The 72089-nt window shown below is 42.3% G+C and overlaps 1 protein-coding gene across 7 annotated transcripts; it reads left to right on the top strand.

Annotated features, from left to right (window-relative positions):
- The first annotated feature begins 23372 nt into the window (after positions 1-23372).
- LOC129825983 (formin-binding protein 1-like) lies at positions 23373-55858 on the top strand. Of its 7 annotated transcripts, XM_055886197.1 has the most exons (19): positions 23374-23883; positions 25114-25229; positions 27173-27229; positions 28187-28334; positions 29592-29654; positions 29752-29858; positions 33265-33286; positions 36798-36926; positions 40210-40356; positions 41826-42011; positions 42534-42716; positions 43132-43146; positions 43446-43555; positions 43698-43830; positions 44093-44220; positions 44582-44718; positions 46536-46694; positions 47985-54596; positions 55321-55858. In XM_055886197.1, the coding sequence occupies exons 1-18, from the start codon at positions 23809-23811 to the stop codon at positions 47990-47992; spliced, it is 1923 nt and encodes a 640-aa protein (XP_055742172.1). In that variant the 5' UTR covers positions 23374-23808; the 3' UTR covers positions 47993-54596; positions 55321-55858. The 7 variants fall into 7 exon arrangements, with proteins under 7 accessions (XP_055742170.1, XP_055742172.1, XP_055742173.1 ...); XM_055886195.1 differs by having other exon boundaries at positions 23373-23883; positions 46536-54596; XM_055886196.1 differs by having other exon boundaries at positions 23394-23883; positions 29752-29856; positions 33272-33286; positions 46536-54596.
- The last annotated feature ends 16231 nt before the right edge of the window (positions 55859-72089 follow it).

Genomic DNA, 72089 nt, shown 5'->3' with positions numbered 1-72089 from the left:
ATAGGAAGAAAGAGACTGTAGATTCTTCCAACAACAGCTTTATTATAAGATTTGCAAAAATGAAGCCATCCTGCCATCCAGGACCTCTATACCAGACAGTGTCAGAGGTACCGCTTACCACACCGCATACCACACGGTAAGCGGTACCGGAGCGCCAAGTCTAGGTCCAAAAGACTTCTTAACAGCTTCTACCCCAAGCCATAAGACTCCTGAACAGACTGTCACATGTGCTCCTTCTCCGGCCTCTAGGTCACCAGGCTGCTCGTTAGGGCACACCTGTCACCATCGTTACGCGCATCTGCGCATAATGACACTCACCTGGACTCCATCACCTCCTTGATTACCTGCCCTTTATATGTCGCTCCCTTTGGTTTCTTCCCCAGTCATCATTGTTTCTGTTTCATGTCAGTGCGCTGTTTGTGTTTCTTGTTTTGTTCATTTATTAATTAAATGTATTCACTCCCTGAACTTGCTTCCCGACTCTCAGCATACATCATTACATTGACTCTGTACCGGTACCCCCTGTATATAGCCTCACTATTGATATTTTACTACTGCTCTTCAATTATGTGTTACTTTAATTTTAATTTTATTTACTTATCTATTCTTAAAACTGCTTGTAAGGGGCTTGTATGTAAGCATTTCACTGTTGTATTCGGCGCATGTGACAAATACAATTTGATTTGAAATTCCACAAATTAACTTTTAACAAGGTAAACCTGTTAATTGAAATGCATTCCAGGTGACTACCTCATGAAGCTGGTTGAGAGAATGCCAAGATTGTGCAAAGCTGTCATCAAGGCAAAGGGTGGCTACTTAGAAGAATCTCAAATATAAAATATATTTTGATTTGTTTAACACTCCTTTGGTTACTACATCATTACATATGTGCTATTTCATAGTTTGATGTATTCACTATTATTCTACAATGTAGAAAATAGTACAAATTAAGAAAAATCCTGGAATGCGTAGGTAGGTGTGTCTTTTGTTTTGGCTGGTACTGTATATATATTTTTTTAAGAATGAAGCTGCCATTTTGTTTTACTGTCATCCAGAGGACAAGCAGCATTCTAAGTCTTGAGTGTCTGTGAGAACTATAGCTCGCGAGTCAAGAAGAGCTAATGTGGTTTTTGCGTTGAGAATATCCACTGGAGTGCTATCACACTTTCTCATTCACAATCACATGGCATAGGCTTTGGCAGCAAAGTATCCCCAGGAATCAAACCCCTGACAAAGTTGATATCACAGGAGGCTGCTGAAGGGAGGACGGCTCATAATAATGTCTGGAATGGAGTGAATGGAATGGTATTAAACAAATGGAAAACATGTATTTGATGTGTTCGATTCCGTTCCAGCCATTACTATGAGCTCATCTTCCTCAATTAAGGTGCCACCGGCCACCTGTGGTTGATATATGCGTTTAAACATAGGTCCCCATTATGCCAATTCTTTTCCTGGTGTGAAATTAGACACACTGTGCTGATTGCACACAGATCTGCAAGGGGGGCAATCAGTTGCTTCAAACTGCACTCCAGTGACTTAATGTTTCACTGTGTGTCTTTTTTCTGAATGGCATCTGTTCACTCTTTCACTCATTTATTTATAAGCAACAATTCACACATCACAACCCAAAAAAGCATTTACCAACTGTGACGTCTTTTCAAAATCTTTAAAAGGTCTTTTCACTACGTAGGGAATAGGGTGCCATTTTAGATGTACCCATTGCCCTAGGGTTATCTTCTCCTTTGTAGACTCCTTGCCTGCTTAATTTGTGTGCTCATTGGCGACAAGAGCACAGTAAATAATTTTTTATACATCTTTCAGAGCCCAGTCACCTCTTCTTCGGGTGACTAGAAAGGACATGGCCATCCGAGAGTAGTGGACATGATGAGCATTGGACATCTGCTGTCAGGACCCTTGGAGCCTCATCTTCAACCTCAACTCGCAGTTATAAAGATTCAAATGACCTCTATGTTTCATGATTTTGTGACTATTATAAGCATGGTCATCGTCAAGTTCAAGGTATCAGTATTGACTACCAGTTGGTGAGGATGTGTTGTAGAAAGACGAGGCTTTTAGCTCACAACCGAAAATGGTCCTATCTTGTGATTATACATTTGACTGTCATTGCACCATCACCTAAATAGATATGTATTGTAATATATAATTTGGACTATTCACAACAGCAAACCTATCTATAAGAATGACGGGTTAATAGAATTACCAGTATTCCTTTCATTCAAACCCATACAGAGGTACTCCATTGCTAAGTGCATAACACCATCTAGTGGTTACAAAGCGTTCAAGCCTTGGACCAGCTTCAATAGAAATGGTGCATTAGACTATCACACTGCTTCTGAGCAATGATATTGTGCATTTCATTGTAATGGATATTGTTTGATGTTGACCATGAGGTCCAGGTAATTATCAGATGTATATGATCTTTAGATACTACCAATCAGGGGAGGAAACTTGACTCAACATGACTCCTTCCCCTTTGAACAGAACTAGGATCAGCTTCCCCTCCCCCAATCCTAACCTTAACCATGCGTGGGGGAAAATCTAAACTTACCCAAGGTCAGCATCTAGGGGCAACTTCACCTTACTTCAAAAGTTACTAGAGGAGGGGTTGGCAACTTTGTTCCTGGAGTGCAGCAGGCAGGCGACTGCAGGATTTTGTTCCAACTAGGCCCTGCACCTGACCAACGGAGCTAATTCTTCTTCTTCTTCTTCTTCGGCATATGGCGATCGCACAATGTAATGTGCATCCCACCACCTACTGTGCAGGATGTAAACAGGATTCACAAAAATTAAACAAAATGCCCAAACAAAAAACTAGCAAACTACCAAAAAGTAAATCAATGAACTAAAAGAAATCAAACCAGTTTTCTGTAAAACAAATTAATTGATCTGATCCGTACACAGGCTCAAGGGGAACCTGGGAGGACGAACCTGCAAGTCTTCAGATGTAAAATCCTAAAGTTGCAAAAAATGTTCTGCCGCAGTCTCAATAATGTCAAGTTTCTTAGACTTCTTTAAGACTTGTGACGTACAGTTTATCAACGTGGCATCGAACGCCAAAAAATCCACCTTTTTAACACAGGGTATGTTTTGATTGGCAGCTAACATTTACTACAGGTGGTAGTATCTTCGCAAAGGAGATTCGATTGACCGCTCTATCTTTGCCACCTCAATCTCCTTCACCCTTACAGGGCACTCCAAGAACTCGGGATCATGATCCTCACCACAATTGCACCACCATCGTCCTTCTACACACCGTTCTTCAATATACTCTGTCCGTCTGCACAAACTTGAAACACGGCCAAATCCTTTACAATTCATGACTCCCACACTGCAATGGTTTGCGGATGAAAGCTCTTCTAACGTATCTTACATAACCAAGCTTCACATGTATAGGTATTTGCTCTTGATCAAAAAACAACAGGACTGACAGACTTTCTTATTCACCCAGCAGGTCAGATGCCGGGCACCAACCACACCAGGAATTTTCTTCAGGTATTCAACCTGAACATCCGTCGTCACCCCTGAGATGACTCCTTTGACGGGTACTCTACTCTGAGGCTCACTACAATCTTCCTCTGTTCTTCCGAACTACAATTAATCAAAATAAGACAACTCCTGGTCACTCTGACAGTCTTTTTCAATTCCCAGGCATACTTCACCATTTGACACCTCAAACCGGGTTCCAACATATGCATTCTTACTCAACCAAAAGCATTCCAACAAGAAGTGATTCATTATCATTCATACATGTATCCTCCACTCCAATTTTAGACAATTTCCATTTTGTTCCAGTTTTCACTACTACTGTTGTCCATTCAGAACATTCGTCTTCACCAACTTTGCCCAACGCGCTGCTTGATTCTACCTCGGTATACACTTCCGCCACCTTTCCCCGACCAAATGAGCTAATTGATAAGTTCAGTGATGACTTAAATTCAACACACCTGGGGCTTAAGTTATGAAAGGTCTGTGCACATTAAAAAGACTACCTTGTGCGTGCCAGTTTTCCTGCAAAGGTTGGTATTTATACATTTTGAACAATACTGCAAGCAAATATTGTTCTTATGCCGGAAATTGAGGTGTTTGATGCAGGGGAATTATAATAATAATAGGCTAATGAAATCATTAAAATGTGGGCCTAATGATAAAACCAAAATATTTGCAGTTGGTATGGAGATCACATAGAAGCATGTAGCCTAATGTGTTCCCTTTACTTACTGTATATAGGCCTGAATCATAATCTTATAATGCAGGACATGTCTCTCCGTTTCTGACATGACTGGTTTATTCCTGCTGCACAACAAATTTTAGGCTACTATTTAGCCATCGCTCATTCAATAGCCAAGCATGCTTGAAAGTAAATAGACCTGTAAGGCCTATGTAGTTTTATGACAGTGTGGGTAGGCTACAGCATTGCTGTGAGGTAGGAGCACGACATCCTAGCCTATTTAATGTCAGAGCCTATACCAAGGGGGTATCCTACTAAGCAAACTAGATCTACTCAGGGTTTTCTAAAGTTAACCAGCTTCACATTCCAGCTCCGGCTTCATCCATACTGGGGATATTGCTCGTCCGCCTGCCGCTAACTCTAGCAGGCATGATCATGTCAACATCATACTTTCAAAATCTTTGCTAGCAAGGTAGACAAGTAGTCATCATCATGAATCAAGTCGACAATCTACTGGCAAAACATTTTTTGCGATTTTCATATGAAGAGAAATTATAGATAGAACGTATCAGTGCTCATCGGCCATTGGATATTAACATCCCAAAACAAGTTGGAAATCGCAAATTCAACAATGAGTGGTTTGGAAGGAATTGGTGGCTAACTGCAAGCGTTGCAAAGCAATCACTAGCCTGCTATTCTGTGGAGAGGTTGTGTGGTCCAAGTCTGGGTTTAAGGTTCTCTTTTCCAAGCTTAAAAGGATAAACATTCACATGCAACACCATGGGCCAGAAAAGGCTGAATACATTGGCCATGCTGTCAATCCAGCAAAGCCTCATTCAAAACAACTGGGAACTGGGAAATCTCAGACTCCAGTGAATTCAAGACAACTTGGAACTTGGAAAACATAACATGCTCTGACTGGGAAAACACGTTTTTTATGATCATCCAACTCGGAATTCCAAGTTGGGAACTCCATCCTCTTTCTAGAGTTCCAACCTGAAAATCACTGACATCATGATTCGACCAGAGTTTCCTGTTGTCTTGAAAGTACCATAAATCCAGAGAATGCCAGACTTTGATGACAAAGTTTGATGACAAAATGTTTCCACCTTCCTGTTCAAGTGAGCAAAGCACAACAAGGTGAGTACAAAAATGTATTGTATGCTGCTGCATAAATGATGTAATATGCCAGGGAGATATTTATACTGTAGCTAAGAAAGTAAAACTACGTGTATCTTGCGTAGTAAGCTGTTAGAAGCCCATGTGCCTCATGTTAGTAATTTGGTCCCTTTCCCATTCATAACTTAGCCTACTGTTCTGACATGGTGGTACACATGTAGCCTATAGCCTGTTTTAGAGAAATGTCATCATCGAATATTGTAAGAGCTTTCATTGTCTGCTTATGTGCCCCCTTTATTAATCCTACGGTTCTGACTTGGTGTACAGGGAGAATACTTTAAGAACATCCCATGTTCTGAATTCTGTTGCTGTACATTTCAAAAGTGCTGAACAAATAGTTGTTACGAATCCCGCCGAGGATGGTGCCTCTTCCCGTTCGGGCGGCGCTCGGCGGTCGTCGTCTCCGGCCTACTAGCTGCCACCGATCCCCTTTTCTCTTTTCATTTAGGTTTGTCTATTGGTTACACCTGTTTTGTGTTTAGGATTAGTGTGTTATTTAAACCCAGTTGGCCCGCCGACTTTTGTGTGGGCTTGTTATTCTGTTTGTTGTGGTGGTGATTTATATAGTGGATTGTGTCCTAATTTATGTTGGACTGTATTTTTTGACGCGCCCTTTGTTGTGTGGCGTAGCCGTCTCATAGATTATTTCTGGTTGAAATAATAAATTCCACTTGCTCGGAACTACCCTGCTCTCTGCACCTGACTCCTTCATTTCACCATTGGAATTGTGACAATAGTTATATTGACCGTGTCCGTCTTAGCTCACTCATTAATGTCTTAATCGAAATGACGGATTGCCTTATCCGCTCATCAATAAGAAATCGTTCTTAACTGACTTGCCTAGTTAAATAATGGTAAAAGTTAAATAAATCTATATTTTTTAAATCATTCCCTTATGCCATAGTTTGTACATCTCAATTGTCAGTAGAAATCACATTTGTTTAAGCAAGTCAGCCATATCAGCTACAATACCAGTCAAAAGTTTTAGAAGACCTACTCATTCAAGTTTTTTTCTTTATTTTTACTATGTTCTACATTGTATAATAATAGTGAATACATCAACAACAAAAAAACATCATAACACATATGGAATCATGTAGTAACCCAAAAAGTGTTAAACAAATCTAAATACATTTTCTATTTGAGATTCTTCAAATAGCCATGCTTTGCCTTGATGACAGCTTTGCACACACTTGGCATTCTCTCAACAAGCTTCACCTGCAATGCTTTTCCAACAGTCTTGAAGGAGTTCCCACATATACGGAGCACTTGTTGGCTGCTTTTCCTTCACTCTGTGTCCGACACATCCCAAACCATCTCAATTTGGTTTAGGTCGGGGGATTGTGTTAGCTAGGTCATCTGATGCAGCACACCATCACTCTCCTTCTTGGTAAAATAGCTGGAGGTGCATTGGGTCATTGTCCTGTTGAAAAACAGATGATAGTCCCACTAAGCGCAAACCAGATGGGATGGTTTGTCGCTGCAGAATGCTGTGGTAGCCATGCTGGTTAAGTGTGCCTTGAATTCTGAATAAATCACAGACAGTGTCACCAGCAAAGTACCCCCACACCATAACACCTCCTCCATGCTTTACGGTGGGAACTACACATGCGGAGATGGTTGGAACCAAAAATCTCCAATTTGGACTCCAGACCAAAGCGCAAATTTCCACCGGTCTAATGTCCATTGCTCGTGTGTCTTGGCCCAAGCAAGTTTCTTATTATTATTGGTGTCCTTTAGTATTGGTTTCGTTGTAGTAATTTGACCATTAAGGATGACCAATACAAATAGGATGCACCTGAGCCTAATTTCGGAATCTCATAGCAAAGGGTCTGAATAATTATGTAATTAAGGTATTTTCGTTCTTTATTTTTTATCAGTTTTTTCACTTTGTTGTTATGAGGTATTGTGTGTAGATTGATGAGGAAAAATAAATAATTTCATCCATTTTAGAATAAGTGTCACGCCCTGACCTTAGAGAGCCTTTTATGTCTCTATTTGGTTTGGTCAGGGTGTGATTTGGGGTGGGCATTCTATGTTTTGCTTTCTATGATTTTGTGTTTCTATGTTTTGGCCGGGTATGGTTCTCAATCAGGGACAGCTGTCTATTGTTGTCTCTGATTGGGAACCATACTTAGGTAGCCCTTTTTCCCTCCTTTCGTTTTCTCTCCTTTTGCATGTGTGATCACTCAACTATAGAGTTGATCATGCTGTTGACTGTGGCCTGTGGAATGTTGTCCCACTCTTCAATGGCTGAGCGAAGATGCTGGATATTGGCGGGAACTGGAACACGCTGTCGTACACGTCAATCCAGTGCATCCCAAACATGCTCAATGGGTGACATGTCGGATGAGTATGCAGGCCATGGAAGAACTGGGACATTTTCAGCTTCCAGGAATTGTATACAGATCTGTGCATTATCATGCTGAAACATGAGGTGATGGAGGCGGATGAATGGCACAACAATGGGTCTCAGGATCTCGTCACGGTATCTCTGTGCATTCAAATTTCCATCGATAAAATGCAATTGTGGTTGTTGTCCGTAGCTTATGCCTGCCCACACCATAACCGTACAGCCACCATGAGCCACTCTGTTGTGGTAGCAATTATATAGGGAAGAGAGACTACAGATTCTTTCAAACAACACTTTATTATAAGGTGTGCAAAAATGGAGAATCAACTATCCACTCAACAGTGCATAGTTGAAAAGCTCAACGAACATTTTTGTATACGTGGCAATCAGCAGATAGTGTGTAAAATGCAATTAGTTGTCTGTGCGGATTTAAAATAGCATGAGGTTGATAGCCCGAGGGCTCAACCTTCTAACTGCATTCACAACAACAAACACCATAATGTGCTCCTTTCTGCAAGTTTCCATACATGTGACTTTCTGTAGATAGCAAACCCACAGGATGTCACATGCTGCTGTTGCTCCCAAATGGACCTTAGCTATACGCACAGTCTTATGACTAAGTCCCACAAAGACAAGTTTGTATCAGGTTAGAAAAAACACTAGCATATAACAAGAGACAATTCTTTAAACAGTAAACATTACTGGGATCTTTTATTTCAGTTCATGAAACATGGGACCAACACTTTACATGTTGCGTTTATATTTTTGTTCAGTGTCATTTATTAAATCAATTGAGGAACAAATACAAATATGATAGCTAGATACACCCACTTCAAACCCTAGCTAACTAATATCAAGTTTATTTTATATAGCCCTTCGTACATCAGCTAATATCTCGAAGTGCTGTACAGAAACCCAGCCTAAAACCCCAAACAGCAAGCAATGCAGGTGTAGAAGCACGGTGGCTAGGAAAAACTCCCTAGAAAGGCCAAAACCTAGGAAGAAACCTCGAGAGGAACCAGGCTATGAGGGGTGGCCAGTCCTCTTCTGGCTGTGCCGGGTGGAGATTATAACAGAACATGGCCAAGATGTTCAAAATGTTCATAAATGACAAGCATGGTAAAATAATAATCAGGAATAAATGTCAGTTGGCTTTTCATAGCCGATAATTAATAAAACATTCAATCTTAATTGAAATGATAAAAGTATAAATGTTCAAATTCAATTAATATGTGAGCACCAGCCTCTACCACATGGACACATTGATAGGCCAACACCTTGATCATTGTGGCTAAATAGCCTAAATGAGCAGATGGAACTCAGAGATGGCTAACGCAGCCTTTGGCATATCATTTCCATTGCCAACAGTAAAAATACATAAAGCAGACAAATAAAAACAGTCGAAAATAGTGATAAAAATTCCAGTTCTTTCAATCACATTCATCTCTCTATTCAGCCTGTCTGCCTCCCTTTCTATATGTCTTGGCTAGTGAAGAGTAACATTGTATCAAATCAAACAACTGGATCCATCCCAAAGCTGTCTCTAGCGAACTTGCAACATTGCATCAACTAGCCTATTCCGGGCCTCAGTTTCCCACCCCAGTGAGCTCCGTTCACACAACTGTTTTTTTCTGCAAGGCAAAGGTATTTTATAACTTTTCCACTGGATATTGAATCATCAGATCATGATATTCTGCTCTTTGACACCGAGGCTTGGTGATTATCGAGGGGGAGATTGTTGGAAAGATTTTTTAAATAGGCCTACTGTAAGGGACTATTAGACTATCATTTGCAATGGATGTAAAGAAAAAAACTATGACTTTGTTGACTTACTGTGTGAAGTGAAGAAAAAAATGACTGATAAGCTCAGCTTATTAGTGGTATACGTGGTGAGTTATTAAGACAATCAGAACTCAAACCTCCCCAACTGGGAACAGAAGTACATTTGCACGCAGCAGGCCAGGTAGGCAGGCTACTTCTATGAGTGCATGCTCCCTCAGAATTAACAAGGCAGAGAAACCAGACCCATGCTCATTGCTCACATGAAGCCCTCCAAACAAGAGAATGAAACATTTTACAAAACTCCTAAGTAATGTTTATGAAATAAACCAAAGCTTGTTTCTCACAAGTGTAGCAGGTTGTAAACTCTGCAAACAACGTTTCCATTCCGAGAATGAGAACGGTAAATGACTGTAGGCCTAATTAGTAACACTATGCATTAACAGAAAATAATATAACCAAATTATGGAATTTAACGGTACATTTACTACTGGTGACATATTGTTTATTTATATATTTATACTCCGCACTCCGACATTGCTCATCCTAATATTTATATATTTCTAATTCCATTCTTTAACTTTTTAGATTTGTTTGTATTGTTGTGTGCTGTTTAAGATGAGGGAGGATTATATATTTGTTTATGAGCATGGCCATATTTCTACTAAACATTGGATGACTGTCAATCATATTACATTCACCCAGCTCAATGTAACATCAATAGGTTTAGGCTAGCTACTACAGTTACTACTACTGCTACTACATGCTACTCAGTGGTGTGTATTCATGGATGCCAAGGGAAGCCAGGTTTCCCCATTAAAAATTTAGAAAACATACAATAATTTATCTTTCATCTCTCTGTTTCTTAATTTCCCTTTAATTCACAAGAGGCTGAATGTATCTCACAGGAGAAAGCATCTGAGCGAGCGAAACAGCACCCCTCTGTCTATCTACGTGTAGGCAATCAAACGAGTATGACATTGTTGCCGCCTGTAGCATTGAAGGCAAAGGAAGCAGGCGAGCATCTGGCGTCCCTTGACAAAAAAAGTATTAAAAATGTGCCAGTCAGCATTGAGCTAACTGTGAAGGTCCTGGCTTACCAAAAAAAAGTGTCAAGGGGAACCAGCTTGGATTTGGCTTCACTTCTAGCAGCTAGCTAAAAGTTGTTCTTCCTATATTAGCCATGGATGGAAATAGGGATTTACTTAATTCTCCGTACTGCCCAATAATTATTCTGATTCTGATCCAACCATTAATTCATACATTGTTGTGCCCCTGGCCTGAGAGGATGGAAGTTCAATATGTAGCTAGATGTAGAAGGCTAATGTTAACTAGCTAACATTGCCCATGAATGGAAGTTAGGCTAGCGATGAAGCATTTTAGCCAGGTAGCCTAGGACAACAAAAAATAAAAGCGTGTACTGTATGACAGACTGATTCGTTTCATCAATATGAAGGAGAGGAGGGTGGCTTTGGTACGCCCACACACACACACATATAATCAGAACCATGGACAGCCTGCTACCCTATAGAGTGCTGCTGAGGCTACTGTAGACCTTCATTGTGAAACAGTGTGTTTTAACAAATTATTTGGTGATGTGAATATATTTAGTATAGTTTTATATTAAAAGGATAACTTTTTTAAATGTTTCAGCATTTTTGTTTTTATGAAATTCACTGAGGAGGATGGACCTCCCGTTCCACCTCTGAGGAGCCTCCTGGTGAATTGTTAGAAATTACTGCACTGTTGGAGCTAGCATTTCGCTACACCCGCAATACCATCTGCTAAATAGGTGTATGCAACCAATACAATTTTATTTGATGGGGAATTGATAAAAAATAAATGTCCATGGTTCTGATTTATATGTGTGCTGAGGCATGTGTGATCACTCAACATTGACAGGACCAACAGAAAAAGACATGCTAACAGGCAAACAAAAGATAACATGTGTCTAACTTGCACCATTATGCAATTATTAGGAGACTAGATACAAATAGCTAATCCTGGCTACCAATGTTCTAGCATTTATTTATTGAGGCAAACAGATCAGAGATGTCAAGGTGGTACCCAAGCATATGCCATATGTATGGTCATATTTTTATGTTTTATTTTGTTTATTATTTTATGGAGCCATTTTCTAGGCCTCCCAGGTATTTACATTTAATGTATGTACAGCATATGATTACTGCCGCTAAGGGGAGCTGTGACGTCAATGGAGAGCTTGGAGATTTCTTCTATATTGGAGAATGACCACTTCTGAAAATGAACGTTTCTCCGTCTCATCATTTTACCCTATTAATTCAGGTATGTAATGTGCAAAGGTGCAATATGACTCAAACTATTGAGGTAACATGGTTAATTTGTGTAATTAAGTTTGGTGATGTTTGAAGGCAATTGAAGGGAGTTTTAATAGAGTGAAAAACTGGTTGGTATTTCCACGTTATAAGTAATTAGGCTAGCGTTAGGCTAGGCTAGGTTGCTAATGGTTTACATGTAAGAGAAGGCATTAAGATGGTGTCCGAACTTTCTGTACTTTTTTTCAACAATGTTTTAGATCCAATTTGCTTTAATTTCTAAGAACAAAGGCTCAGTTTACTTTAGGTAATGTACATTTGTGATATCACAACAAAATGTATTGGTGTTCATATTTGTATGAAAATAGTGTTTAATAGTTTGCTAGCTTGATAATGACCAAATTTAGCTTGGCTAAGCGCTAGTTAGCTCTAGGCTAGTTGATTTTAGTCAATGTCAGCTTACGTGTTGGTGGTTAATAATGTAATGGTTGTAGCATTGTTTTGCATAGGTCTCCAGTAATTTTTTCCCCGAATGGACACTGATAGTACAGTGAGATATATATAATGTGAATGTGTAGATGTATGTTGACTCCAGGTTTGGATGAACGGACCAACGGGACTTGATGGGTACCAGGAATGGTGGGAGGACAATCTAAAGGTAATTATCTTTGCACACAACAGCAGCGTCCAGGCCTCCAGAGTACTCACCCTATCGTCTGCTGTACGGACGGGAGCCGCAGCTGTCTACTGAGGTAAACAATGCAATCATCGTATAAAAAATGATTGCTTAAACTGTAGTATGAAACAGTTGTGATTGACTTAGCGTTTGTCTATTGCTATTTTTGTAAAACATACTTTGAGATCACTGATACTCCACCTGATGTGGTGGAAGTTGTCGAACCAGATCTGAACACCTTCAAGGACCACCTTCAGGCACGGACTGAGAAGGATGACTTGAAACAGTAGCTCTCCAGTAGGCTATAAAAGTCCAGTAGTCTGTCAAATTTGAATGTGCATCAGTCAACAAGATCATACTGTACAGAAATGTATAAAAGTCTGAGATAAAATAAATAAATAGTAGGCCTATGCTAGTTAATTCTGAGTAAAGCTCAAAGAATGAACGTAAAAGTTAATTAGCCTACAAAACATTCAGATCTGTCCAAAGTCTGTAGTGTGTGTGTGCTGGATGTGAGCGAAAGCACTTTGCCTGCTTACTAAATGTTTCATAGGATTTCTGATTATATTAATTCCCCACCACCACTGCAATATAGGCCTACACTAAGATAAAACGGTGCTATCTACAAACTAAAAGGATTATTCCGCTGTCCCCATAGGAGAACCCTTTTTGGTTCCAGGTAGAACCGCTTCTGTGTCTAGGTAGAACTCTTTTGGGCTCCATTCCACAGAGGGTTCTACATGGAACCAAAAAAGGGTTCTCCTTTGGTGACAGCCAACGAACAATGTTGTAACCCCTATCTCAAAGAGTGTACTCAACCGTTTAGCTTGTTACGTTTACACCATATCATTCTGTACCCAAACATCTGCCTGGTATTCAAGATAACACGCAACATAGCACCACCACCTTTGAAGGTTTTCGTCAACATCTGCTCGGACTTAAATAGCAGTGTTCCAAGAACCTCCACCAGGGGTGACTGTAGTATCCTCAAACGGACAAAAAGGAGACAAGAGGGCACCCCACACTCATTTTAGATCCCAAGGGGTCTTTATTTTCATACTGTATGCTCTCACTCTCATCACTATCTCCTTTGCCATCTTCTCATGTCTTTTCTTGGAACTCCATACACACGCACACACACACACAACACACACACACACACACACACACACACACACACACACACACACACACACACACACACACACACACACAGCTGTAGCATCTTGTTTACATTTCTCACATTTTAGGCGTCCAGCTTCGGCCTTGGATGGATCATGTTGCAGTTAGATGGGCACAGAGGTATGTATGTATGTACAGTCCTTTCAGCGTGGTGGCAAATTAATTGTACAGGAGAAGAGGACGTGGCTGCTTGTGGGGGGAGAGCAGTGTGGGTAAAGAACTGTAGAACATCTACAGTGTCGCTGATTGGTTGCTTTGTCTCATCACTTCTTGACTGAAAGAAAGATTTAGAAATGAGTTTGGCCAGCTGAAAAGCCGTCATTAAACATACTCCCAGAGATAGCAAGGTACCCTGAACCCTATACCTTAAACTATAACCCTTAACTAACACTAAACTTAACCATGTTACATTTATATTTGATTGAGGAAGGGACATCCCAAGGATCCCGAATAGCACGGACCCTCTGGGAAAGCCTATGAACTCCTCTATTCAACCGAAAGCCATGGACACAACTCGTATTGGTTGTCTGATGTAGGCTACTGGGAACAACACAGTCTGTGATTGGCTAACAATATTTAGATATGTATACAGCGAGATAAGATACCATGCCATGAGGTGTTGAGGGAAAGACTGATTACCTATAGATTGGACATAATATTCTCTAGGCAATTAGCGATAACAGAAAATACACAAGCCGTAGGTTTCACTATAGCTCAAGGTGGCTACTTCGGAATGTCGGCTTGCACAGGAAAAACTGTACATTTCTAACATTTATGGTTGAGATTTAATTAATATAAATATAAACTATGCACCTTATAACTTTCCTTAACACACAGGCGTCACACAGACATTAGTAAGGCGTTGGTATGATGACATGTTATACGCAGGCGTAACGTAGACGTCAGTACGGTGTTGGTATCATGTCATGTCAGTCAGACGTTCAATGGCAGGCGACAGCCACACGGGGGTACGGTTGCCCAGGCTTAATTATAATCTGCTCCCTGTCTGCCCTTTCTCCCTCTGTCTGGTACAGGTACTTCAGCCACACTCCCCCCTCCAGTGCTTTCGCTCACCTCCAGCACACACACACACACACACTTTGGACAGATCTGAATGTTTTGTAGGCTAATTAACTTTTACGTTCATTCTGTGAGCTTTACTCAGAATTAACTAGCATAGGCCTACTATTTATTTATTTCATCTCAGACTTTTATAGACTACTGGACTTTTATAGCCTACTGGAGAGATACTGTTTCAAGTCATTCTGTTGTGTTGAATGACTCTTGAACTTACAATGGCTGTTTAATTTTTTTCTTGTGCTTTATATGCTATTTGCTCCATGACTCCTGCGAGCTTTGTTGACTATGAATTTGCTCGTTTACCCGACCGTGGGACAGATGATGTTTGTTCCCACACTCACCCACTGACTCTGTTGCTTACACAGAATCTTGGCTCCCATCCTATTCTCATCTAACCACCTCTCGCCAGCTTTGGTATTATTGTTACCTGATGCAATTTCTGTACAGTATGATCTTGTTGACTGATGCACATTCAAATGTAATAAAAGATCAACACTGCAGACCTCTCCCTGTCCTCTGATTGTATTACTCCTGATGATATCTGGAAACGTGCATGTATACCCTGGTCCATCTACAGTTGCTAGCCTCAATTCTGACTTGTGCTCTGATTTCTGCTTCATAGATTTCTGGTCTTGTAAAAGCCAGGTTTTTCTGCATGTTAACTGACGAGAGGCTTGGTATTCTTAGATCCAGGGCGATAAGTGAGTGTGAAGTTGAATCTTCCAAAAAACAATGCCCATCTGGCCTGCTGAGAGTTGAGACGTTTGGTGGTCTGGATGTAGGCTAGATTTTAATGATCCGTCCACACAATGAAGGGAAGTATTGAACCCTCTAACCAGTAATGCCGCTCCTCAAGAGTCAGCTTAACAGCCAAGAGTTCCCGGTTGCCAACGTCAAAATTCCTCTCTGCAGGTGCGAGCTTGCGGGACAAGAAGGCACAAGGATGGAGCTTCTGAGCCGCGGGAGAACGTTGAGACTGCACCTACCCCGGTGTCGGAAGCGTCCACCTCGAGGACAAACTGGAGTTCTGGGTCTGGTTGGGTAAGGATTGGAGCAGAAGTGAAGCGGTGCTTGAGTTCCCGGAATTCTGCCTCAGGGGACCAGTGGAATGGAGTGGAGGTTGCGGTGAGAGGAACTGCCAAACGACTGTAGTCACGGATGAATCGTCTATAAAGATTGGCAAACCCCAGAAAACGCTGTAACTGCTTCAGATTCGCGGGCACAAGCCACTCTGTGACTGCCCTAACCTTGGCAGGGTCCATTCGTAGCTGTCCTTGAGCAATAATGTAACCTAAGAAGGACACAGAGGAAACATGAAACTCACATTTCTCAGCCTTGACAAATAGCTTATTCTCGAATAGCCTTTGGAGAATGTGTTGCTTGTGAGCCTCAATGTCCTTCGAAAAAATAAGAATGTCATCCACATAGACAAAAACAAAACGCCCAATGACATCCCTCAGGACATCCTTCACCAGGCCATGAAAAACAGCCAGGGGCGTTAGTGAGGCCAAAAGGCATAACGAGGTACTGAAAATGTCCAAGTGATGTGTTGAATGCCGTTTTACACTCGTCTCCCTCTCTGATGCGGACAAGGTGGTAGGCATTCCGGAGGTGCAGTTTAGTAAATACTGTGGCACCATGGAGGGAGGCAAAAGCAGAACTGATAAGTGGCAAGGGATACTTATTCCTGACGGTGATACTATTCAACCCATGGAAGTCTATGCATGGCCTCAGTGACCCGTCCTTTTTCTTGACAAAGAAAAATCCAGCTCCCACCGGAGAGGAAGAAGGCCTGACATGTCCGACAGCCAGGGAGTCCTGGATGTATTTCTCCATGGCTTCTTGCTCGGGGTGAGAGAGGTTATACAACCTGCTACTAGGGAGAGGAGCTCCAGGCTGAAGCTCGATAGCACAGTCGTATGGCCGATGAGGCGGCAGAGATGCGGTGGGGTGCTTAGTGAATACAGGAGCTAGACCGTGATGTTCAGGAGGAACAGAAGACAGGTCTGGGGGTTCCGGAATGGACTGGGGTGCAGACAAGGCAGGATGAAGGGCAGAATGTAGACAATTCGAATGGCAAAATGTACGCCAAGTAGTAACTCTTCCGGTAGACCAGGCAATCTGTGGGTTGTGTAGCTTTAACCTCTAGGGGGTGTGGGACGCTACTGTCCCACCTGATCAACATCCAGTGAAATTGCAGAGCGCCAAATTCAAAAACATAAATACATTTATGAAACATGCAAGTGTTATACATCGGTTTAGATTATGCTAGATTATGGAGATGTAATTTATAGATCGGACGGTAAGGGTGCTCTCGAGCGGCTAGATGTCCTTTACAATTCGGCCATTAGATTGTCCACCAAAGCTCCTTATAGGACACATCACTGCACTCTATACTCCTCTGTAAACTGGCCATCTCTGAATACCTGACGAAAGACCAACTGGTTGATGCTTATTTATTAAACCCTCTTAGGCCTCACTCCCCTCTATCTGAGATACTTACTGCAACCCTCATTCTCCACATACAACACCCGTTCTGCCAGTCACATTCGGTTAAAGGTCCCCAAAGCACACACATCCCTGGGTCGCTCCTCTTTCCAGTTCGCTGCAGCTAGCGAATGGAATGAGCTGCAAAAAACACTCAAACTGGACAGTTTAATCTCCATCTCAACATTCCAAGACTCAATCATGGACACGTATTGACGGTTGTGGAGGCCTCACGTGATGTAGTGTCATCTCTACCTTTTTGCCCTTGGCGCTGTTGTCTTTGCCTAACAATGTTTGTATCACGTTTGTGCTGCTACCATGTTATGTTGCTGCCATGTTGTGTCGCTACTGTGTTGTTGTCATGTTGCGTTGCTGCCATGCTGTGTTGTTCTCTTAGGGCTCTCTTTATGTAGTGTTTTGGTGTCTCTCTTGTCGGGATGTATGTTTTGTCCTACTTTTTTTTTTTATTCCAGCCCCCATCCCCGTGGGAAGCATTTTGCCTCTTCGTAGGCTGTCATTGTAAACAAGAATTTGTTCTCAACTGACTTGCCTAGTTAAATAAAATTACTCATATGCCATTTCTCTCCTGTTCTATTTGTTTTCATATCAACTTTATTTCATTGTCCAGAGGCCAAAGGCACAATCCTAGTCATATTAGAAACCTATCCTAGTTGTTGCATCTTTAGATTCACCCTCTTTCTAAGCTTGTAACTGAGATTTTCATCTCTTTCATATGCCAATGGCATCAGGTGAGCTGTTTAGAATGGTGTTTTCCTGCGACTTGCATTTTGGAAATGTTCTGTTAACATTCATTACCATAATCAAAATGTGATTTCTGTCATTCTAAGCACCTTGGGTTGTCAACAGTGTGCGCAACTGGTTAACTGAAGTTAGGTGCAGGAGAGCAGAGATGAGTGAACAGGCACACTGTAAAGCGTCTGTGTGTAGCTGGTGAGATGAGTCAGGCACAGGACAATACACGTCGTATAAATACAAGGCCACAAATACGGACGGCAATACAATAAACAATTACTCACAAACAAACATGGGGGAACAGAGGGTTAAATAATGAACAAGTAATTGTGGGATTGAAACCAGGTGTGTAAGACAAAGACAAAACAAATGGAAAATGAAAAGTGGAACAGCGATGGCTAGAAGGCCGGTGACGTCGACGGCTGAACGCCGCCCGAACAAGGAGAGGGACCGACTTCGGTAGAAGTCGTGACAGTACCCCCCCCTTGGCACGCGGCTCCAGCAGTGCGCCGACACCGACCTCGGGGACGACCCGGAGGAAGAGGCGCAGGGCGATCCGTATGGAGATGGTGGAACTCCTGCAGCAATGAAGGGTCCAAGAAGTCCTCCACCGGCACCCAGCATCTCTCCTCTGGACCGTACCCCTCCCACTCCACGAGGTACTGAAGGCCCCTCGCCCGACGCCTTGAGTCCAGGATGGCTCGAACAGCATATGCCGGGGCCCCCTCGGTGTCCAGAGGGGGCGGAGGAACCTCCCACACCTCAGACTCCTGGAGTGGATGAGCCACCACCGGCTTGAGGAGAGACACATGGAACGAGGGATTAATACGGTAATCTGGGGGAAGCTGTAACCTGTAGCATACCTCGTTCAGTCTCCTCAGGACTTTGAATGGCCCCACAAACCGCGGACCCAGCTTCCGGCAGGGCAGGCGGAAGGGCAGGTTTTGGGTCGAGAGCCAGACCCGGTCCCCCAATATGACTGCAGAAACCTGCCCGTTACTCTCGGGGTGAAAACATGAGGTGAGGCTGACCGAGACCCCCAGACGTTCCATGAACGCTCTCCAGACCCTGGACGTGAACTGGGGACCCCAATCAGAGACTATGTCCTCAGGCACCCCGTAGTGCCGGAAGACGTGAGTGAACCCGGGCCTCCGCAGTGTGTAGGGCCGTAGGGAGAGCGGGCAAAGGGAGGAGACGGCAGGACTTAGAAAACCGATCCACAACGACCAGGATCGTGGTGTTGCCCAGTGAGGGAGGAAGATCCATCAAGAAGTCCACCGACAGGTGCGACCACGGCTGTTGTGGAATGGGTTGCACTGGGCACACACCAAGCAGGAGGAAACATAAACCCTCACGTCCTTGGCCAAGGTGGACCACCAGTACTTCCCACAAAGTCAACGCACCGTCCGACCGATGCCAGGATGACCAGAGGAGGGTGACGTGTGGGCCCAATAGATCAAATGGTCGCAGACAGCAGACGGAACGTACAGGTGCCAAGCTGGACACTGGGGGGGAGTGGGCTCTGTGCGTAACGCCCGCTCGATGTCCGCGTCCAGCTCCCACACCACCGGTGCCACCAGGCAAGAGGCCAGGAGTATGGGAGTGTGATCCATGGACCGCTCCTCTGTGTCATACATCCGGGACAGTGTGTCTGCCTTCATGTTTTGGGAAGCTGGTCTGTAAGAAAGGGTGAAAACAAAACAGGTGAAAAACATGGCCCACGTTGCCAGGCGAGGGTTTAGTCTCCTTGCTGCCCGGATATACTCCAGATTGCGGTGGTCAGTCCAGATGAGGGAAGGGTGTTTAGCCCCTTCAAGCAAATGTCTCCACGCCTTCAGAGCCTTGACAACAGCCAACAGCTCCCGGTCCCCCACATCATAGTTTCGCTCCGCCAGGCTGAGCTTCTTCGAAAAGAAACAGGGGCGGAGCTTTAGTGGCGTTCCGAGCGATGAGAGAGCACGGCTCCTATCCCAGCCTCGGACGCGTCCACCTCCCCTATGAACGCCAAAGAGGGACCTGGATGAGCCAGCACGGGAGCTGAGGTAAACAGAGCCTTCAGGTGACCAAAAGCCCTGTCCACCTCAGCCGATCACTGCAGTTGCACCGGTCCCCCATTCAGCAGTGAGGTAATGGGAGTCTGCTACCTGACCAAAACCCCGGATAAACCTCTGGTAGTAGTTGCCAAACCCTAGAAAAGGCTGCACTTCCTTTACCGTGATGGGAGTCGGACAATTACGTACGGCTGAAATGCGGTCACTCTCCATCTCCACTCCTGAAGTGGAAATGCGGTACACTAGGATATACACCACGTTGATATACACCACTACACCGTGCAGGTCCCGGAAAATCTCATCAACAAAGGTCTGGAAGACTGATGGAGCATTCATCAGCCCGTACGGCATGATGAGGTACTCATAGTGCCCTGAGGTGGTACTGAAAGCCGTCTTCCACTCGTCTCTCTCCCGGATATGCACTAGGTTGTATGCGCTCCTGAGATCTAGTTTGGTGAAGAAGCGCACCCCGTGCATTGACTCAATCGATGTGGCAATGAGAGGTAGTGGGTAACTGTACCTCACAGTGATCTGGTTTAGACCTCGATAGTCAGTACACGGGCACAGACCTCCCTCCTTCTTCTTCACAAAAAATAAACTCGAGGAGGTGGGTGAAGTGGAGGACCGAATGTAGCCCTGACGCAGGGATTCGGAGACATATGTTTCCATAACTGCCGTCTCCGCCTGTGACAGGGGAAACACATGACTCCTGGGAAGTGTGGCGTCTACCAGGAGATTTATCACACAATCCCCCCGTCGATCGGGTGGTAATTGCGTCACCTTCTTTTTGGAGAAGGCAATAGCCAAATCAGCATATTCAGGGGGGATGCGCACGGTGGAGACCTGAACTTTCCACCGGAGTAGCACCAACGGAAACCCCTAAACACCTCCCCGAGCACTCCCGCGACCACCCCGTGAGAGCCCTCTGTTGCCATGAAATGTTGGGGTCATGACGAGCTAACCAGGGAAGGCCAAGTATCACGGGAAACGCAGGAGAGTCAATGAGGAAGAGACCGATTCTCTCCTCATGACCCCCCTGCGTCACCATGCCCAGGGGAGTGGTGGCCTCCCTAAGCAACCCGGACCCTAATGGTCGACTGTCCAATGTGTGACCTGGGAATGGCCTAACCACTGGAACAATAAGGATCCCTAAACTATGGGCAAATGCTCTGTCAATAAAATTCCCAGCCACGGCTGAATCGATGAGCGCCTTATGCTGGGAATGCGGGGAAAACTCAGGAAATGTTACATGCACAAACAGGTGTACAACAGAAGGCTCTGGATGAGAGTGGTGCAGGCTCACCTGGGGTGACGCCAGAGTGCCCTGCCTGCTGCCTCGACCCCCAGAGGGACCAACCCGGCACTGACCAGCAGTGTGACCTCTGCGGCCACAGATGGTACACGTGAAAGCCCCTCCTCTGGCCTCCCTGAGCGCAGCACCTCCCAGCTCCATAGGCACCGGAGCGGTGGTGCTGGGAGAGGGAACCCGACAGAGCCCTCTCTGGACGTCCGCGGGTGACCAGCAGGTTATCCAACCGAATGGACAGGTCCACCAGCTGGTCGAAGGTGAGGGTGGTATCCCTGCAGACCAACTCCCGACGGACATCCTTGCACAGGCTGCAGCGGTAGTGGTCGATAAGGGCCCTGTCGTTCCATCCCGCTCCGGCGGCTAGGCTCCGGGAAATTCCAGGGCGAACTCCTGGGCGCTTCTCGTCCCCTGCCTCAGGTGGAAGAGGCGTTCACCCACAGCTCTATCCTCGGGAGGGTGGTCAAAGACTGCACGGAAGCGGCGGATGAACTCCTCGAAGTGGTCCAACGCCGCATCTCCTTCTCCCCACACGACGTTAGCTCACTCCAGAGCTTATCCCGAGAGGCACGAGATGAGGGCGGACACCCTCTCCCTTCCCGAGGGAGCCGGGTAATCGGTGGCCAGGTATAGGTCCAGCTGTAGTGGAAACCCTGGAAGCGTGCCGCCGTCCCATCATATTCCCTGGGAAGGGCGAGACGCATTACACTGGGACCGGGTACAGGAGGGATGAGTAGTGGTAACCCCTGTTGTGCTGGTGGAGGCGCTGGAGGGACTCTCTGTCTCTCCCAGCGGTCCATGGTCTGGACGACGCGGTCCATTGCGGGGCCGAGATGTTGCAGCATCGCCGCATGCTCTCTGACGCGCTCCTCGACCCCTACAACCAGGGTACCTGCTCCTGCTGACTCCATGGTAGGTATGTAATTCTGTCAACAGTGTGCGCAACTGGTTTACTAAAGTCAGGTGCAGGAGAGCAGAGATGAGTGAACAGGCACACTTTACTTGGCAGAAGGAAAACAGTCCGACGCAACTGTGTAACGACACTCCCGCCAAAGGCAAAGCGAATAGCGCACTCGTCACACAAATAATGTACAGCATACAATACCACGGGTTCCAAACAAGACCCGGTGAAAAACCAGCATGAAGCGTCAAACATGACACGTAACGAACAATTACACACACAGACATGGAGGGAACAGAGGATAATATACACGTAGAGGGATGAGAGGATGTAAAACAGGTGTGCGGAAAAACAAGACAAAACAAATGGAAAATGAAAAGTGGAGCGGCGATGGCTAGAAGACCGGCGACGGGCGGCGGGAGTCGTGACATGGGTAGAAGCCCTAATGGGTAGAAGCTACTGTGTGTGTGACTGTTTTCCCAGGTGATGTCATACCTGAGTTAGTTTCTGAGAAGATACCAGATGTCTTGAAGCAGATTGAGAGGCCCTTTGAATTAAATAAGATAAGTCATTGATTGTGCCTAAAATGCAATTAATGTAGGCTAAGACTGATTTGCAGGTAAATACAAAACAAACTTTTGTTTTTTAGGGGTTCAGATGTAGGTCTACTACACATGTCTGATTATTATTGCTCTATTGTATAGTTCAACTCTTTCAAGGTAATTGATCAGCTCAACCTCTGAATGACCTCTCTCTGATCCCACAGGAGATAGTTCAACTGGCCAAACATGCACTCCACAGGGCAACAAGCCTTGAAGAGTCAACATAACAAGCTCAACAGAATTCAAAGTGCTTTCAATGAACTAACATAGTGACAGTAAACATGTTTTTATTTTCAGTTGTTTTATTAGCTGTAGCATTGTATAGTAAGCTGTTATCAACCTTATTCAGATAAAATGATTACCTTATCCTTTCAACAGTTTTATTACATTATCCAAGTGATTCATCACATTATCCAGTTTTATTACATTACCCTATCAAATAAAACCATCACGGTAAGTTATTACAGTATCCATTGTTATTACGTTGTTATAGCCTACCAGTTGAATGGCTACGGCATAGATATGTAGGCCTTATCATATGTTTGTTATTTAGAATTATTTTCGACTGTATTTAGTTATGTCGTTTACAATTTACAAAGCTGCAACTTTTAGAGTGCCTTACTGGAATTGAACCCGTAATAGTTCCACGTGTAAATGTACTGTTCAAAACATATCCACGGTTTTGAGTATCACAAAGCCTATCATTTCATTGTCCATCACAGCAAGCGCTCCAGACTCTACCCGTGAGCAGAGGCTCTAGCAGAGATTTCTCTGTGAAGCACGCTGCTGCGTGCTGTCATCGGGCTAGGCGGGTGGATGCCCCACATGTAGGAGCAAGCAATCAACCCAATATCTGAGGGCAAAACACCGTTTGTTATGACTGAATGCGTCGGTGAAAAGCTACACAAACATCGTGGGATCTTATGACATACGTTGGTACTCAGATATACGCCTGAATAATATCATTGGACGCATGCATAGAAATCGTGGATCATTTGGAAGAAATTGCACTGAAACGATGAGTTGCAGATGGGGGACAGAGCTGTGGGTAAGTAGAACCGCGGAAGCACGACCGAGTGATAGCGGCGCAAATATATTTGTTAATGAAACCTGTTTTAACTATTGCTTTAATTTGATGGACAACCTTTGATCTGTTCCGATACAAACGACATGTGGGCGGCATCGTCTTGCAACAAGGTTGCGAGCTTAAAGCTCCTGCTGCCATGATGCTTCTCTGCGCGTGCATGCAGCCTTTATTATCGGAGGCATAGTGGCCGATTCTATACTGGGTCGACCGTTAGACTACACGGTCGGCTACAGCATCTGATTTTACAGTCACGAATTAATATAGCCTACTTTTGTTTTTAACGACAAGATCTATCCCGCCATTAGAAGCAATAGGCTAGTTTTCAACATCCTACCCGATTAGCCTATTACAATCACTAAGCCATTGCAAATGGGGTCCATACTGTGCACGTACAGCTACATAGCGACTCTAGTAACGTTTCATTTGAAACGTTGCCCCCGAGTGCGGTGTTGTAGGCTACGCATTTGGGAATGGGTTTCCTCCGTTGTCTGCCTTAATTCACATTATAGCTGAAATAGCTATTAAAGCTAGAACAATGAATAACAGGGCCGGCAGGTTGAACGGATTCTCATACACTACGTTTTTTTCCGCACATAGAATGGCCTATTGCAAATATCAGAGAGAGTGACGTCTAAAATAATGCATGAAATATGTGTAACGTCGTGGCATTAGTTTTTGTTCGGAAATTGAAACAAGGCCTATAGTTGAAGAGGATTGTTTTTAAATGTTATGCCTACAGGTGTGCACAAATAGGCTATGCGTTGCAGAGATACAAACGTAACCCGCCACTGCATATGTTAATTTCAGTTCACAACATATACTATTACACCTCACCAACTGAAAGTCAATAGTCTTATTGTATTCACAATTTGCCTCCTGTAGTGTATGTTGTAGGCCCACATACAATGTGCATAAGTGTTAGCCCGCTGTTGCAACAGACATGCTGTTTCAACAAAGACTGTTGTGGACTCTATCCCTCTCTAACTTAACCGTAATAGCTAATTTCTATACATTTTTCATAAACATTGCCTCTTGCCTGCCAAATTAATTAGGAAGAAAATACACATCAGAGGTGGTGTAACCTGGTCTAGTTACTGGATGTGAGTTTGGGAATTAACTTGAGGATATGGCTTTGTTTTGATCATATTATATTATTATATCTTATTTTATTCTTAATCTCTTTTCTTATAGGACCAGTTTGACAACTTGGAAAAGCACACCCACTGGGGCATTGAGTTTGTGGAGAGGTATACAAAGTTTGTTAAAGAGAGATCTGAAATTGAAATCAGCTATGCAAAGCAAATCAGGTAAGGCCGGGAAAACATTACCCTCTTCCCATTTTGATTTTGCCATGTCTCTCATGGCTGAGGCTTTGCAGTATGAGAAGCCTACAGTACTACTAAAACATATGTTTCGGTATGTTTTGTTGATTTCAGTAACTTTGATAAAAGACTACAGAGCCTGCATCACCAATGTCATCCAAGTCATGCCACACTCAAGTGCAATGCATGTCATAAGGTGATGCTCACAGGTGACAAAATGATCTCTGGTATCCACATTTTCATATAATATTGCAGACATGCATACACCAGGGCAAGAGGGTCCAGTGGTACATGTGTCAGCTGTCTCTCTACTGTATCACTGCACCGTCTTGTTCAGGTGGTTGTTGTAATTAAAGAGAAGGCCTTCTCAATAACCCCGGGTTAAACAAATGTAAAAAGGAAATGAATGAATTTCAGCTCACTTCAAGGCAATCTTCTAAATTCGGAGGTGAATGTAGCCAGGCCTACCCAAAGGTGGTGGTTTATGTAGCAGGTAGCAACAAAGTGAAATGGATTAATACAGATACATACAGGCCTTTAACTACGTGCAACCGGAAGTGTAAGCCGCGTAGGCAACGCATTACCATGGTTACTAGGTTATCCACAGCAATGACCCACATTTTTGTTTTCTTCCAATGGTCTTGGGAGCTTCCCACTGTATAATATGGGGTTATTGCCAGACAGTGATAGTCTCTGACAGAGCAGTCCCCGGGGACAGTGGATGACTTGGATCACTGTCTGCCGTGCACTCACCGAGGAATACACAGCAGCAAATTCCTGCATGCATAATCATCAACCTTGTTTCTGGAGATCATATCAAGAGGTTTTCTGCCTCAGCAATAGTGCTGCGATCAGCTCCGAACTGGATTATTCATTAGGTGTGTTTTGTTCTCCAGCCAGTATCATTGATAATGGCACCATTTTAAGTTGCATATGAAGTGTTTTGTTAAATCGTGGTTTTTCATCACCAACCATAATAGATTTGATTTCTCTACATATGTTAGTTGATAGTACAGTTGATGTAGTATATTGATTAAGGCAACCTTAGACTAAACAAACCAGACTATGGAAAGCACGGATTGGACACTGAATGGAGGAATTAAGCCTTCAAAATGATGCAAAAAGCCCCAAAAGACAAGCAGGTGCTTAAAAAAACTAGAGAAAACGGACAGCTAGGGGCTTGTTAGTCATTTTATTTTCAAAGTGTTAACATGAATTTGGGCGTATGGGATTTGTGCCATGTGCTGTGGTGTCAGGATCTAGATTTGTCATGTGGCTGCAAGCAGACAAAAAGAGGCGGCTGGCGCGGCTGGCAATCTGCCTAGCAACACATCAGAATAGATGGTGTGGATCAGAGCACAGGGAGTGGAGGCTACCAGTGGAGGCTACCAGTCAGAGGGGGAGATTTATTTTACCGCTGTGTCATTATTCTAGCCTCAGTTTCTGCTTACGATAGTCCACTCAGAGGATGTATAATTACAAATGTAATATTTATCTTTTTTCTTTCATAAGCATCATTGTACAGAGCGTATGATGATATTTCAAGGTGAATCTTGCACATACCGTTATGCTTTCATAGTAAGTGTAGGCTCTATCTCCAGTTGGATGAATCATCCTGAGATTTACGTTACAGCTAAGGGATGACTTCCTGATACTGCCCCTCTAATGCTGCTCTTTCTTGTCAAATCGCTCTGTTGATTTTAGAAATGTGTACATATGAGGCCCAGATGCAGAGGTACACAGAGGATTATCCATCAATCAGCTTGTACTTTTGATATCCTGTCGCTGGGCGTCCCTTTCCCATGAGTACACAAACATACAATATTTGTGTTTACACATCTCCCTCTGTATTTCTCCACAGTCCCTGATTTACAGTGTACTGCATGTTTTCCACGCCTGTACTGAGATGTGTTCCCATTCCCTAACAGAAACCTCTCTAAAAAATATCAGCCCAAGAAAAACTCAAGAGAGGAAGACGAATACAAGTGAGTGAAATGCATCAAAGATTAATGTTCACAATATCAGGTTGACTGTGTACATTAATGTGGCTATTATCTTTGTGATGATTGTACTGTCATGTAATTCATTAGCTGATTTACCATCTCCACTCATTACCGGCTGTTAGTGGGTAAAAATAGCAGTTTTAGATTAACAAGGCTGCACTTTCATGGCTTGCAGCGAAACACTCCGTTTCTGCCCAGAGAAAACTGTGTAGCTAAAGCCAAGGGTTTTTCCACAAGGATTGTCTTTTCATCAAGACGTTGTCCTTCATCATATGTGCAAAGCAGTCGGACAGTTCCAAGACACATGAACAGAGTGACCTTTTGAAAGAAAATGTGAGACTTTTCTTAAGGCAAGGGAGGAAGCCTTTGAAGGAAGTAGTGCCGGATGAGGGCTTTATCCGTGTCTTATTTCCCCTCTTAGTCATGAAATCACAAAAATCGAATTCTATGTTTGTCCTATCGTTTAAAGTCACTGTCGAAGTGGTCAGTAAATTATATAATTTGAATATTCACGGGAATATTCTCTCTTGATAAAGAAAGAGAACATAATAGTACCTATTAATTATTTCCTATGATAATAAATTTGACGCAAACATTCCTTACGATCGTCAGTAACAGTATTACATTAATACATTAATCTCAGTATGCGTAGTAATAAAGCTGTTGTTTTAAAATGTTATTTAACTTGGGAAGTCAGTTATGAACATATTCTTATTTACAATGACAGCCTACCGGGGAAGAGTGGGTTAACTGCCTTGTTCAGGGGTAGAATGACAGATTTGTACCTTGTCAGGTCGGGGATTCGATCCAGCAACCTTTCGGTTACTGGCCCAACGCTCTAACCACTAGGCTCCCTCCCGTTGTGATTAGAGTAATTAAATGTGAAATAAGTGAGTGTTCTTAAACACGTTTTGTGGTCACCTCTCGTCTTGTTACCAGGTATACGTCCTGCCGGGCCTTCCTGATGACCCTGAATGAGCTGAACGACTATGCGGGACAACACGAGGTCATCGCTGAGAATCTCACCACTCATATCATCTGTGAGCTGACACGCTACATCCAGGAGCTGAAAGCAGAGAGGAAATCGGTAAAAAGTCCCCTTTCCTGCACGTCGCTCACTTAGACATGAATTGTACTCTCCCAGATCATGCTCATTGGCGGCTCAAAACTATTTTGTGGCTAGACTACGCAGAGATTATTGATATCACATGACCTGAGCCAAACCAGCCAATCCCTGGTCAAACAGTGGCAGCTCGATGATTCCAAAAACATTTTTTTTACATGTTTTATCCCCACTCTCAAAAATCAAATCAGCAAATGCAATTGCTGGAACAGATACAAATATGTCATTGGTGATTGTCATTGCTCTGTACCACACAGCCAGGGATCAAGCTGAGAATCTGGTCTGATGTTGCTCACAATTGTATGCCGCCACATCCAATACATCCCAGGGATGGAACTGGGTCAAGTATCCAGGTCAATGGATTGGGAACATGTTGACCCTACTCCCCCCACCAATCCATAGTAGCCTCAACTATGGTGCTACTCATAAGTGGACCAGGTCTCTGTCTGGAGCTGGTGGCTGGAACTAATATGATGGGGGGGTGGAATGTACAACAGCTCTTTTCTCCCTCCCCCCCACACATAGTTTTGTAAGGCGTTGGTTGTGGCCTTTTGTCTGACAGCATGTCTTTGACGATGGCTCAGCTCAGTGCCAGAAGAGTTAATAGTTCTTACTTTTATTAAAAAAAAAAAAAAATCTGGACTGCCGTTCATGTTGGATTGTTTTTATTTTCTAACGTGTAGTAGAGGTAGCTTTCATCGATAGCTCACTCCAATGTATGCTTTTTCATTCATTAAATTCCCAACCAGAACATGGTCTACGTTAAATCAGGTCAGGCAACCAGGCATTGAACATAAGCTTTGTACATCACATTAACACATTCATATTTACGGCTCCTATAATTGTAATTCAACTTAAATCAAAAGCAGAAGTGCCTTTGAGTCTTCATCTGTGAATTCCCTTGAAAGCCTTTTTATACGCTGTGAGCAGCATTGAATCAGTCAAGATATGTACATCAGCAAGTCACGAGTTAGTTTAGTTTTGGCTCAGTAGATTTACTTCAATGCAAAGGCTAAGTAGCAGATGTTATGCCTTTTTGTTGTGTATATTGTGTGTTTTGTCTAGCTTTTTCATTCATCATAAGGAGGATCGTAAGAGCTGCCGTAAGAGATTTAGAAGTCTCTTGACTGTCTAGTTATAGATACTAAATTGCTCAGAGTTCAAACCAGAAATGATTCTACTACTGTTTGAAGTGTTTTAACTTGTTGTTTTTTTACTCAGCATTTCCATGATGGCCGCAGAGCTCAGCAACACATTGAGAATTCTTGGAAACAACTGGAATCCGTAAGTGTCGTCCCGATGAGTAGGTTTGAGTAATTGAAGAGATGAACGATATGCGACTGAACCATTCCAACTTGACATGTGAATTGCCTCTCCTCAGAGTAAACGGAGATTTGAGAGAGACTGCAAGGAGGCGGACCGAGCCCAGCAGTACTTTGACAAGATTGATGCTGACATCAATGTGACCAAAGCAGACGTCGAAAAAGTAAGTTATTGACTGACAATGGGTAGCGGTGTGTGGGTGACTGCGAGTGCCTTGCGTGTGTGTGTGTGTGTGTGTGTGTGTGTGTGTGTGTGTGTGTGTGTGTGTGTGTGTGTGTGTGTGTGTGTGTGTGTGTGTGTGTGTGTGTGTGTGTGTGTGTGTGTGTGTGTGTGTGTGTGTGTGTGTGTGTGTGTGTGTGTGTGTGTAAAAGTGCAGCTACTCTTAGTCACCACTCACCCACTCATTAAGCCGTAAGCATGGTTTGCGTGACAACAGCTTCACTGACAAGAGAGTGCTGTGGCCCTGTTGGAAGTTGGGTTGGAGCCAAATATGAATCACTGCTGGTAGACAGTGGTACAGTGCTCCAGCTATGGGCTTTTCTCATTGTTCCCTCTAAATGTAATGCCTCAGATGGTAACCAAGCTGTGTTACTGTACCAGTGTACTGCTGATTCCAAAAACGGTACTATTATTTCAGTATTGATTGCAAAAAACAGTGATATTACTTTGACATGTTTATCAGGTATCCGATCTGTCCAATGTACTGTAGAAACAAAGGTAACTCAATGTACAGTAGTGTCAACATGCAACATCCCTGAGCTCAGGAAGTTTGATATCAACATTGCCCTAGCTTTCTGCCAGTCAAAAGAACTTCCCTAGAATGTTGTTACTTAGATAAGTTTGGTATTTTAGACCTTAGAGTTTGATGATTCCTTACCCTGACAGTAGTCTAGAGACGGTAATCCACTGTTTAGAGTTTATTAAACAACCACTACTAATCCAGCTAATTTAAGACACCACTAACCAAAAATCTATGGGACAGATGGGGGGAAATGTGCAAAAGGTTACAAATATCTGGCCAAATCACATTTAAGTAACTTCAAACCAGGTCATTGAGTTGATTTCAGTTAATTTGGCCATGATATTGTGACATTGCACGGTCGCCTGTATCTGTACAAAGATGCAAAAGGTTTGCAAACCTCCTCAGGCGCTATTGACTTCACGCTGTGAAATGTACCACCTACTGTACACAAGTCAAGAATCTCATGAAGTTAATATGAACTAAAATAAACAAAATCAAATAACCAAACTCTGTTTGGTTGTTTTGGAACCCCCCCCCAACAAAAAAAATGTGTCAGTAAATAGAAAGTGACATATCATTTGAAAGCGACAGCCCTTGTCTGTTTGTAAATCAAACTCAAGTCTTACTGCTGACAATGTCATAAGAATCTCCCCCCCCCCACCACCCCTCCATAAAGGGCATAAATCATGCGGTATGGTCATATTCATAGAGTATGCAATGTAGGTCATGTCACCAAAAATGCAAACATGTAATATGCATGGAAAGAATACACCCAGATGGCCATTGTACAGCAATGAATTTCCTTCTCGATCCACATTACCTTGTACGCATCCTCCACATGGGCCATGGATCTACTCGTTTACAATAGGAAAAGTGAATGGGAAAAGAAGTTAGAAATGTCCTCAACTGTCTGTGTCTTGTTTAAAAATCTCGATAACTTGAAAGCCATGATTGCGAGGGCAATTTTAAGATGTCAGGCTTGAAAATCCGTTCAGCGATTCTAGCCAACCCAGACCAAGCGACGTCTTGTGATCTCCAAATGCTAGTAGATGAACTGGCAATCGGAAAGGGGATTTACACCAGTGGATAGGTAGAGACTTCAGCTTTCTCCTCATACAGTGCATTAGAAAAGTATTCAGATCCCTTGACGTTTTCCACATTTTGTTACGGTAGAGTCTTATTCTAAAATGGATCCAATTGTTTTTTCCCCTCATCATGCAAATTTATAAAAACAAACAAAAAAATAAACATCATATTTACATAAGTATTCAGACCCTGTACTCAATACTTTGTTTAAGCACCTTTGGCAGCGATTACAGCCTTGAGCGTTCTTGGGTATGACGCTACATGCTTGGCACACCTGTATTTGGGGAGTTTCTCACATTCTTCTCTGCAGATCCTCTCAAGCTCTGTCAGGTTGGATAAAGAGCCTCGCTGCACAGCTATTTTCAGGTCTCTCAAGAGATGTTTGATGGGGTTCAAATCCGGGCTCTGGCTGGGCCACTCAAGGAAATTCAGAGACTTGTACCAAAGCCACTCCTGCGTTGTCTTGGCTGTGTGATTAGTGTTGTTGTCCTGTTGGAAGGTGAACCTTCGCCCCAGTCTGAGGTCCTGAGCGCTCCGGAGCAGGTTTTCATCAAGAATCTCTCTGTACTTTGCACCGTTCATATTTACCTCGATTCTGACTAGTCTCCCAGTCCCTGCCACTGAAAAACATCCCCACAGCATAATGCTGCCACCACCATGCTTCACCGTAGCATAGGGGTGATGCCAGGTTTCCTCCAGACATGACACTTAGCATTCAGGCCAAAGAGTTAAATCTTGGTTTCATCAGACCAGATCATCTTGTTTCTCATGGTCTGAGAGTCCTTTAGGTTCCTTTTGGCAAACTCCAAGCCGGCTGTCATGTGCCTTTTACTGAGGTGTGGCTTCTGTCTGGCCACTCTACCATAAAGGCATGATTGGTGGAGTGCTGCAGAGATTTGAGTCCTTCTGGAAGGTTCTCCCATCTCCACAGAGAAGATGGGAGGAGCTCTATCAGAGTGACCATGGGGTTCTTGTTCACCTCCCTGTCCAAGGCCCTTTTCTCCGATTGCTCAGTTTGGCCGAGCGGCCAGCTCTAGGAAGGGTCTTGGTGGTTACAGACTTCTTCCATTTAAGAATGATGGATGCCACTGTGTTCTTAGGGACATTCAATGCTGCAGAAATGTTTTGTTACCCTTCCCCAGACCTGTGCCTCGACACAATCCTGTCTCGAAATTCTAAGGTCAATTCCTTCGACCTCATGGCTTGTTTTTTTGCTCTGACATGCACTGTCAACTGTGGGACCTTGTATAGACAGGCGTGTGCTTTTCCAAATCATGTCCAATCAATTGAATATACCACAGGTGGAGTCCAATCAAGTTATAGAAACATCTCAAGGATAATCAATAGAAACAGGATGCACCTGAGCTCAATTTCGAGTCTCATAGCAAAGGGTCTGAATACTAATGTAAATGTGGTATTTCAGTTTTACATTTTTTATAAATTTGCACAAATTTCTAAACCTGTTTTTGCTTTGTCATTATGGGGTATTATGTGTAGATTAATGAGGTAAAAATTGTATTTAATCAATTTTAGAATAAGGCTGTAAAGTAACAAAATGTGTCAAAATCTGTAAATTCTTCCCGAATGCACTGTAACCGCTTACAGTTCAAGCCTTTTTGCAGTCTAGTAATTCATTCAGTACATAAATAATCATTTAAAAAAAATACTTTCACATAATTAGAACGTCTAAAACCTGCCTGTAGTGCTCTGAAACTAACTCAGTGTTTTTGTCTTCTAACATGTCTCAAAGCGGTGCTCTCTCAAGGTAGGTTTACGAGGTCTGTGAGGATCTGTCTCTGTGTTCAATGTATACCCATAGACATAACATTGTCTGTTTCACTCGGAGCGTCATTTCAAATTAAGATCTCCAAAGATCTTCTAAGGCTTGAAAGGGACACAGTTATGGTTTGGAATGGGTATTTACAGTAAGAAACTGCTGGGGTCAGTTAGTGTGTACAGGATTTCCAAATGATAATTGAGTGAAGACACATATAAACATATTCTTATACAGTACCAGTCACAAGTTTGGACACAATGGTTTTTCTTTATTTTTTATAAATGTCTACATTGTATAATAATAGTGAAGACATAAACTATATAATAACACATATAGAATCATGAAATATATATTTTATATTTGAGATTCTGCAAAGTAGCCACCCTTAGCCTTGATGACAGCTTTGCACACTCTTGGCATTTTCTCAACCAACTTCATGAGGTAGTCACCTGGAATGCATTTTTATTTACAGGTGTACCTTGTTAAAAGTTAATTTGAGGAATTTCTTTCCTTCGTAATGAGTTTGAACCAATCAGTTGGGTTGTGACAAGGTAGCGGTGGTATACAGAAGATAGACCTATTTGGTAAAAGTCCATATTATGGCAAGAACAGCTCAAATAAGCGAAGAGAAATGACAGTCCATCATTACTTTAGGACATGAAGGTCCGTCAGTCTGGAAAATTTCAAGAACTTTGAAAGTTTCTTCAAGTGCAGTCGCAAAAACCATCAAGCGCTATGATGAAACTGGCTCTCATGAGGACCGCCACAGGAATGGAAGACCCAGAGTTCAAGTAACAGCCACATCTCAACATCAACTCTTCAGAGGAGACTACGTGAATCAGGCCTTCATGGTTGATTCACCAGTAAGAAGAAGATAATTGTTTGGGCCAAGAAACACGAGCAATGGACATTAGACCGGTGGAAATCTGTCCTTTGGTCTGATGAGTCCAAATTAGAGATTTTTGGTTCCAACCGCCCCGTCTTTGTGAGACACAGAGTAGGTTAATTGATGATCTCCGGATGTGTGGTTCCGACTGTGAAGCATGGAGGAGGTGGTGTGATGGTTTGCGGATGCTTTGCTGGTGACACTGTCGGTAGTTTATTTAAAATTCAAGGCACATTTAACCAGCATGGATACAACAGCATTCTGCAGCGATACGTCATCCCATCTGGTTTGCGCTTAGTGGTACTATCATTTGTTTTTCAACAGGACAATGACACAACACACCTCCATGCTGTTTAAGGGATATTTAAACAAGAGGGAGAGTGATGGAGTGCTGCATTAGATGACTTGGCCCCCACAATCAACTGACGTCAACCCACTATTATTTTACAATGTAGAAAATAGTAAAAATAAAGAAAAAACCTTGAATGAGTTGGTGTGTCCCAACTTTTGACTCGTATTGTATACAGTGCTGTGAAAAAGTATTTGCCCACAGTATTTGCCCACTTTTTGTCGAATTTTGCATCTTTTTTTACACTGAATGTTATTAGATTTTCAACCAAATCCTAATATTAGATAAAGGGAACCTGAGTCAATAAATACCACAACATTTGGATACTTATTTCATTTATTTAATTAACAATGCCCCTGTGTCATAAAGTAATTGCACCCTTACACTCAATAACTGGTTTTAACACCTTTTAGCTGCAATGACTGCAACCAAACGCTTCCTGTAGTTGTTAAAGAGTCTCTCACATCGCTGTGGATGAACTTTGACCCACTCTTCCATGCAGTACTGCTTTAACTCAGCGACATTTGATTTTGAGCCTGAATTGCTCGTTTCAGGCCCTGTCACCACATCTTAGTAAGGTTTAGGTCTGGACTTTGAGTAGGCCTTTCCAAAACAATAAATGTGTTGCTTTTCAGCCATTCTGATGTAGACTTGCTTGTGTGTTTTGGATCAGTGGGAAGAACCAAACACTGCACTCCACGGAAAGAATCTCATACCAACAGTCAAGCATGGTGGTGGTAGTATGATGCTTTGGGGATGTTTTCCTGCCTCAGGACCAGGATGACTTGCCATCATTGAAGGAACCATGAATTCTGATCCGTATCAGAGAATTCTAAAGGAGGCCATCCGCCAGGCCATCCGTCTGTGAGCTGAAGCGCAGCTGAGTCATGCAGCAAGACAATGATCCAGAACACACAAGCAAGTCTACGTCAGAATGGCTTAAAAGCAACACATTTACATTTTTAGAATGGCATTGTAGCAGGACCCCAAACAAGCAGTTCATGCTTGAAAACCTTCAAATGTCGCTGAGTTAAAGCAGTTATGCTTGGAAGAGTGGGCCAAAATTCCTCTAAAGTGACGTAAGAGACTGATCATGAACTACAGGAAGAATTTGGGGTGGTAGGGTAGCTTAGTGGTTAGAGCGTTGGTCTAGTAACCGAGAGGTTGCAAGTTCAAATCCCTCAGCTGACAGGGTACAAATCTGTCATGCCCCTGAACAAGGCAGTTAACCCACTGTTCCTAGGCCGTAATTGAAAATAAGAATTTGATCTTAACTGACTTGGTTGGTTGCAGCTAAAGGTGGTTATTGAGTGTAAGGGGGCAAAAATAGAGAAAATCAGAAAGGGGGCAACTACTTTTTCATGGCACTGTACACAAATAACAAATATAGACACAAATAAAATGCATAATTGCTGAGATTGTAATCTCTTGTGGACAGAGATACGTAAATATAACTGATACCCTAGAATCTGTCTGGAAGGAGTGGGATGGGTGGGATAACGAGCAGCAGTAGTTCCAGTGTTTGTCTTTTTCATCACAGGTTATTTGCACACATCACGATTTCACAGGTGCTATCATCTTTGGAATTTCGGAAGAGGAGGGCACATTCGGCCCGTAACTTGCAAAGAGAGCGAGTGGAGCTCTTCATTTCTGTTCTCTTCCTCGTTCTAGCATCTCTTCATCTCTTCTCTTAACGTGTATGGAACCGGAATTTATTCGAGTAGCTGACCAATTACATGAGATTTTAGTTCAGGGTTAACCCGAGACAATTAAGATTGCAACGAATACTGTTAGGCATACAAAATGTTAGCCTTCAGTTTTGTTTGTTTACTTTGAGTCTTGCGGTGTTATGAAGACAGTGTTCAACTGTCTGCTGAAACAGCATCTAGACCTTGTCCTGTCAGTGTGCAGTGTGTCTCAGTGCTCATACTGTATGTTTGTGGGTTATGTGCATGCAAAAGGAGCCCTTTTGTCTTTTTCTTTTGTTCTTGTTGTTGTTTGTTATGGTCGATGTTTCCATCATTTTGTCATTGTAAACATTCAACGTGGATTGCGGTGTCGCATTACGTGACACTAACCAATACTTTGGACTTCCCCCACCCCCAAAATGTTTTTTTTCTTATAGTTTTGTGAAGAATCATCCGGATGTTGTTATGCGTGTTAACGCGAAATGTGCTTTGTTAGAGTTCTGTTGATCTTTGAAGGGTTTACTTGTTGGTGTGTGAATCGTTAATCCATCTCTGAACCTCCTCTTTGTTATACAGGCCAGACAGCAGGCCCAGTTGAAACACCAAGTGGCAGAGGACAGCAAGAATGAATACCTCACCTACCTGCAGAAGTTTAACAAGGAGCAGAATGAACATTATTATAGCCTTATACCTCACATCTTTCAGGTATTTAACCTCCCTCACAGTACTAATTGATTGGTTTTATATACAGTGCCTTCAAAAAGTATTCACACCCCTTTATGTTTTCCACATTTTGTTGTGTTACAGCCTGAATTTAAAATTGATCAAATTTAAATTTTGTGTCACTGATCTATACACAATACCCCATAATGTCAAAGTAGAATTTTTGAAATTCATAAAGAAATTAAAAGCTGAAATGTCTTGAGTCAATACGTATTCAACCGCTTTGTTATGTCAAGCCTAAATAAGTTCAGGAGTAAAAGTTAGCTTAACGAATCACATCATAAATTGCATGGACTCATTCGGTTTTCAAAAATAGTCGTTAACATGATTTTTGAGTGACTACCCCATCCCTGTACCCCACATGTACAATTATCTGTAAGGTCCCTGAATCGAGTAGTGAAATTCAACCACAGATTCAACCACAAAGACCAGGAGGTTTTTTAATGTATCGCAAAAAAGACAGCCTGAATTTAGCCTGAATTTATTGGTTTGTAGATCCTAACTCAGTTGTCAGAGAGGAAGGAAACCGCTCATGGATTTCACCGTGAGGACAATTGTGATTTTAAAACAGTTACAGAGTTTAATGGTTGTGATATGAGAACTGAGGATAAATCAACAACAGTGTAGTTACTTCGCAATACTAACTTACATGACAGTGAAAAGAAGGAAACCTGTACACAATAAAAGTATTCCTAAACGTGCATCCTGTTTGCAACAATGCACTTATGTAATACTGCAAAAAAATGTGCTGAATACAAAGTGTTATGTTTGGGCAAATCCGACACAACACAGCATTGCCAACCAATCTTCATATTTTCAAGCATGGTGGGGCTGCATCATGTTATTGGTATGCTTGTCATCAGAAAGGACTAGAGTTTTTTTAGGATAGAAATAAACTGAATACAGCTATAAGCACAGGCACATCCTTGAGGAAAACCTGGTCCAGTCTGTTTTCCAACAGACACTGGGAGACAAATGAACTTTTCAGCAGGACAATAATCTAATACACAAGGCCAAATCTATACTGAAGTTGCATACCAAAACAACATTTAATCTTCCTGAGTGGCTTAGTTACAGTTTCAACATAAATTGACTTGAACATTTATTGCAAGACTTGAAGATGGCTGTCTAGCAATGATTGACAACCAACTTCACAAGCTGGAAGACATTTTAAAAGAATATTGGCAAATATACACTGAACAAAAATATAAACGCAACATGTAAAGCAGGGATGCACGACACATCAGTAAGCATATCGGAATCGGACGATATTAACTAAAAATGCCAACATTGGCATCGGCCCATGTCTAGTTTAACGCCGATGTGCAAAACCGATGTCAAAGCTGACGTGCATACCTATATAACGTAGGTAGATGATGTAATGACGAAAAATATAGCCCTACACAGAACAAAATCAGAATAATACTAAGCATGCCAACAACTTAACAAGTTCAAGTCGAGCAGTCATTTGAAAGAGTAAGAACATTTCAGCGAGACATCTCAAAGGCGAAATCCATTAACGCTAAGATAATGGAATTCAATCAACCGTTCTCTGTCGTGGATGATGTTGGCTTTCGCTAACTGGTCGAGTACCTCGAGCCCCGGTACACACTACCAAGTAGGCACTATTTTTCAGATGTTGCTCTCCCGGAGTTACACAGCATTGTTGAAATGCACAAACTACTTGCTATGGGCGTCACTGCTATTAGCTTCACGACTGCGATGTCAGCCACAGTGGGTCAACGAGGATTTTGTACTGCTTCATACTGCTTGACATGTATGATCATACTGCTTGACATGTATGATTAAATCCTGGTTGAGAATGAACAACTGAGCAACAAAACAGCACAGCAAGTAAGTGAAAGAAATAGGTTTTGATTATGTTTTACTGGTAATGGGGACATACGTAAATGCCAACAAAATAACTTTTTGGTCAGTGTGTGTGGGTGTGTGTGTGTGTGCATTTCAACTATTTAACTTTACTAGAATGCTTAAAAGGCCGCTAATTATTACAAATATCGGTTATCTGTCTCGTTTTTTGTGGGGGCAAGGAAATATCAGATATCGGTATCGGCCAAAAATGTAATATTGGTGCATCCCTAATTTAAAGTGTTGGTCCCATGTTCCATGAGCTGAAATATAAGATCCCAGAAATGTTCCATATGCACAAAAAGTGTATTTCTCAAAAATGTTGTGCATAAATTTGTTTATATCCCGTAGGGTGAGCATTTCTTTTTTTCCAAGATAATCCATCCACCTGACAGGTGTGGCATATCAAGAAGCTGACTAAACAGCATGATCATTACACAGGTGCACCTTGTGCTGGGGACAATAAAAGGCCACTCTAAAATGTGCAGTTTTGTCATACAACGCAATGCCACAGATGCCTCATGTTTTGAGGGAGCATCCAATTGGCATGCTGACTGCAGGAATGTCTACCAGAGCTGTTGCCAGCGAATTTAATGTTAATTTCTCTACCATAAGCCACCTCCAACGTTGTTTTAGAGAATTTGGCAGTACGTCCTACTGGCCTCACAACCGCAGACCACGTGTATGGCGTTGTGTGGGCGGGCGAGTGCCCCATGGTGGCGGTGGGGTTATGGTATGGGCAGGCATAAACTACAGACAATATTCCATTTTATCGATGGCAATTTGAATGCACAGAGATACCGTGATGAGATCCTGTGAGGCCAATTTTATAGTATCTGTGACCAACAGATGCATATCTGTATCCCAATCATGTGGAATCCATAGATTAGGTCCTAATGAATTTATTTCAATTGACTGATTTTCCTTATATGAACTGTAACTCAGTAAAATCTTTGAAATTGTTGCATGTTGCATTTAGGTGATTCTATCATGTAACGACTCAGGGGTGTGAATATGGGGTGACTCAGGGGTGTGAATATCTAAATGACATATTTCTGTATTTCATTTTAAATACATTTTTTGGGGGAAAATTCAAAAAACATGTTTGCACTTTGTCATTATGGGGTATTGTGTGTAGATTAGTGAGACAAATATATTGAATCAATTTTGAATTCAGGCATTAACAAAATGTGTAATAAGTCCGTGGGTATGAGTACTTTCGAAAAGGAACTGTAGTTATACAGTAGCACTTGCAGGCACTCAAAGTGCTTCAGGGAGAAAACATTATTCACCAGTACTCACATCCACCCTATTTACAATATAACTGATGTGTATGTGATTAGCAACTCATCATTCCATTTGAAGGCACAGTAATCAAATGTTCTCTTTGTTGCAGAAAATACAGGAGATGGAAGAGAAAAAGATCGAGAAAGTAGGAGAGTCTATGAAGACTTACGCAGAGGTCAATCGGAAAGTGTTACCTATTGTCAGCAAATGTTTAGATGGCATGACCAATGCAGCAGCATCCATCGAGCCAACAACGGTGAGTAGCCTAGCGCGTGTGCATAACATGGCTCTTGTCATGTACAGTCGTTTTACATAGTGACAAACTGTGTGGAACGCGCACAGACTAAATCTGTTATACGTTTTGGTGACATTATTTGACCGGATTTCTATTCCAAAGTGTGGAGAGAATGTGATTGCAGTCATCCATTGTTCTATTCGCTGAAGCAGTAAAGGGTTAGCAGCCCATAGGAGGACATCAATTATTCACACCTTCAGAACGCTTACTTTGGCAGTTTATTAATGGTCTCCCACTTTCACATTAATGAGAATTGTTGCTATGCAAAGTCGCATACAGGCATCGTTGGGTGTTTTCACCGATAGTGACAGCGGACTCTCCGATAATGACAGTTTTATCCTATATCTCAAAGGAATCAAGATGTTGGGCATTCATTGATATATGCCTTACTGGTGTTAAAAAGAAATGCTTTAGTATGGACTGTATAAAGTGTCTCAGACCAAGAGTGTTGATCTACAATCAGGTCCCCCTGGCTTTTGATTATAACTGAGGTAAAGCTGATCCTAGATCAGCACTCCTACTCTGAGATGCTTTCTGTGGTGAGTTTCAAGAGCCATGCGCTTGAAAGGGGAGTTTAGGTCGATTCCACTTCAGCGGGAGCAGAAAAGATTTTTGGTATCTAAGATTGTTCTGGCAATTCTCACAAGAAGGATGTTTCACATGCTTTTTACATATGTATCACAAACCATTTTAAAAAAAATCATGATGAGTGGCAGTTTTAGGCCTTTTTTAGATCTAAACACAACTTGATACATGCTCTAACATATGGAGAGGGCATGTATGTCTAGATTCTGAAAATACACATTTTAACATTAATTTATTAAACATAAAAATATGAATAGGAAATTCTCAAAACTACCATTTTTGGATTTTTCTTATTTTTTGACATATTGTTTGCAACAATATACTATTCAAAACAGATCATAGCCCTCCTTTAGGATTGCACATTGAGTAAATCCCCAGCAGAAGGAGTTCCTGTTGAATAAATGAATGTGAACATTTGTATTTCAGAACCTAGACATACTCCTTTAAGAGCACACTAAAAGGAGTATAATGACACCAAGGTGTTGCCTGTATCATGTACACTTCACAGATAATAAGGTCTTACAGGTGGCAAGTTTAGGTCTAAAAGGGGCCTAAAATTGCCACTTTCATCATAATGTTGGTTTGTGATGCAAATGTAAAAAGTAGTTCAAATCCCATGAAGTTTCTATGTGAGAATTGCCAGAACAATCTGAGATACCAAAAATATTTCCTGCTCCCGCTGGCGTGGAATCGCCCTTTTACATTCGAGAGGAATACTTCCACGTTAAAGTGCAAATTATTTTCTTCTATTTGGTTCAGTTCGGTGCCTTCAAGCTGAAATACATATGGTGAATATTCATAATATACCATCTATTATACATGAATTAAATCACTTCCCCCAACAGGATACCAAGCAGGTGGTGGAATCCTTCAAGTCTGGCTTCGAGCCACCTGGCGACGTAGAAGTTGAGGACTATAGTCTGTCTATGAGGCGGACCGTGTCAGAGTCCAGCTATCTGAACTCGCGGGGGGAGGGCAAGCCCAGCCGCAGCAACAGCAGGGGCAAACTATGGCCTTTCAAGAGAAACAAGGTAAGAACAACACCTTTAGTCCACAATACTGCCCTCTACCTACTGTACTGTAATAGCCAGGGCCAAGTTCGGCAGGGCACCGCGTTGTGGAATGTTCAGACAGAAATACATGTTGTAGATAGAGCACACGTCTCTCTGACATGAAGAATAAGGAATCCTGTCCGCTCTCTTCATTACATTTCTATCTGATAATGTTCCACAATGTGAATTGAACGGGGCACAGGTGTCTGCCTAAACTGGAGAGTGTACATCTTTGTAATATGAAATAAATGCTTATTTGGAAGCACGATTTATCTAAACGTTCAACTCGTGCTGGACACAGTGTTCTCTCGTCGTCACACAATAACATGCTCATACTCTGTACATGCTCTTTTAATCACTGCTGTCTTAAGTGTTAGTAACCAGACTCTTTCTGTTGTCCTTCGTTTCATTATTATTATTATTTTAAATAATTTCTGTGTGTTCATTTTCCTAATTTCTTTGTTGTTTTGTTCCATACCGCTCCATGACCCTTACCCATAGCTCATGTCTTTGTTAGCTTCCCCACGCCAACCACCTCCTCCCCCCCCTACCTCCCCATCACCCGGTGCCGTGCCCAACGGCCCCAAGTCTCCCCAGCAGCCCAAGGAGCCCCTCTCCCATCGCCTCAATGAGTTCATGACCTCCAAACATAAAATGCAATGTTTAAGGAGTCTGACACGCGGGGTAAGTTGATTTTGTACGGGCAGATTGACTCTTAAGCCATTGATGTGGTGACTATGGGCTACTGATAGTGGTTCCTACTATTGCTCATTCCCTTTGAATGGGATCCGGCCGAGCCTACTACCTACAGACAATAATTAGAAAATTGTGTGTATTCTGGCACTGTGTTCTTTTCCGATCTACAAATGGTGTGTATTCATTGTGTTCATTGTTTAACATTTGTTCATACTGTAGGTGGATAAAATATAATGCTGCCAATGGTGAATGAACTGTTCAGACTGACATGGCATCTATCTTAATATCCACAACCCTTCATTGCTGCTTGTGCTTGTACAGTTTCATACTTCCATCTCAAAGTTTCAAACATATGTTGACATTGTGTCTTTTTTCGTCCCATTGTCTCCCCTCACTTGGAAAGCTTTCTCTCAAACTGGTAAGCATGACTGTTTTCCTAACTCTTTAGATTGGTTGATGACTATATTGTTTTGTAGTGCACACATTACAGGTACAATCTAGATCACTCTAGAGGAAAATTGCTGAAGTGTGTACTTTCAACTGAATACGCTCAGGTCTCATTGTTGATGATAACAATATGAAGTCAATATAAAGACATTAAAAAACATATATAAAACAATATAAAGTCACTTCTCCATGGTGTTAGGCTTCTTTAATAGGATTATGTATGTCTGGGTGTTGATTTGTTTGTTTGGTGGTTTGTTTGTTTTCCCATAGGGTTCTGGCCCTGAAGATTGTAGTCACCTGCCTCCTGAACAGAGGAGGAAGAAGCTCCAGGCCAAAATCAATGACATTAACAAGGAGCTACAAAAAGAGGTGGATCAGAGGTAGAGTAAATGTGTGAAAGTCAAATTGTGTATCTATATGAGAAGTTTTAAACTGATTCGGGTCTATTTAAAAATGGAACAACTCTTCAGTATGAATGCCTGTTCATTCTGAATGTGACAAGCTGTCCATTTTATATTGTAGGGATGCTCTGACTAAAATGAAGGACGTGTACGTAAAGAACCCACACATGGGGGACCCCAACAGTGTGGACTCACGATTAGAGGAGATCGGACAAAATATTGACAAGTTAGAACTGGATTCAAGGAAATATGAAGTAAGTTGAACTGTTACACAAGATGTATGTCAATGCTGGTTAGATATTTAATGTTTGCCAGAGTATGGTCTAGTGGTAATGCTGCCAACTGCAGGCTCCAGACTAAAATCTGGGTTTGAATCCCTTGTCTGACACGTTCACCGCTGTCTATCCCCTGATCTGTCTCTCTTTCTCATTCCCGATCTCTATCAAAAATATCCCACATGGAGCTAGTTCATGTACAAATCGAGTTGAGTCGAAACCTTTTGATGTCTGTCCACAGGCCTGGCTGCTGGAGGTGGAGACAAGGTTAGCAGAGAAGAGTGACCCACACAGACGGCAAAGTGGATTGTACGACTCCAACGCTACTACACCTGTCAACAACAACTGTGCACCTGTCAACCGAGAGAGGTAGAACAAATGTGTACATTACTGTAGCTCAGAATCAGTGGACCAGCAAACTGAAAAACCACAACCAAACCTCGCACTAGCTAGCTAACAATGTGTGTCACAACAGAGAACTATATGATTTGACTGAAACTTCTTTGGGGGCTTGTTGCACATGATTTATTATGCTCTAAATAAAACTAACGAGGACTGTCTATTGACTCAATGTATGCTTTTTAACACGGCTTTAAATGTATGGGTTTATGGATTTGACACACGTCTCACCAGGGCCATATAGGCAACCTTTTACGATATGATATTTGGGTTTGCACATACAATATCCATGTTGTTGGTCTTTAACTGTTTGTCGTCTTTATACGCTTAGCCCGGACGGCAGCTACACAGAGGATCATAGCACAGAGCATCACCTCAAATCTCGGAGCACCGACTTTGATGATGACTTTGATGACGAGGACCCACTCCCCACTATCGGAACCTGTAAATCGCTCTACCCTTTCGAAGGTACGCCAATGCCCCCTCTGAAAATACGTGTTGTTGTTAGATTGGGGTTTGTTGTACTGTTCAGAACATGTCTCACCTGGTTCAAATAACAGGGAAGGGGCTTCTTCCGTCATGTACAGTTAATGTACAGTTGGGTTAAAACATTTCCCTGCAGGTAAAAATAAAGTGCTGTAAAGAAGATATTACTCATTGAGGCGTATTCTGAAATTTCACCAATGTATGCCATTTACATACAGTTGAAGTCAGAAAGTTTACATACACTTAGGTTGGAGTCATTAAAACTCGTTTTTCAACCATTCCACACATTTCTTGTTAAAAAAACTATAATTTTGGCAAGTCGGTTAGGACATCTACTTTGTGCATGACACAAGTAATTTTTCCAACAATTCTTTACAGACAGATTATTTCACTTATAATTCACTGTATCACAAGACCAGTGGGTCAGAAGTGTACATACACTAAGTTGACTGTGCCTTTAAACAAGTTGGAAAATTACAGAAAATGATGTCATGGCTTTAGAAGCTTCTGATAGGCTAATTGACATAATTTGAGTCAATTGGAGGTGTACCTGTGGATGTATTTCAAGGCCTACCTTCAAACTCTGTGCCTCTTTGCTTGACATCATGGGGAAATCAGCCAAGACCTCAGAAGAGAAATTGGTTCATCCTTGGGAGCAATTTCCAAATGCCTGAAGGTACCATGTTCATCTTCACCATGGGACCACACAGCCGTCATACCACTCAGGAAGACGACGCGTTCTGTCTCCTAGAGATGAACGTACTTTGGTGCAAAAAGTGCAACTCGATCCCAGAACAACAGCAAAGGGCCTTGTGAAGATGCTGGAGGAAACAGGTACAACGTATCTATATCCACAGTAACAAAGATTGTACTTTTTGGAGAAATGTCCTCTGTTCTGATGAAACAAAAATAGAACTGTTTGGCCATAATGACCATCGTTATGTTTGGAGGAAAAAGGGGAAAGCTTGCAAGCCGAAGAACACCATCCCAACCGTGAAGCACGGGGGTGGCAGCATCATGTTGTGGGGGTGCTTTGCTGCAGGAGGGACTAGTGGACTTCACAAAATAGATGCATCATGATGGAGGATAATTATGTGGAAGCAACATCTCAAGATATCAGTCAGGAAGTTAAAGCTTGGTTGCAAATGGGTCTTTCAAATGGACAATGACCCCAAGCATACTTCCAAAGTTATGGCAAAATGGCTTAAGGACAACAAAGTCAAGGTATTGGAGTGGCCATCACAAAGCCCTGACCTCAATCCTATATACATTTTGTGGGCAGAACTGAAAAAGCGTGTGCAAGCAAGAAGGCCTACAAACCTGACTCAGTTACACCAGCTCTGTCAGGAGGAATGGGCCAAAATTCACCCAACTTATTGTGGGAATCTTGTGGAAGGCTAGCTGAAACATTTGACCCAAGTTAAACTATTTAAAGGCAATGCTACCAAATACTAATTGAGTGTATGTAAACGTCTGACCCACTGGGAATGTGATGAAAGAAATAAAAGCTGACATAAATCATTCTCTCTACTATTATTCTGACTTAAAATAAAGTGGTGATCCTAACTGACCTAAAACAGGGAATTTTTAGTAGGATTAAATGTCATGAATTATGAAAAACTGAGTTTAAATTTATTTGGCTAAGGTGTATGTAAACTTCCGACTTCAACTGTAGGTTATTGTTAGATGATTACTAACAAACTTGGTGCAGCATAGGCTTTTTGTGAACGTAACATTTTAACACACTCTACTGTAAAATAACAATGACTTGGCGTTTTACTTTCTTGTCTCCTTCTCAGGTCAGAACGAAGGCACCATTTCCATGGCCGAGGGGGAGCTGCTGTATGTCATCGAGGAGGATAAGGGTGACGGGTGGACGCGGGTGCGCAGGAACGAGGATGAAGAGGGATACGTACCCACATCTTACATCAAGGTCTTTTTCGACACAAATGCCAAAGGTGCTATGACATACATATAATTGTCATTTTATGAGATGGGCAATGGGTGGACAAACATAAAAAATCTCTTTGACATTTCAACCCCCCTGAAGTTTCCGAAATATCCAAGAATCATTTTTGAGACGGAACTCGCAGAACAACGGACTGTATTTACATTTGTACTTGTGCTTTTTACCTTCTACCATCTGGCACCCGTTCAAACTAATTTTGGAGAAGTCTTTGTTTGTGTGTATGAACAGGTGTGGATGTGTTAAGTTGTCAGAACCAACTCGACACCACTGTCGATATCAGCTACACCTTGCTTCTAGCACTAATAGTAATAACAAATGTCAATTTCTTGATTTATTTGACCAACAAATGTAGATATGTACAGTACGGTTTCTCATATTAGAAAGCATTGCATCTAAACATATCAATTCCTATTTGGAATAGCTAATATTGCATGCCTAAAGACCGACTCATGATATGCAAGTTATGCTCTTCCAGCCTCCACTGCGTTGCATGCACAGTACATAGTATATCTGCGCTTGAGAAGCAACCATCATTGCTGTAAGCTTGCGAAGCAGAGAGGCAAACTAAATCAGTTGCTGCATGCGGACATGTTTATCGAAGTATCAAAGAGAGGACATGTCTTTTTACACAGTAAAGGAAAAAAACAATATGATAGTTAGTAAAGGACACTGCTTGCATGTTGTCTTGATTAGCAATGGTACAACAGACTACTAGTGTATTCTCTTCTACAAGCTGTTGACCCTCCTCCAAAAATCTGACAAAGGGGCTTTATTAAAGCACCTAAACTACTGAATGTCGTGCTAAGTTTACAGTGGTGTTCTCGACAGATAAACACTCGTTTCATTCCCAAGACGCATGGTGATGCACCCACCATTCCATCATTGGCATGATATTAATTTGTTGTTTTATAATGATCAATCTATCCCCGCTTTATTTGATACTGAGTTGTTCTGCATGCTTGAACCAATCGATAAGACAAATGAAGTAAAATCAGATGCACATAGTATTGTAACCAGGTGATATTTCTGGTTTTGAAAATGATTAACACATGTAACCTCGAGGTTTTCTGTCTTTAATTTGCCATTGACGTTCAGAATCGCGCTCTCAAGCAGCACAGACTCGACTGTATGCAATACGTAATCTGCCAGGATGATTGTCAGAATGTGAAGGAATGTCATGGATTTACTTTCGCTTCTCTTAATGCATCACAACTAACATGTCTTGTGTGATTTTTGTTTGTTTGTTTGCTTTTTTTGTTTGCTTTTTTTCTTATTGCAGATTCCTAAAAGTCTTTGGCTCGCACAGGGATGGCAGGGCACAGGTCCTTGCGAAAGGCGCCCTCCTCTTAAAACTGTAGTCAGAGAGACGACAGACTAAAGGGACAAGTTGCAAGGCAGTCCAATTTGCGACCCAGTACAGAAATCCATTGTGGGTTTCTATTGAATGGATCAAAAACGACACACATTGCGGGGCAACCACCATTGCTAGTCATTTTCCTCTTGATTGTTTCTGCAAGCTTGCTTCTTGTTTTTCTAACTGGAGATAAGTATCATGGTGTGGCTGCTTGCTGTTCTACTGTACCTTGCCCCCAGGGGTGGTACTTGTTTCAGGGGAGAGGAGTCTGAGACAGCCTTGTTACACATTGGGGACTATTCTAAACCTGCATTCAATCTAACATCACAACAAACACTACACCGTCGGAAAATACTTATGGAAAATACCGCTACACTTTGGCTGAAATTCCATTGGTTAATTCCCATGGTGAAGAGAAAAAAAAAGCCATTGTCTCTGCGTCACGAAAAAAAGCACGTTCACAGTAATGTCAATCAGACTAAACAGAAGAAAACAAAGCTCATTATAATGATATGTTTTTCTTGACACTGGAGCAATGTTGCTGCTTCTCCAGTTGGATTCAACACAGTAAACGCCTCACGATTACTGTACACAGCCATGTATGTATTTTGGGGTATATGGATTATATACTGATCACACATAAATTACACTGATTGTTGGCTTGAAACACATCTGCCCAAATTTGCTGAGCACCAATTTTACTTTGGACTTTTAGTTGAAGTGCATTGTGTAATCGTCTGACTGGAGCAGGTTTACAGGTTGGCATACAATCTGAACGAAGATCTCACTCCTTTGCTCTCTCCTATTGTCTTGCAATACGCACATGAGTGACAGCTCCTCTCTCTGGCTACATCCCCACACAGGCAGTAGCCATGGTGATTGTCGCACAACTCTCTTTCTCTGTCTCTCACCCTTCTCTCTGTTTTCTTTTATTCTCTTTTTCTGGCTACATGTGGTGGAGGTAGCTACTCTTCGGTTGACGCTGTGTTTCTCTACGCGTGCATGCTTGCCCTGTCTTCTTGCCTGTGCCAGTCCTACGGGGGGGTGTATGTTGTTGTCTCGATCTCTATTACGTTAACTCATCATTTGTGGTGTGTTATCTTCTTTCCTTCTTACCCTGTGTTTGTGCCTGTGGTTTTGTGATTTTATTATTTTGGGGGGTATTATTCTTTTGTCAATGCATGACCACTTTGCTTTCCCCTTGAATTCTTGATATGTCCATGCCGTTTCTCTTCCAGAGAGACACACTGACAGTTTCATATCTCTCTTCTGTTTGTTTTTTTACTTTTTAAAGCTTCTTTTAACTGAGGTTAATCTGGGAGCGGCTTCTCTTTACATTAGCTGATTACCAACTCAAACTGACACATTTAAGCATTTGTATGTCCATTGATAAAGAGATGCAGTACATATTATCGAACTGAAGTCTCAGTGTATTCTGTAAGTATTTTGTGCTTTGAATTCACTGTGTACTGTTCCTTTGAAAACGTACCTGTATACTGTACATAACTGGTGTGAAAGCAAAGTTTGTTTCTTGACCGTTGACAGTAATGATGTAATTATACTCTGGTGTGTGTGTGTGTGATATGTGATAACTATATGCTTAAGCTTGGAATCATGTCTTCATTTTTTATTTATTTTATAGTAAAATAATGCCTGTTTTATTTCTTTTGAGAAGAACAATACCTCTTGTTATTGTTGGGCTTTGTTTCTCCTGGAAATGTTATCTGAAGTCTAATATACCATGTTGGAGTTTAGAAATAAATGTAAATATGAAGTGGGGGAAAAAGGGACGTGTTACTGTAGAAAAGCATACAACAGCTGCAGTAGTGATGTTTTGCTGACATACAGTACACTGTGAGGTTCTGCGGACGAAATTAGGAATGGTACAGATGCATACATTACCATCACATCTATCTGTCATTACAACTTGTTCTAACACTTCAGCCCACTAGATGGCATATTTGTCACAGCAAATTATTCTGAGTCGCTGGTGCTTTCCTTGCGAGAGAGTGTGTGCGCTCAATTGCATGCTTACGTTCTTGCTTCATTATTTTCACCACAAAAATCGAATTTGCTCAACATGCACATACTGTACAGTGTCTTATGACTGATACACGGATAGTTCTCATGTGTCAATTCTCTCGTTGGATACCCTTTTCACACTGTTATGGCTGAACCATACTGTGCTGGCTTGGATATTTAGTTTTCACATTTGTATTTGTTTTATTATGGGTCCCCATTAACTCTTCCTTGGGTCCAGCAAAATTAAGGCAGTTATACAGTATACAATTAAAAACATGACATTTCACAACACAATAAGTGTGTGCCACTACTCTACCACATATCTACAACACAAAATCCATGTGTGTGTGTATGTTATCACATTGGTCAGTAATTAGTTCAGCAGGTGACAACTGCTAGGCCACGATAAAGTTAGGAACTTCTTACATCACTTCCTTCATTTGTTCTCGATTGGATTTTACTGTTTTGGAATGCAATGGGCCTCAGGAATGGGAGCAGAGTAATTCAAAACAAGTTGAGTAACTCTCATGCTTTAGCCAGCAGCCCTGGCGTTCTGTTTGTGTGTGAGAATTAGGTTGTTTCTGCACCCCACCCCTTATACATCCTGTGCTTCTCCTGCCCCATCTTGTCCATGATCAACTTTTTATTTTATTTTTTGGTCCTAAATTACATGGATCATTAATACACTAGACAGTAGACCCTTCTAGAATGCCTGCCTGTTCTCCTGGTTGTACGATCATAAAGACGCAAAGCATGAATGAGCCATTATAACACAAGCTGTGCTATTTGAGCTGTATTTCTCAAGAAGATTCAGCCCTAGGGCAAGAATCCCCCTCCTGAACACCGCACTGTGTGTGCGTGTGTTGACAGTAATTTAGGCATCATAATGTTTGATGAGCTGGGGAATGTGCAGCCAACCCCCATAAACGGTCGTTCCTAGTTCTCCGAAGAGTAACAGGAGCCTTGTCCTTGGGAGCCTGGAATTCCTGTTTGGCTCCCAGTGCTGGAAATCATGTCACTGCACTGGATTGAGACCCCACCCCTCTTTATTTGAAAGGGATCATTTACACCCCCACATACACATCTTTAACAGTGTCTAGAATGAAACAAATCTGAAAATGTCTGGCATGACTTTTAATGTGTTGAAACGTTCAGTAGTTCTTGATCCTTAAAATACGTGGGAACCATTTATGTTGGACTTCGGTCATTGATGGACTTCAGGTTTAGCCTTAACACTGCAGATTTATTTAGACTCCAATGGATTTATGCATTGGAGACGTGTCTCTGTGCAGTTAGTAAAAATGACCAAGACCACTCCCACAGACTAGTTGTCATGTTACTAAGGTTACAGGCTGAAAAGCCCCTGCAAAAACAATGTATCGAACAAATTTGCACAGACTATAAAACCTCTTAGCTCATTATTCAGTCAAATATCCTATTTACTTTTTGGATGTCATTTGAATCACTTTGTTTTCGTCAAGAAATGATATGAACAGCCTAGTTTGAACCATATAGGAACAATGAGACATTTTTAAATGTGTTGACGTTGAATCAAAATGTTAAACTGATTGGATTTGCACAAAGTCATCAATGTAAAGGGATTTCGTCTTATTACCCTGTGTTTAACCTAAATCCAATGACATGCTAGCTTTTTATGCTGATTTCACATCGAATTCACGTTTGTTGACAAATCAAACACACTGGGGAAAAAATATAAACACATCATGTAAAGTGTTGCTACCATGTTTCATGAGCTGGAATAAAAGATCACCTAAATGGTCTATACTGTACGCACAAAAACCTTATTTCTCTCAAATTTTGTGATTTTTCTTTACATCCCAATTAGTGAGAATTTCTCATTTGTTAATCCATCCACCTGACAGGTGTGGCATCTCAAGAAGCTGATTTAACAGCATGATCATTACACAGGTACACCTTGCGCTGGGGACAATAAAAGGCCAGTCTAAAATGTGCATTTTTGTCACTCAACACAATGCCACCGATGTCTCAAATTTTGAGTGAGCATGCAATTGGTATGCTGACTTCAGGAATATCTATCAGAGCTGTTGGCAGAGAATTGAATGTTAATTTCTCTACCAAAAGCGGCCTCCAATGTTGTTTTAGGGAATTTGTCAGTGGGTCCAACTGGCCTCACAACCACAGACCACCTGTATGGCGTTGTGTGGAAGAGCAGTTTGCTGATGTCAACGTTGTGAACAGAGGTCGGTGGGGTGGGGTTATGGAATGGGCATAAGCTACAGACAACGAACACAATTGCATTTTATCAACGGCAATTTGAATGCACAGAAATTCCGAGACGAGATCCTGAGGCCCATTGTGCCATTCATCCACCGCCATCCCATTATGTTTCAGCATGATAATGCACAGCCCCATATCGCAAGGATCTGTACACAATTCCTGGAAACTGAAAATGTCCCAATTCTTCCATAGCCTGCATACTCACCAAACATGTCACCCATTGAGCATGTGCGGGATGTTCTGGATCGACGTGTACGAAAGCATGTTCCGGTTCCCGCCAATATCCAGCATCTTCGCACAGCCATTGAAGAGGAGTGGGACAACATTCCGTAGGCCACAACCAACACAAGCCAGGTCAACTCTATGTGAAAGAGATGTGTCACACTGCATGAGGCAAATGATGGTCACATCAGGTACTGACTGGTTTTCTGATCCACGCCCCTACCTTTTTTTTTGGGGGGGGGGGTGTCTGTGACCAACATATGCATATCTGTATTCCCATTCATGTGAAATCCATAGATCAGGGCCTAATTTATTTATTTTAATTGACAGATTTCCTTATTTGAAATGTAACTCCATAAAATTGTTGAAATTGTTGCATGTCGCGTTTATATTTTTGTTCAGTATGAATGTAAATCAAAACTATATGTTGAAATGATGTCTGTGCCCAGTGGGATGTTTCCACTTTTAAGCAAGGGATAAACTATTCACCTGGTGCAACGCTAAGTAAATCTCGTCCCAGGTGTACAGGTGTAGGATCTTCATTTTACCAGTATTGTAGCAGCAAAATAATCCTGCAGAAACAGGATTTGAATGTTTAGTCCATTCACACTTTTCCGCCAATGTAATGTTGCTTATTCAGTGGTTAGGCTATTAGCTAGCCATAATTAGGCTACGTGAAAAGTGCAATATAGTGAATTTATGTCAATCCTGCGATGCAGGACATTTCTTAACAACAACTGAGTGGTCAAATTATGATCCTACACCTGTATCAACAGACCAATGCCACTGGGCAAAAACTGGTTTAATCAGCGTTGTTGGAATAGACATTGAATTGATGTCTGTGCCCAGTGGAATGCTTACAATGTGAAACTCATCTAACGGTCAATAGGTTCCAATATGTCCTCTCCTCAAAATACAAAATTGTACAACTAGCATACTTGAATTTAAATCTGTAATATTGGTGGAAAATAGCAGGGCAGCATTTCCTGTTTGAGAGGAAGCGGGAAGTGACTGGAGGATGGTGATACTGCACTCTGGGCCCTCAGAACAATACAAAGTCTCCCTCACACAGGAAACGGATCTGCGTCAAAGTGGACCTGACAGAGTTTTATAAAGGCCAACGGCAAAGACCCTAAAGAGGCAGGATAAATCACTGTTTTCAATCCACACACTCTGACTTATACCCCAGTCTTGAATTAAAAATATCCCTTCGAAACAATGACTGTAAGCAGCTTGGACAGTAAAGTAAAAAATATATATATTTGGCTCTATACTCCAGGATTTTGGATTTGAGATCAAATGTTTGATATGATGTGACAGTACAGAATGTCACCTTTTCTTTGAGGGTATTTTTTATACATATCGATTTTACCGTTTAGAAATGAAAGCACTTTATGTATCTTGTTAAAATGCTTCTGATGTTTGTAATTTCCACTTAGAAATGTTAGACTTGATTTTCCCTTACGAAAAATGTATCAACCCCTACAAAAATGTCCATTAATTGTAATCCACATAATAATTCACATTTCCTGTTGCTGAAGGATTATTTTCCTGCTGTAGCAAACTGGCTCAAATTAAGGTCCTACATATGTATAGTATAATGGTCGAATTTATTTGTTTTTATAATCACAGACAATTGTTTTAACAAATCGAGCTGCTTTAGACATGGACGCTAGACAGCACGTAGTTCTTTGAAGATGTCATTCATGGAGCATTTTCAGCAGGATGGAAGTGTGTTAGCACTTCACAACTGTTTTTATCAGTTGGAAACACACACAGGAATTCCGGCTTGGGAATGACCGTCAAGTTCCTGGCCACTACGGGAAGGTGTGCATAAAAAGCACTTCCAAAGCGGGCAGCCTGTACCATTCAGCGAGGGAACACAAGGGAAGTACACATTTGTATATATCGATGAAACCAAAGTTGGGAGATGGCCTAGATGATAGGCCTAAAGTCAGTCAATTGAGTAGAGGTGATGTGGCAGCTGCAACCGCGGAGTCTCAAGACGCTTGGCATTGTGTTCTCTATTCTATGGTAAGTTGGGAGGACAAATTATTATTTAGAAAATAACTTTTTTTCCCCCCAGGAGAAACTTCAGTATGCAGTTGCTTGATAATATGCAAATCATGATGAAGTCGTATGATACGCAAAAGTAACAAAGGATAAAACAGTCATAATCAAACTATTAGTTCTCGGTAGTTTAATTTATCAGATGCTATTTATTATTTGTCAATTGATTAGTTGACACACCTACATGTTTCCCCATGAACCCTAATGATTGAATTATTGGAGCAATAATCGCAAACTTTTTTTTGCATCACGGTGTGTTGATTTAGCCTCGCAAGCCACCTGATCCTTTGAGGTTAAATGAATGGTTTACTTTAAACTCGCAGGAATAGGCGGCTGGCAAGGCTAGTGTTGACGCACCCAGGATGAGAAGTCGACTTCAAATTGTGTAATTGACAGCACTAGTTTCAATTATTCACTTCAAAACAGGCCAAATTATGTTCATTGTAATATTCTAACGATAGCCTATGAAACCCGAATTCATTTTTTAAATTTGAGTAATGAAATGTTCAATTAGGCATGTCTTGTGCTGATCAATGATCTAACAAATGCCTTGATTTATTAGTTTACGCATTGCAAGCTGCCCTTTAGGCCTATTTTATGGTTCTGCTATTCAAAATGAGCCCTTGGTTTAATGTAGCCTACCTTTGACATCACGTTGTGTAGGCTAATATCCTATTGTTTCACATAGATGGGAGCTACCCTTACCTCTAACCTCAACACCCAATGAAACTGGAGGCCTGCAGTATTTTAAAGTGGGATGGGATCGTTGACTCCTCTGAACCAGACCAAACCTTGGATTTCGTCCAACAGGAAAACAGAAGATAAAGAGTATCTGCCTGCTTTACGGTCCATTATTACTTTTGGTACGCGCTAGGCCAGTCTCGAACTCGTACCGTGAGTAATAATGCACTGTGGCTGTCACTGCCAACGAGGGAAAGACCACACCACCATGTCTTACTTTCACTGTTCTCCATATTCCTATGCATCTCATTGTTGTAATGCACGAAATTCATGAAAACAGTGTTTGAAACTCTAAGGCCATGTGTGGGGAAAGACAGCATTTTAATATAATCTTTTTTCTACTTTCATAAAGAAACAGACTATTCATTTTACTTAACTATTATTGTTGAGTTGTTTACATGAAATATATGTTGCATTTTCTGTACCTTGTAATAGTGATTGTAAGCTATATACAACTGAATAATAATAAAAAATACTTGAATATAGCTTAGCCAATAGCATTGTAGGCCTTGTGCATCTCCCAAGGCTTCAGTGTAAATACCCCAACATTGAGCTTTGTTTGATCTGAGCACCACAATACTTGCTTTGTCTTTACACTGATTGGTGAATTCTAAGTATCCCCCCCCCCCCCCCCCCCCCCCCACCACCACCAAGGCCTATAATGCTAGTACATTACTTACAACATGTGGTTGTCTCAATCTTAAAGTAACTGGCCAGTGAAAAGTACATATTCTGGTAACTCATATCCAAATAATGTTGTTGATTCATCCTATACTCGTATTTTTGGCCAAAGCATAAATTGGAGTACTAGCACTTCAAAAAACCCACCTCAATCTTGTATCTCAAATGGACCGTTTCAAAAAATGCTCGTTACTTCCTCTTAGAGGATGATGGCCAATCAGCAGTCTAGGGGAGGATGAGCTAGTGGCTAGCTGCTAGCCAGTCAATGGTCTATTTTAATTCATATTTTGAATGACCAGTATACACCCACACCATTCTGTGGTTGTGGTATGCCAACACCGTTCCAATGCAGAAAATCTCCTTTTTAATCTACTTAATAAAAACAATTTTGAAGGAAAAATATTTTACTCATATCGTAAGTAATTATAGGTCATTTTCCATAGAAATCTGAAAACATTTGTCAGTTGCTTTAAGATGACTGTATTAAGGCACTCTGGAGGATCAGAGCATCTGCTAAATGACTAAAATGTTATACAGAGCTGCAGAATAAATTCCCTGAGCCTTGTGACTGTTATATTTATTTTGATTGCGTATTTCTAACGTTTTTAATCAACTTTTTCATTTAGTGACAATAGCCTATAATTTAATGTTCAGAAATATTATAGCCACTTCTCCTACTCATGTCTATAATAATCATGACTAGGTGACCCCCCCCCCCCCCCCCCCCCCCCATACGTACAACTTTTTATGACTTGGTGTTGGTAGCAACTAGCTAAAACAGTACTCGTTGTTGGGTGCATCGGTACGGGAATCCTTCATCTCATAATCATGGATTCTGCAAATGATGAGGAAACTCATCCACTAGATGATAATGAAGCTATGAAAACCAGTGTTAAAAAAACATTGTTTTACCCATTTTTCATGATATCTGATTGGTAGTTAGTCTTGGCCCATCGCTGCAACTTCCCTACAGACACGGGAGAGGCGAAGGTCGAGAGCCATGCATCCTCCGAAACACAACCCTGCCAAATTGCACTGCTTCTTGACATACTGCTCGCTTAACCCGGAAACCAGCCGCACCAATGTGTCAGAGGAAACACTGTCCAGCTGGCGGCCAAAGTCAGTTTGCAGGCGCCCGGCACGCCACAAGGCATCGCTGGAGCACGATGAGACAAGGAAATTCCGGCCGGCCAAATCCTCCCCTAATCCGGACGACGCTGGGCCGATTGTGCACTGCCTCATGGGTCTCCTGGTCACGGCCGACTGTGACACAGCCTGGGATCAAACCCGGGTCTGTAGTGATCATTATGCCTAATTCTATAACACTTATCATCAATACAGTCACGTATCTAGGCATCATAATTAATACAGAACTATAATGATATTATAAGGTGTCAGATTACATTTAAACAAAGTATTTTTCTGCATATGTAGAGCTGTCTGTATCCTGACCAGTGGTTCTGAATATGCTTCTCTGCATCTCTACTAACATATCGGTAAACAATGAAAGGAATGTCTTATTCTGTACATTTACTAATTACTTGCTTTTCTAAAGTCTATCAACCTTGCCAGCTACGCGAGTTAGACAAGCTACTCTAACTTGATTGATAGCCTGAAATGGCTTGGTAGTAGCTAGTTATGGGTTTGGGAGATTGGAAACCTATCTAGCTGGCTAGCTAAAGCCAACTTCCTAAAATTGCTAGGTGACTAGTATTACAGAGAAACAAAACAATCTTGTATTTATTTATTCATCAAGGAGGAATCTTGAAAAAAAAATGTTTTACAAACATACCTCCTAAGAGTCCAGCCGATTGGAGGAGAGCATTTTGTAGGTTTAAAGCTTATTTCCTGCAATTCTACACATTTTGTCATGGGGTGCAAAGAAAATGTTGCAGTTTCAGAGCTAATTTTCATGCAGTTCTTTACATTTTCCCATTTTGTCCAATGTGTATGTATGCCATATTTGAGTGACTGAAAAATGACAACAATATCTATGTGCTAAAAAACCTAAATAACAAATAGTTAGCTGACATGGGCTAGTTGATCTGGACATTTCTGACAAGTTCCAAATAGCTCTCTAAGGCAGTGGTTCCCAACCAGGGGTACTAGGACCTCTGGAGGTACTTGGCCTATCCACAGGGAGTACTTGAGAAGACTAATGAGATCATAGGCTTACTGGCAAAATGTACACGAGGGGGTACTTCAGGGGTACTCTGGACAGAGCTAAATTCAGTTGGTGGTACAGTAACCGAAAAAAAGTTAGGAACCACTGCTCTAAGATACGCAATGACTAACATGACAAGATGAACTGATGATGCACTACCCACAGTTTGGGAACCACTGCACTGGAGTATCTAGCGTCCTGCCTAGCATATCTTTGCTCCGTGCTGCACTTTGGAAGGGACCACTTACTTGGGAGAATATGAGGTATGCTTTGCCTGCTCCAGTCCATGTGCCCCCTCTGCAAAATGCCGCTAACAGATCATTTTTTAAATAAATAATTATGATCATAAATAATTTAGTAATCATCTGAAAAATGTAATAAATGATTATAATTCTGAGGGGGCACATGCCCTTGTGCCCTCTGTGGGTATAATGTCTCTGGGTGAGTCTTCCTCACAGGTTGTTATGGGGATCATTTACATTGAACCCGCAATGTGGTTATGCATGGTGGCTTTTTTCCCCCATGGTCACTACTCACAGGGTAGTTGTAGCCTCTATGCTTCCAGCTTTCAGGGAAGGTGTATGTGTGTGTGCACCATTGCCATTGTAGTTTGGATTGAATTGCGGCAATTTGTCATTTCACAGCAACAACTCAGTAGCCTGAAACTAGACATTCATAATAAGTAACCTAATATTTCAACAAGATAGCCTTAGTGTTTCCAACTAATGTAGGTCTATACATTTCTTTTGACAAAATTGCAAATCAATTTTATACACCCAAAAAATAGGTTTGCATTTTGTTTTTGATTACCAAAGCACTGACCCATTAGTTGTCTATTTCAGTACAAAGACAAACCACCCATTCTAATAGACATCAAACCAAATATAGAAGCAAGAGACCCAACCGTTCATGAAATAAAGGTGCCATAAACAGCATGACGGTCTACAAAACGCACAATGTGGAAAACAACGTGATTATATAGACGGATCTGTCTGAACCTGATTCTGTTTCATTTTCCCTATCCCATTAGGACACTTTTAATGGCAGTTATCAGAAGTTTTCAGAACCCAATCTGAAAAGTGGGCTGTTCAGAGATAACGGTTTCAACACATCCATTGAGAAGAGCAAAATCACAAGACCTGAAACCATCCCCATGTTTCAAGACAGGATCAACTTTCATTATGCAAACGACAGAGGGAATGGTCAGCATAATTTAAACCATTACTCAACCTAGCCTAATTGTTCTTCATTGTTACATTTGTATGCCATCCATTATCTTTGCCTGTTACACAGTAGGTCCAATTCCTTTCATTAGTATTAAAACATCATACAGGACATTGACCTTGATTTATTAGACCCTACCATGGATGATTTGTTCAATAAAAGCCTTTCCTCGAGATCAATCTTGACCACAAGGTGGTGATCTAACAACAAATTTCTGCGCATGTTGCTGGCTCATGCATTGAGGATACGGGAGACAAACTATATATACAAAAGGAACACACCTTCAAATTAGTGGAATCGCCTATTTTAGCCACACCCGTTGCTGACAGGTGTATAAAATCAAGTGCACAGCCATGCAATCTCCATAGACAAACATTGGCATTAGAATGACCTTACTGAAGAGCTCAGTGACTTTCAATGGAATGCCACCTTTCCAACAAGTCAGTTTGTTAAATGTCTGTAAGTGCTGTTATTGTGAAGTGGAAACATCTAGGAGCAACAACGTCTCAGCTGCGAAGTGGTAGACCACACAAGCTCACAGAATGGGACCACCTAGTGCTAAAGTGTGTAGCAAGTAAAAATCATCTGTCCTCGGTTGCAACACTCACTACTGAGTTCTGAACTGCCTCTGGAAGCAACATCAGCACAAGAACTGTTAGTCGGGAGCTTAATGAAATGGGTTCCTATGGCCAAGCAGCCGCACACAAGCCTAAGAATACCATGCACAATGCCAAGCGTTGGCTGGAGTGTTGAAAAGCTTGTCTTCATTGGACTCTGGAGCAGTGGAAACGCGTTCTCTGGAGTGATGAATCACGCTTCACAATCTGGCAGTCCGACGGACAATTCTGGGTTTGGCGAATGCCAGGAGAATGCTACCTGTCCGAATGCATAGTTCCAACTGTAAGGTTTGGTGGAGGAGGAATAATGGTCTGGGGCTGTTTTTCATGGTTCGGGCTAGGCCCCTTAGTTCCAGTGAAGGGAAATATTAAAGCTACAGCAAACAATGACATTCTAGACGATTCTGTGTTTCCAATTTTGTGGCAACAGATTGGGGAAGGCCCTTTCCTGTTTCAGTATGACAATGCCCCCTTGCACAAAGTGAGGTCCATACAGAAATGGTTTGTCGAGATCGGTGAGGAAGAACTTGACTGCCCTGTACAGAGACCTGACCTCAACCCCATCGAACACCTTTGGGATGAATTGGAACGCCTACTGCGAGCCAGGCCTAATCGGCCAACATCAGTACCCGACTTCACTAATGCTCTTGTGGCTGAATGGAAGCAAGTCCCCGCAGCAATTTTCCAACATCTAGTGGAAAGCCTTCCCAGAAGAGTGGAGGCTGTTATAGCAGAAAAGGGTGGACCGACTCCATATTAATGCCCATGATTTTGGAATGAGATGTTCGACAAGCAGCTGTCCACATATTTTTGGCCATATAGTTCATGCTTTATTACACTTAGATTTTGAAAAGGAAAAACATTTATCCAACTCCCAGTACCTTTTAAACAGAAGATTTATATGAGTTTTAAAAATTCCATTTACTTTTAAATTGATCCTGCAAATTATATTTAACCACCTTGGATTGCTCCAGAAAAATGGGTCATGGTAACGCAACTATTAAAATATTGTCTTACGGTGGTTGCTAGGAAACTAGTGAACCCAAGACAAGTATTAGAAGAAAAAAAATCTGTGGCGATTAGATATTTGGATATTTTGTTTGATGGACATGAATTAACTATTGTAGATGGTGTAAGTGTTAAAATAAGAGAATAGTAGTGAAATGCTCTCCTCACAGGGCTATGTTGAGTGATGTGTACAGCAGAATACAGTAGGTATATCTCTGCGTTAGCTCCTTTGAGTAATGCTTGGACACCCTTTATTTTGAATCAATGCAGACAGCCTCTATGTGTGAAGCCATGGCCCTCTATTTTTTTGCATTACTTAAAGGTGAGGTTCTCAACCCTTTTCCTTCTGAGGACCACAAAAAAATCTGGGGACCCACTACATCACATATTTAAGAGGATAAAGTGTGCTCAAAATGTATTGTCTACACAATATATCAGTATACTATACAATACAGCAAATCACCAGTGTTGGGGAGGGGTGTAGTTCAACTAGTAATTTAACTACACAGTAGCTTGGTGGTAGTTAAACTAAATAAAAATATTGGTAGTGTTTTAAGCAGTTAAATACTTTGGTAAGCGCTGTAGCTAACGACTTAAAATACACACTACTTTTTTTGAAAAATAAAATAAAATATGGGTGAGGTAGACAATCATTTCTTTTTTGGAATTCGACCTTCCTAATTTCACAATCTCTTAACATCTGACTCCAGAGAGATCTGTTGTTGCAATTTGTAATATATGACATTTCAGATGTAGATATGATAATTCATCATGAAGTAGTTTGGATGTAGTGAACTACTTTTTCAAAGTAACCTTAGTGAAGTAAACTATAGTTTTCTTAAATGTATTTTAAGTGTGGCTGAACTTCTTCCAGTGTGACGTAATTGGTAGCTTGGTAAACTATATGTTCAGAGTAGCTTCCCCAGCACTGTATATCACAATGAGTAACCAGAGTGCATGTTTTTATGTCTGCAATAGTCATTACCCTTACAGTGTAAGATCAAGTTTCCAATTGTCATTCCTCCTTAAACCTCACACATAACCTCCTGTTCTCCAATACACATAAACAGTCAGAGGTATAACAACTGCATGTGTATCCATCAAATGCTTATTTCTGGGCATATTTGACCATCTCAAATCAAACACTTCCCTTGTCTGCTACGGTTTATAATTAGGTGTCCAAAAAAGCCCTAGCACCATCACAGACACATTTCCCTCTGTTTTAGAGTATAGCTCTCACACTCTCCAGGGAGACTAGACCCATTTTCAACTCAGTAATGACTCTCAGGAATCTGACAGGCTGGGGTTGGCAATGGGGCTGACATCCTGCGATACGCTGGCACTGAATGGAATCCACATTACATCTGACTGGCTCTGTTAGAGCTATCAGATGTGAATTACACGGCCGTGCGCGGTCTGTTCTTTCTCCTTCTCCTCCTTTGTTCTGTCTTTTAACTTTTGTAGGGACAAAAGGTGATGCTAGGAATTGTGGTTAACAGATGCTTTGGATTGCTTTAGAACTGATTGTCAGACAAGCATTTGGATTTTATTGTATTTAAAGACAGTTACTCTATGTACGGTGCATTTGTTGGCATTGTTTCCATTGATCATCTTTGAGATGTTTCTACAACTTGATTGGAGTCCACCTGTGGTAAATTAAATTGATTGGACATGATTAGGAAAGGCACACACCTGTCTATATAAGGTCCCACAGTTGACAGTGAATGTATGAGCAAAAACCAAGACATGAGGTCAAAGGAATTGTCTTCAGAGCTCCGAGACAGGATTGTGTCGAGGCACAGATCTGGGGAAGCGTACCAAAACATTTCTGCAGCATTGAAGGTCCCCAAGAACACAGTGGCCTCCATCATTTTTAAATTAAAGAAGTTTGGAACCACCAAGACTCTTCCTAGAGCTGGCCGCACAGCCAAACAGCAATCGAAGTAGAATGGCCTTGGTCAGGGAGGTGACTAACAACCCTATGGTCACTCTGACAGAGCTCCAGAGTTCAGCTATGTCTGAAGCATTCCAACAAATCAGGCCTTTATGGTAGAGTGGCCAGACGGAAGCCACTCCTCAGTAAAAGGCACGTGAGAGCCGAGTTAACCAAAAGGCACCTAAAGGACTCTCAGACCATGAGAAACAAGATTCTCTGGTCTGATGAAACCAAGATTGAACTCTTCGGCCTGAATGCCAAGCGTCATGTCTGGAGGAAACCAGGTACCATCCCTATGGTGAAGCATGGTGGTGGCAGCATCATGCTGTGGGGATGCTTTTCAGCAGCATAGACTGGGAGACAGTCAGGATCAAGGGAAAGATGAACAGAGCAGAGTACAGAGAGATCCTTGATGAAAACCTACTCCACAGCGCTCAGGACTGGGGCAAAGGTTCGCCTTCCAACAGGAAGCACACAGCCAAGACAATGCAGGAGTGGCTTCGGGACAAGTTTTTGAATGTCCTTGAATGGCCCAGCCAGAAACCCATTCTAACATCTCTGGAGAGACCACCTGAAAATAGCTGTGCAGCGAAGCTCCCCATCCAACCTGACAGATCTTGAGAGGATCTGCAGAGAAGAATGGGAGAAACTCCCCAAATACAGGTGTGCCAAGCTTTTAGCGTCATACCCAAGAAGACTCAAGGCTGTAATCACCTCCAAAGGTTCTTCAACAAAGTACTGAGTAAAGGGTCTGAATAATTATGTAAATGTGATATTTCAGTTTTTGTGAAAATGTATGGCTTTGTCATCATGGGGTATTGTGTGTAGATTGATTAGGGGGGGGAGGTATTTACATTGATTTTAGAATAAGGTTTTAATGTAACAAAATGAGAAACAATTCAAGGGGTCTGAATACTTTCCGAATGCACTGTGCATGTACTCCTCTTCCTGGGTGAAGAAATGTTTCCAAAATCTTCTACTACATGACCATATCGAGCTATGTATTATCGAAACATTTTGAAACATCTTGGTATGGGTGATCCCTATGTGAACACAGTAGGTAAGTGTTCACCACCGGATCATGTTTGTTGACGCCTTATCTGAGTACCTATCTGTATTAGTGATGCATTGAGAGGCATGCATGAGAGCTCTGACAGGTTTCCTAGATTGTCAGACCTGTCTTCTCTAATACTGCTTTAATTTGTCTCTTTGTATTGGGGCTTGTAAGTGCATGGCAGGTTTTCAGAGCTTGTCTGGATTTCATTGGCCTTAAAAAGCGTGTTTTGGTGCTCACAGAGCAAAGACTAGAGCTTTTAAGGTCAACATTGAAACACAATAGTATTATATATTTTACATTATAAACTGGGTGGTTCGTGCCCTGAATGCTGATAGGCTGAAAGCCGTGGTCCACGGGTATGACACAACATGTATTTTTACTGTTCTAATTACTTTGGTAACCAGTTTATAATAGCAATAAGGCATCTCGATGGTGTGTGGTATATGGCCAATATAGTACGGCTAAGGGCTGTATCCAGGCACTCCGAACATGCGTGTTCCCATTTTTCACCCCCCAAAATCACCATGAATATCTTAACGGCTAGGCCTATATTCCCATAGAGTGCATTAGGTTTACCATGTTTTTGCTGAATGTTGTGAAGTAATTGTACTCCATTACATGGTATGGCTCCAAAACGAACTATCACTCAGAAATTGTGATTATGTTCATGTAATCTAAGGAGTTGTGAGGCTCTCGTGGAGAGTTGGTGAAGTGGGTCAATTGATGTCAGGGCAGCCAAAATAGCCCGAGTTACATTCATCTTGGTTACATTCTGCTGCCAAGACACAGTCACAACAAGGCAAAGTAATGTAAGACAATCCTTGGTTAACACATCCGCTGTAACTTCCATTGTAGAAGCTGCAGGTACAATGATAACATCTAACTAGTTTACAGGAGTTTCTTGTCGTGCCCTTAAACTGGGTGCACATGTATCCAGCACCATGGACAGTGCCACATCAGTGCTAACTTTAAGTCAAAAATAGAAAAAGTAGATATGCAAGGTTTATTTCCCTAAGAAGCAGCAGGTGAGTTAAATACTGTAGCACTAAAGGAGTGAGACAGAATGTGCCCTGGAGGAATGCTCCCAGGCATCTACTCACCTCAGGTTTGATCATAATTGGACATCTTGTTCACCTTTGTGGCTGACCTGTGAAATCTGTCTGTGTACCCACCACTCATTGAGCTATACATGGCTTCACTAGAGACTCCTCTGACATCCTTCAACTGTTCCCACCAAGATGGACCAAGTAAAGCACCACACTTTCACAAGTCAGTAAACATTCTACAGCCTAGGTATATTTTATATTTTCCGTGAGTTTATTTGTTTTGTTCTATGGTAGACAAACTTATTTTGTCAGTCAATCTTGTGTAGGCCTACTTTGTGTTTGTGTGTGCGGGTGTGTGTGTGTGTGTGCATGGGCATGTGTGTGTTTTCCAATAAAGAAGCAGATGGAGCTGTCAGCTTCTCCTCCATGCACAGTTAATCTCCTGAAAATCTAATCCTGACATTCCACCATAGCTGCTCACTACACCAGTGCTTACCATAGTTTTCATAGACTTAGTTAGGGTTTGGATCTCATCTAGCAGATTCTGTGAAAATGAGGATACAGTATGGCTAACCATTTGGCTTTTCAATTGAGCACTGAAAAGTCCTTAGAGTTAAGCTCAGTTGAGCACTGTCCTTACCTGCAAAAGGAGCAGTTGCTATAATGAAGTTATTGCTATTAATTGCCCAAGACTAGATCACTCTATGAGAGAACTTTAGTGCTTCTTTAAAGAAAGGAAAACTATACAAGCAATAGGTTAATATTTCAGTGCACTACTATTATAATATTATATATATAAGTATAATAGGCTCATATTCATTCTTGTTATTTTTAGATAAAGGTCTAATTTATTGACCTCTGAACCTTTGATATGGATTTAGCACATAGAAGATGCAGATTCCAAAATCTGCGCTGGGATGAAACGAAACAATTGGGAGTGACTGAAAAGGCCATTACGATATGACATTTATCATTTAGATACAGAAATGCGAAGAGCAGAACTGCGAGCTGCATTGTGCAAATATGTGGATGGAATGCCTCTTTGATATGGCTGGGAAATGTGAGTCAGTCAGACATTCTGTGAGTATGAATTGTACTGAACTTCTTCAGTCAGATAATGAGATCTGTCTTGAAGCTAATGACCTGCAAATGGGATTGGAATTTGTATTCATTTCTATTAATATTTTAATTATTTAAAGAGCAAGGGTTTCTTCAAAGCAGATTTTTCTGTCCTTTGATCAGATTTTTTGGAAGAACCTATAGAATGGATGACATGTAACCTGTAAAAATAAACTTACCATTGCCTTTGTGGAGACACTAGTTATATATTGACAACATGATTGTAGTGGTACTGGTTCTGGTTCAGTATTATACAATGTTGGACAGCATAACAAGAATGCAACAGAGTAGACTAACAAGGGAAATACATGCCTTGTTCTCATGCCAAACCCTAAGGCTACATAGCTTTGAATAAAACCCATCAAAGCCGTAGTACAGAATGTCTCTATCAGCAAATTGCCCCCACTGAGAACCTTATTGCTCATCTCTGTGTTGCGCTTATCTACTACGTTGTTTGAGGGGAACTCGGTAAGTCTCTTGACGCCCGTGTATAGAGGCTGGGGATACACATAGCGTACATGCCAGGGTAGTCTCTATGTGCCTGAAGTGCTCTTAGCACTGATTTTCTTGGCCTCAGCGAAAAATAAAAATATGAGCGCACTGGTATTTGTCTCCTTCCTCTTGAAAGCCTTAAAATACTAATGACTGTGTTTCCTACCTCAAGGCATTGTTTGCCATCTCTCTGTTAATGTACAGTGCCGTGAAAAAGTATTTGCCACCTTTCTAATTTTCTCTACTTTTAAATATTTTTTAATATTTGATCATATCTTCAACCAAAACCTAATATTAGATAAAGGAAATCTGAGTGAACAAATAACACAACAATTACATACTTATTTAATGTATTCCTTAAACAAAGTTATGCAATGCCCCTGTGTGAAAAAGTAATTGCCCACTTACACTCAGTAGCTGGTTGTGCCACCATTAGCTGCAATGACTCCAACCAAATGCTTCAGTAGTCATTGATGAGTCTCTCACGTCGCTGTGAAGGGATTTTGGCCCACTCTTTGATGCAGAACTGTCTTATTAACTCAGCGACATTTGTGGGTTTTCAAGCATGAACTGCTCATTTCAAGTCCTGTAACAACATCTCAGTTGGGATTAGGTCTGGACTTTGACTAGGCCATTCCAAAACTTCAAATTTTTTGCTTTTTAGCCATTTTCATGTAGACTTGACTGTGTGTTTTGGATCATTGTCTTGCTGCTTGACCCAGCTGCGCTACAGCTTCAGCTCACAGACGGATGGCCTGACATTCTCCTGTAGAATTCTCTGATACAGAGTAGAATTCATGGTTCCTTCTATTAAGGCAAGTCGTCCAGGTCCTGAGGCAGCAAAGCATCCCCAAACCATCACACTACTATCACCATGCTTGACCGTTGGTATGAGATTTTTACTGTGGAATGCAGTGTTTGGTTTTCGCCAGGCATAATGGGACCCAGGCCATCCAAAAAGTTATACTTTTGACTCATCTGTCCATAGAACATTCTTCCAAGAGTCTTGATGATCATCCAGGTGCTTCCAGGTGCATTTTGGCAAACTTGAGTCAACGTTTTGTACTAGATGGTTCCCATTATGTCTGGCGAAAACCAAACACTGCATTCCACAGTAAGAATCTCATATCAACGGTCAAGCATGGTGGTGGTAGTGTAGTGTGATGGTGAAGTATATAAAAAAAATGTTATTTGTAAACTCAGGTTCTCTTTATCTAACATTAGGTTTTGGTTGAAGATCTGATAACATTCAGTATCAAACATATATAAAAATAGAGAAAATCAGAAAGGGAGCATATAACGATAACTAACATCGCGCTGTTCCGTACATTTGACCTTATTTTAACGCCCGAAAACGTAATACTTCCAGATCAACTGTAATATGAATACCTTTGTAAAGCACAATTTCTCATCTTTCTAGCAAAATCAATGACGAGACCTTAATACTGCCCGTCTCTGCATGATTTAAGAAGTCAATGGAGCGTTGCCGGGTCTTTTTAAAAATGGCTGGTGGGGAAGCAAAAGCTACTGCGTATTAGTGAAAGGGGGAGATACAGTGGCCTGCGAAATTATTTACCCATTTGTTTTTTTTGTTTTGTTTTTGCCTTACTACCTGGAATTAAATTAGATTTTTTGGGGAGGGTTGTATCATTTGATTGACACAAGATACCTACCACTTTGAGGATGCAAAATATTTTTTATTGTGAAACAAACAAGAAATAATGCAAAAAAACGGAAAACGTGAGCGTGCATAGCTGTTCACCCCCCCAAAGTCAATACTTTGTAGAGCCACCTTTTGCAGCAATTACAGCTGCAAGTGTCTTGGGGTATGTCTCTATAAGCTTGGCACATCTAGCCACTGGGATTTTGTCCCATTCCTCAAAGCAAAACTGCTCCAGCTCCTTCAAGTTGGATGGGTTCCTCTGGTGTACAGCAATATTTAAGTCATACCACAGATTCTCAATTGGATTGAGGTCTGGGCTTTGACTAGGCCATTCCAAGACATTTAAATGTTTCCCATTAAACCACTCAAGTGTTGCTTTAGCAGTATGCTTAGAGTCATTGTCCTGCTGGAAGTTGAACCTCCGTCCCAGTTTCAAATCTCTTGAAGACTGAAACAAGTTTCCCTCAAGTATTTCCCTGTATTTAGCACCATCCATCAATCCTTCCATTCTGACCAGTTTCCCAGTCCCTGCCGATGAAAACATCCCCACAGCATGATGCTGCCACCACCATGCTTCACTGTGGAGATGGTGTTCTCGGGGTGATGAGAGGTGTTGGGTTTGCGCCATACATTGCGTTTTCCTTGATGGCCAAAAAGCTCAATTTTAGTTTCATCTAAGCAGAGTACCTTCTTCCATATGTTGAAGCAATGGCTTTTTTCTGGACACTCTTCTGTAAAGCCCAGCTTTGTGTGTGTACGGCTTGAAGTGGTCCTTTGGACAGATACTCCAATCTCCGCTGTGGAGCTTTGCAGCTCCTTCAGGATTATCTTTGGTCTCTTTGTTGCCTCTCTGATTAATGCCCTCCTTGCGTCGTCCATGAATTTTGGTGGGCAGCCCTCTCTTTGCAGGTTTCTTGTGGTGTCATATTCTTTCCATTTTTTAACAATGTCTTTAATGGACATCCATGGGATGATTTTTTTATAACCCAACCCTGATCTGTACTTCCCCACAATTTTGTTTGGAGAGCTCCTTGGTCTTCATGGTGCCGCTTGCTTGGTGGTGCCTCTTGCTTAGTGGTGTTGCAGACTCTGGGGCCTTTCAGAACAGGTGTATATGCTGAGATCATGTGACAGATCAGGTGACACATAGATTACACACAGGTGGATTTTATTTAGCTAATTATGTGACTTCTGAAGGTAATTGGTTGCACCAGATCTTATTTAGGGGCTTCGTAGCAAAGGGGATGAATACATATGTGTCATGTTCCTGACCTGTTTTCTGTTTAGTTTTGTGTGTTAGTTGGTCAGGACGTGAGTTTGGGTGGGCATTCTATGTTGTCTGTTTCTATGTTGGTTTAGGGTTGCCTGGTATGGCTCTCAATTGGAGGCAGGTGTTTGGCGTTCCTCTAATTGAGAGTCATATTTAGGTAGGCGGTTCACAGTGTTTGTTTGTGGGTGGTTGTCTCCTGTGTCCGTGTCAATGTTTGCACCATACGGGACTGTATACGGTTTGTTCATTTCATGTAGTCTGTTCCTGTTCATTTCGTTCTTTATGTTGTATGTAAGTTCGTCATTCAGGACTGTCTACTTTCGTTTTGTTATTTTGTTAGTTTATAGTGAAGTTCGTGTTTTCGTCTTGTCTTTAATAAATCATTATGTCTTCACAATCCGCTGCGCCTTGGTTCAATCCCTGCTCCTCCTCATCTGATGAAGAGGAGGAGGATTATCGTTACAGAACCACCCACCAATCCAGAGCCAAGCAGCGGTGTAAACGGAGTAAGGGACAGCACAAGAAGGAGGAATGGACTTGGGACGATGTATTGGACGGTAAAGGTTGCTACACATGGGAGGAGATCCTGGCTGGAAGGGATCGCCTCCCATGGGAACAGGTGGAGGCACTGAGGAGAGCAGAGGCTACTGGAGTGAAGAACCGGAGTTATGAGGGGACGCGTCTTGCACGGAAGCCGGAAAAGCCCGTGAGTAATTCCCAAAAATTTCTTGGGGGGGGGGCTAAGGGGTTGTGGGCCAAGGGCAGGTAGGAGACCTGTGCCCACTTCCCAGGCTAACCGTGGAGAGCGGGAGTACGGGCAGACACCGTGTTACGCAGTAGAGCGCACGGTGTCTCCTGTACGTGTGCATAGCCCAGTGCGGGTTATTCCACCTCCCCGCACTGGTAGGGCTAGATTGGGCTTTGAGCCAGGTGTCATGAGGCCGGCTCAACGCGTCTGGTCTCCAGTGCGTCTCCTCGGGCCGGCATACATGGCACCTGCCTTACGCATGGTTTCCCCGGTTCGCCTGCATAGCCCAGTGCGGGCTATTCCACCTCGCCGCACTGGCAGGGCGACCGGGAGCATTCAACCAGGTAAGGTTGGGCAGGCTCAATGCTCAAGAGAGCCAGTACGCCTGCACGGTCCGGTATTTCCGGCGCCACCTCCCCGCCCCAGCCTAGTACCTACAGTGCCTACATTACGCACTAGGCTACCAGTGCATTTCCAGAGCCCTGTTCCTCCTCCACGCACTCTCCCTGTAGTGCGTGCATCTAGCCCGGTGCCTCCAGTTCCGGCCCCACGCACTAAGCTATCAGTGCGTCTCCAGAGCCCTGTACACACTATATATTCTCCCCCTACTAATCCTGATGTGCTTGTCCTCAGCCCGGCGTCACCAGTGCCGGTACCACGCATCAGGGGTAGAGTAGGCTTTGAGGATACAGTGTGCCCTGTCCCTGCTCCCCGCACTAGTAGGAAGGTGCTTATCATTAGCACGGTGCCTCCAGTTCCGGCACCACGCACCAGGTCTACAGTGCGCCATATCCGGCCAGAGCCATCCGTCTCACCAGCGCCATCTGAGCCATCCGTCTCCCCAGCGCCATCTGAGCCATCCGTCTCCCCAGCGCCATCTGAGCCATCCGTCTCCCCAGCGCCATCTGAGCCATCCGTCTGCCAGGAGCCTGCAAAGCCGCCCGTCTGCCATGAGCCTGCAAAGCCGCCCATCTGCCATGAGCCTACAGAGCCGTCAGCCAGACAGGAGCCGCTAGAGCCATCAGCCAGACAGGAGCCGCTAGAGCCGTCAGCCAGACAGGATCTGCCAGAGCCGCCAACCAGACAGGATCTGCCAGAGCCGCCAACCAGACAGGATCTGCCAGAGCCGCCAACCAGACAGGATCTGCCAGAGCCGCCAGCGAGCCATGAGCAGCCAGAGCCGCCAGTGAGCCATGAGCAGCCAGAGCCGTCAGAGAGCCATGAGCAGCCAGAGCCGTCAGAGCGCCATGAGCAGCCAGAGCCGTCAGAGCGCCATGAGCGTCGAGAGCCGTCAGAGCGCCATGAGCGTCGTGAGCCGTCAGCCTGCCATGAGCGTCGAGAGCCGTCAGCCTGCCATGAGCGTCGAGAGCCGTCAGCCTGCCATGAGCGTCGAGAGCCGTCAGCCTGCCATGAGCGTCGAGAGCCGTCAGCCAGCCATGAGCTGCCCTTCAGCCTGAAAAGGCTAGATACCCAGAACTGCCTATCAGTCCAGAGCTGTCTCTCTGTCCGGAGCTGCCCTTCAGTCCGGAGTTGCCCCTCTATCCTGAGCTACCTCTTTATCTTGAGCTACCTCTCTCTCCTAAGCTATCCCTCTGTCCTGAGCTACCTTGTCCCAGAGCTGTCCTTGATTCTGGTGTTGCCCCTAAATTTAGGTGGGGTTATTTGGAGGGTGGTCATTGTGGGGAGGCTAC

The sequence above is a fragment of the Salvelinus fontinalis genome, chromosome 28 (assembly GCF_029448725.1).
Source record: "Salvelinus fontinalis isolate EN_2023a chromosome 28, ASM2944872v1, whole genome shotgun sequence".
Taxonomy (NCBI): domain Eukaryota; kingdom Metazoa; phylum Chordata; class Actinopteri; order Salmoniformes; family Salmonidae; genus Salvelinus; species Salvelinus fontinalis.
The sequence above is the reverse complement of the archived record's forward strand: the minus strand, read 5'-3'. Positions and strand labels throughout refer to the sequence as shown.

Bases quoted from the DNA above. Each gene is read 5' to 3' on its own strand.
- LOC129825983 (XM_055886195.1), top strand. From the start codon at position 23,809: ATGCATAGAAATCGTGGATCATTTGGAAGAAATTGCACTGAAACGATG. The intron at 25,230-27,172 runs GTAAGGCCGGGA...ATTCCCTAACAG, and splicing joins AGCTATGCAAAGCAAATCAG to AAACCTCTCTAAAAAATATC. The intron at 44,719-46,535 runs GTACGCCAATGC...TCTCCTTCTCAG, and splicing joins ATCGCTCTACCCTTTCGAAG to GTCAGAACGAAGGCACCATT.